We start from the raw sequence: 70,502 nt of genomic DNA on the forward strand, positions 1-70,502 counted from the left end.
GAAACTAACTCCACGAATAAATGGAAAACCCCCGAAATAAGGGATGTAAAAACGATTCTCACCAAAAGGAAGACTTATAATTAAATACAAAAACTTGGTTGAGACAGGGATAAACAAGTACTCTACATAAATGTGTAACTAAAGATAATTACACATTACGTTACTCAAACTCGTTTTAAAGGATCGGATACGGATGGGTACCTAAGTGTCAAAATCGGCTTTTTTTATGAAAAATATTAAAATTTAGTCTAAAATAAAGTGTCGGGGTGTCAGAAAAATGTACAAATGTCAATTATTGGACAAGGTATGCAAGCTTATATGATGTGTGTCGAGGTAACATAAACTAGAAAGTCATTATTCACACCAAATTTGTTCCACTTTTAAGGAATCACTCTCTAAAAAGTCTCTCTCTAAAAACCTTAACCCTAACCTCCAAGTTCATCAATTAGGGGCTACCGTCTACCAATTTTGGTGGAGATAAGCCCCAATTTTTCCGTTTTTCTTACTAAATATCTATTAATTATTAATTATATGCAAATAAATCTTGTCTCTCCTTTATTGGAGATTTGTCATTGCCTTTGTGTGAGTTTGGTCCTCATCTTGTGTGAGATTCATCCCTCTATTTGAGAAGTTCAAGAATTATGTGGAAGATTAATGGTCTTATATGTAGTCATATGGTGCTGCAATGGATATTGGATTATTGCTTACGATTTGTGAGATCGGACAAGATTCATCTCTTTCAAAACTTTATTATCAGATCTATGGATCCCCTCGTAGTTGGCTGTATGAAGAAACAACGGTATTTTAGAGGGTGGTGTGTAGAAGCGCTTTTATCTAATAACGATCTTAGTTTTAGGAAGAGTTTATCTTGCTTGTGTTACAAATTTGTATTCAATTAATTTTAATTTTTGTTACAATTCTTGTATGACATATTATTATTATTATTATTAATTATTAATGAAATTGATCTTTTACTCAAAAAAAAAAACAAAGTAACATAAACTAGACATCAGGGAAAAAATAATTATTTTGGACTAATCATGATATATTGGGACAAGTGAGAAGTATTTAAGCATATCTAATAACAAAAGAAATAGGATGGTAATTAACTTTAGCTTCCAAACGAAAAAAAAATGAGGTATTTGTGAACAATCATATAAAAAAATAAAATAAATAGAAAGTATTTATGAAACGAAATGACTATATTATATTTTGTTGATAGGTCATTATTTTCCTTAAAATAAGCTTAAATTGTAACATGCCACTAATTTTATGAGAATTAGTTTTATGAAAGATTTTTCATGTAAGAATTTCATGAGAACATTTCAAATTAAAATAGTTATCAAAATAAAGTTGAGTAAAATTAAACTAATTATAAAGTACAGACACTAAAATCTCTTTTTCATTCAAAAGTTAATAGTTATATAAATTTTTTTTTTCCAAAAATTACTCCTAATAATAGTTTCACCCATATCCCTATTTATATATAGTTATACAAAAATTTAACACCTAGACCTATCAATATTTATTTTATTTTATTATGTATTAAGGAAACTAGAGTTATATAACCCAAAGTTTCATTGGGATTGATTGACTTAGATTGGGTAAGTGGTAGACCTAGGAGAAGCCTCGTAGAGGGCGATCACCCCGCTAAATAATACGAGTAAATTTTTTGAAAATTTAGTTAAAATTTTTAAACTTTTTTAAAGTTTATCTTATTACAGAGTACTATTACTCATTTATTTTTATTGATTTTTTTTCTCACTAAATTAAAATAGTGGCCCCCAATTAGCTTTGACTTTCATATGATTTGTAATTTGTTGATTGATGTGGCTTGTGATTAAGGTAAAGTATACTATTATTGGCCATAATCCTACCGTTGATGACTTAATTGTAGATTTGTTGTATGTGGAAATGTAGAATAGCTTTAAGTTAACGACTTCTTTTTTAGGTGTGTGTTAAATAAAAGGGTAATGATAAATACAACCCAGTGGGTTGTATTTAAGAAACCAAAAGAGGAAATAAATTCATAATATTTGCATTAATTGTATTGGTTAATGTGTAATTTAGTTCTCAATTTCTAAATTAATACCCAAATTAGAAGGTATTTAATGCTTAAATACAACCCAGTGGGTTGTATTTAGCATTACCCTAAATAAAATGGACCACATATACATCGACATCTTAATCACATGCATATTACGAAGTAATTTCATAACTCTTTGTTGAAATATTAGTGTAATAATAGCTATTAGTATTACAATTCTCTTTGTCTCGATTATTTATTTATCTTTGATTTTGTCACAATGACCAGAGAAAGAGAAGGAAGGCAATAATAGGATTATTAGTGAACCAAACTAAGGTAGATGATCAAATCGTCCATAAAAAATATTCATAAAATAAAAAGGTAAAAGGTTGATTAAGATACCCCAAAATCGAATAGGTAGACAAATAACCAGAACGGATGAAATATTTACTTATTTAGATATGCTAATAATGATAAAACAATGATACCTTACAATAATACCTTAGTACTCGTATGTGTTTATGTTTATTACGGAGTATGTTGTATGTACTCTGTATTAATTAATTTGTTGTGGTTTATTAATGTAGGGTTATGAGATATCTAATGTTAATTTCTCGAAAATAATGTAAGGATCAGAGTATTAGATAGGATAAGAAAAAGGATCATATTATTATGATAATACGTATAATTGATGTTATATTCTTAATTTTTAATTTGCAATTGAACTCAATCTGCTTAATCAAAAACTTGATAAATTTAGTTATTTTAATAATTTGTGCGCTAGTTTAGAGTGTGAATGTGAAAATATTCTCGTTGTTACTCGTATTTCATTCAAATAGTAATAATAATGAATTCATCTTTCAATATCTTATGAGAAAATTCCGCACTTGCATTCTTAATAATGTATGCCTTAGAAAAACCGTAATAACATTAATTAAAATATGTATGTTTTGATTTAGTGATTAAGATATATAATTCGTGGTAGGTTCATAAATATAGCCATGGCCCTTTTTCATGTACGTCTTTATGACTTATTTCACGTAAGGAGAAGATTAGAATAAATCTTTAGAAAACAAAAACTTGGTTGACCCTAATTTTGCCAAAAGTTATACCTTAAGCAAGATAAGAGAAGCGTATAGCTTTGGATTATCCTACGAGTTGAGCAAAAGAAATCAACAAAACTAAGACAAGAAAAGTAATAAATTATGCGAAAGCTAAAGCTTAAGAACATCTACTAATAAACAAAATAAAGAAATAGAAGAGATGATGAAATGATTACGAAATTCTTGTTTAAGGCTAATATATCCATTATTTTAAACAGTAATTGTATTAAATAGATGGGTGTGAATCAAAGTACTCTGTAAAATGATTAGAAAATAACAAACTCGCGCTTCATTTTATTTGTATAAAAAATACTTGTAATTATTTCGTTTAAATTTAAGACTGATATAACTATTTTAGAAAGAACAGCCATAATTAGTTGCATGGTGAACAACACAACATAAGTATGCATTAGTAGCTTTTGTCGGTAATGATAGATAGAGTGACCTTTTATGAGAGAGAGCCCCATTCCAATTTCCACGCCATTTGCCCATTTGCCCATTTGCCAACCAATTGACAGTTCATATTTTAAGTGTTAAAGCTCCACGCGCACCCACCTCGTTGACCGTTGCTTCCCGGCAAAAAGGGAGAATGATATACAGTGATTAGTACGGAGTAATATAGGGAATCCGTTATCGAGTCGACGGTTCAGAATAAATCAAGTAATAAAAAGAAAATAGTAATACTAATTATACTTCCTCCATTTTCAGTATTTTTACACATTTGTTGAATATATGTGAGTTATATTTTAATCAAATGTATAAAATTAATTGAAATGGAGGAAGTATAAGGGAAAAGAATTGGCTAGGGCCTAGGATCATTACTCTTCAATTGTGTTAATGACTTAATGTGAAGGTATATGTTTTCGTCCTCGCTTCTTTATCTTATGGTGCATTTACACCTTATCATCATTATTAATTTATTATCGATCTTTTGGGTCATGTCTAATTGAAATAGGATGGCGATGAGTACTAATTATAAGCGCTTTTTATTATTCATTATTATGCATGCATAATAAAAAAAAAAAATGTTTTCAAGGTGATATTAGAGAGAAACAATTAAAAAAGGAACATAATTCTTAATTTAAACTCATTTTAATGTTATAACGCTTTATTTATGCAAGATTAGCAGAAAAGGAACATAATTCTACTTGAAATATTAAAGAGAAACTTGTAGACAACGAGGACGGTGAATTCTGTATCATTTTCGTATTCAATCTTGTATCTCATCGATCACCTTAATGTCTAACAAATCATTTATCTAATATGATTTACTCAATATACTACAATTGATAACAATTATGTACTTGGCTAGTAAGAGAAGTAATAAAATAGAAAACAAGGTGTGAAAATCGATAAATAGTCCGAAGTCGAGAAGCGGGTAGGAAAGGTCGATGCTAGGAGTATTATTATTCTAGAAATAATGGACATAGAGCATCACATATTCACATTGTATAATTGTAGGAATAATAATGGAGAAGAGACCAACGGCCATATATCTTGGCGTAATTGGCTCTTGATAATCACGTAAACTATGTAATTGTGGTCTCATTTAGGGAGCAATTTCTCCTTGAATTGCTACTCGGTCCAACATTATAATATCACTAATTCTTATTTAAGATCAACAAATCCGTCTTAAACACAAAACAAGTCAAATAGATTTTTAAGTTGCGACAAAAAACAGGAAGTCTAGAGCATGATAAGTCTTGTCCAATCTATCTATTAATTATATGGAGTTAGGGTTTGATCCGTTTTATATTTTAAGGCGAATATCACCGTCTTAAGAGAAATCGAGCGATTATAATATGATTTTTCAATTAAATAGGCCAACTTGTTGCTTATAGGTCACTACAGTACTACACTAAGCCGCGAATTCAAGTAAGGCATTAACTGATAATAACGGTTTAATTCTTAACTCTGATTAGCGAATTCTATGCGTGACTATAAAGTTTGTAATCTTGATAGTATCACTCAGTTTTTAATATCAACAATCTTAACTCTGATTAGCGAATTCTACGCGTGACTATAAAGATTGTGTTCTTGCTCTTATATGAATATCGGACCGGATCAGACCAGACTAGACCGGACCGAACCAGACCGATGTATTATGAGAGTCCATATTTTTCTTTTTTGGTTCACACGTATCATCATGAATTCATGAGTCTGACCCACATTCTCGAGGTGATAGAGCCATAGAGGGTCCACTTTACGATTTTAAAGATGTTCATTCTAAAATTAATTGACGATGAATGAAGTAATTTCGTATTTCCATGACTTATAAGTCATAAAGTACTCGTATTCAACTACATAATTTTTTCATATAACCACATATGAGTTATTGAAGTTACCTACACTTTCTGTCTTAGTGAATAGTTTAGATTTTTTTTTTTTTGAGAATAAAGTAAATATAAACTATTAACTGAGAGTCGAAACGGAGGGAGTACAAAACAATGCCAATATTGGCCAAGTTTTATGCTATATGGACTGGATTGGAATGGACCGGGCTGTCACACAATATGGGTAAATAATGGATATCCACAATGTCCTGAAAAGTCGGCCCATCTTAGTAATACCCCTTATTAAATACTCTAAAATTACCAAAAATCTGATCCAAACCTCATTATTAGTAGTACTCCCTCCGTTCCAGTGATATGTTTACACTTCCTTTATTTTTCCCTCACAAAATAAAGGAAGTGTAAACATCTCACTCGAACGGAGGGAGTAGTACTTAAATCCTTTTAGTAATTTTAGTCATTATACAAACAATTCTCCTATATAGAACCGTTCTATAGCATACGACTAGCTTAAAAGGAGAGAAGCCCAAAAAAAAAACAACTATATTTATTTATAATTTAATTTAATTTTAACTACCCGACATTTTATGATAAAAACTAACATATCTAAATATACAATTTATCAATATAAAATTTTAGGTTATCAAAATAAAATAATTTTGTACATGTTTATTAATTAATTTATTTGGGCTTATAGTTATTGGGCTAGTTTTATGGATAAATTGGTCTTACACAACAATTTGTGTTAAACAAAATTACAAACTATTTGATCATTATAGTTTATCAGCAACTCTCTTATAGGAGCGTCCTATAGCATATGACTGGCCCAAAAGGAGAAAAGCCCAAAGTTAGCATATAATTACATTCATATTTCAGTTTATTTTGATTACTCGATATCTTATAATGAATACCAACATATTTAAATATGCAAGTTATCAAGATAAAGTATTATGTTACCAAAATAAACAGTTTTTTTTACACATTTATTAACTTATTTAGTTTGCCTTGTGTCATTAGGCTAGTGTTTTGCTAAAAATGGTCTTATAGAATAATTTATCGAGTAATAACATCATGGCAGTTTGGTGAGATGGATGCAAGTCGTGTGGGGCCGTATCTTGCCACCATGTCTGGAGAAGAAAAAAGTATGGCTCGGGCAGGGAAAGGGGGGTTTCGTGTTGTGCCAGTGAAATGAAATGGAGGCCCAAGCAAGGCCCACGCCTCGGCCCATGACGTGTCTAACCAATTCTTTCATTCCAGCCTTCTTTTTCTTTTGTATTTTGAGCGTGCTCAAGGCCGTGCCGTGCTGGGCTAGGCGCGGCCCATGGCATAGCATGGTGTGTCATGTTGGACCGTGTCAATCCTGTGTCCTGTACTCCTGATAAAATTGGCCATGAGTTGTGTTGGGGCGTGCCACTCCACAACCCGAGTGCTAACTTCCATCTCTAGTATATACTGAGTACGAAAATTGAAAGCTTTTCTTTTCTTTATTGATATAGGATACACAAATTAAAACAACATAACTATGGCAGACAATTATGAATTTAATTTCTTCTTCAATCAAATAAATAACAAATGACAAAAATCGATTACAACACCAAAAGGGATAGAGCAATGGCAGGAGATCGACATCATTGTTACTCCCCAAACTCGAAAACATAATGAACATGATCATCATTTACACAAATTCAGGACACTATTTCTGGTTGCTTATTTTTCGTGACCTCGACATGAATGAATGGTATTTGAATCGACAAACTGAATGAATGAATGAATGAATGAACGAACGAATGCAATGGACTGACTCGAGTCGACTCCACAGCCATTGCTCATCATCCTCTTCCATGCTGTGATATATATTCCACATTTTCTCTATTCTCTGTTTCTTCTTCTATATATCTTCTATAAACCTATATGCATATACCCGAAAAAAACGACCAAAAAAAAGGAAATATTATGTTAGACTACTATCAGAAAAAAGGACGGCCGATCATGAAAAATGTCGAAAACATTAGCATAAGATGAACCCAAATGGAGTAATAAACCGTACGTGCTGAACTCATTTGCCAGGTTTTAACAGAAGCGGTCACACTGGCAGTTGTCGCATTGTTGAACAAGTATAGCTTTGCGTCTTTGTAGATCGCCTTTGTTGGGTAGACACGATTTGTGATGCTTGTTCTACCACCTTGTGCAAAGGCTTCTATAATCGAATGATCCACCTATTGTCGAAATATATCATTTCACACAAATTATTAGTAATATTCAAGCCGAATGTGTATTGAAGCGTAACACAGTGCGCAAATTAACCTGAAAGACTTGGATTGCATACCAGAATTCTCATAGACAATTTTTCGCCTTTGAGGACAGGAACGGTGCTACCATAGATATCTTTAACAACATCAGGTGCAATAGACGACCGAGATAAGTCAGAGCAGAAGAAAGTTTTGAGGCTGCCAGTCGACGTTTTAACAATGTAGAAATAGACCGGAGTGTGCTCAGAGAGGTCATTAGCAGCGAGAACTAAAAACCCAAATGGTCCTAGAGCACCCCTTTGTGTAGCTCCCCTGCTTGCAGGGCAACTGTACTGCTCACTAGAAACTGGTAGTCCTTCTATATCCTCTTGATCGACGTTGAATTCAGCGACTATGTCCATCTGTTGAATCATCATAGGTTAAAACTAAATATAATCCTGAATTTTTTACAGTAATCAAGTTAAGGAACAAATTCAGACCTCAGTAGCGGAGCCAACATCCAAAGGAATGATAGATCCCGGAGAAACAACAACTTTGTCGAAATGCTTGCTTTTGTGTCTTAAGGTCTCTACTTCCTCCACTGGCCATAGAATTAAGTTGCTTCCTGTCTTTTGGTCATACAAGACTGTTCTCGGAATAGCCTGTATTCATAAAAAAAATCAATTTAATATATCGAACCCATGTCATGAATACCACCAGGGAGAATGCACGCGCTGCCCTTGAAGTTTCGAATTTTGTCCGAAATACCCAATTTTTTGCTCCGGAAAACTTTAAAAGAGGTTATAACTCGTGTCTACGAGTTCAGAAAGTGATAATTTTTTTTTTTCAAATCGATTATCTTTCCGAGAACTACGATTTGAAAAAAAAATTGTCGTTTTTGGATCTCGTGGCTATGAGTTTTTTTTTTCAAGTAGTAGTTCTCGAAAAGATAATCGATTTGAAAAAAAAATCGTCAATTTCTGAACTCGTAAACACGAGTTATAGCCTCTTAATGTTTTCCGGATTAAAAAATTGGGTATTTCGGGCAGAACATCAAAGTTCAAGAGCACTGCGTGCATTTTCCGATACCACCATTTAACAAAGTAGAAATACCTGAAGAGCAGACCATCCTTTCTTAACATCAGCGGCTTCACTGTCGCTTTCAGGGATCCAACCCCATAAGATCCTTCTCTTCTTATTTTGGTCATAAAATGTCTTGGAAGCATAGAATTTACCTCCATAATCGTACCTTAGTCCGATTCCGACGTCAATCGAAGGATTATCAGGAACCCATGTAACATTGGCCTCACTGTAGGTGCCTAAGGCATAATAATCTTGTCTATCATCATCCATGCTAGCCTTAAGCACGTGCTTCACAAGTGGGCCTTTAATGGAAGTGTCAAGCCCATTGGACTCGGATACAGATACCGGATAGAAATCGACACATTCCCACATACCCGTCCCTTGTACAGAATGTAAGATGTTGTCCAAGAGATTGTATGTCTTAAAGTCAGTTGTCTCGTAAACTAAGGCAATGCCGGTTTTATTATTAGTTTTGGAACCGATAGTGATCCTCCATTTGCCTTCGGAAGTCATCCAAGCGGTTGTAGGGTCACGGAAATCCAACTTGTGGATACCGGGTGGAGGGACGAGGATAGGGTTTTCAGGGTACTTGACCCATTCGCGAAGAAGTGGGTCGGATAAGTCAGCAGGGTAAGCGAGATTTTGGACTTGGACCGAGTCATTGGTTGAACCGGTGTAAAGCATCATGATTTGACCATCGGGTAGGATGGTCGCAGACCCGGTCCATACACCGTTGAAGTCATACCATTTGTCTGCAACCATGGCTAAGGGAAGATGTTCCCAATTGATTAAGTCCTTTGACACGGCGTGGCCCCACACGATGTTTCCCCATATTGCCCCTCCTGGGTTGTACTGGTAGAAGAAGTGGTACCATCCATTGTAGTATAACGGACCTGCAATATCAATTATAGTACAACTGGCTGTATAACTCCCGAGCTTTATTATAAAATATAAAATTTTCGACAACTGGGTGTTTTTGAAAATCTAAGCATTATTCATTTGAATATGGTTATCGACTATCAGTCGATAATATATTCAGACGCTAATTAGCGTATTTTCTTCTAATGAAAGTAAATTAGTAAAGGTAAAGAGTAGTAAAAAGAAAATTACCGTTTGGATCTGAAGAAGAATATCCGAGCAAAGACAATTGGACCGACCATGATCAAGACAGCAAAAACAACAAGATAATATTAGTTTTTTAGTGTCTTAAAACATAAATAAAGTATTATATACGGATTATTTAATCATGAACCTTAATTATACAGCATAGTGCATACAATGTGAAACACAAATATAGCCTGTACTTTTGTCTTTTACATGTATCGTAATCTTCTGTAAGACGGTTTTACAATAAAATATTACGGCTTACTCATTCGTTCAGAATTACCTAATTACCTCCTTAAAACTTAAAACTCGAGTTCTACTATAAGACCGTTTCACGATAATATAATAAGAGACCTTGTCATACGAAAATTTGTGGTCGTAAGATTACAATGTACGATTGTAGGTCATGCATGTTTCATTGCCGTATTGACTTTTCACAAAATCGGTATTAATTCAATGTAAAAACAATAATAAAAGGGGTAAAAAAAAAATTACCGTTCATCCAATTCTTGGCAGGTTGAAAATGAAAGGAACTTCTTTGCCAAGATAATTGAACATCATTCCAATCAAAAACAGGCAATCTAAGGCCACGTAACGGTAAATCATTAGCTTTTTCCGATACGCCGTGTGGTTTACCGCGAGTCACCTTAAATACGACATCGTTTGAACCCGGTACAATTTCTACACTAGCCAAATTCTCGGGTTCAGGTCTCAGGTTCAAACCCTCGTCTTTAACGGGTTCTATAATAACATTGGTGTAATAATCCGCCGTGCTCATGATAAACGCCAATATCATGAGCCCGGATAATATGGCTAACCCGGCTCTCAAAGACCGCTTTGGGAGCCGGGTTGAGCCATGCCGGTCATCACCCGGCGATAGCGGGGCGTATGAGTATGGAAGTTCCGATGACGACTCAACCATGTTTTTTCTTTTTCTTTTTTTGTGAACGATTGTTTGATTTGAAATATTAATTTACGTGATTTTATTGATGTTTTTTTTTTTTTGCTAATTTTTAGGAATAATAATGTACATTGACGAAATAATTAGAAAATAAATAATAAATAAATTATGGAAAATATTATTTTGCTAAAGTAAGGTAAGTTGATATGATGAGGAAAAAGTTGTGTGTATTTATAGGGTGTGTGTTTGAGAATCATGGAAAATAGAAAATATATACCGTGGAAAGATTGGTTTCCAAAGTGATACTAGGAAAGAGAGAAATAGAAAAAGACAATTTATTTAAGTAATTAAAGAAATATATAAAATAAAATATAAAATATATAGGAAAGAAATCAAGATTCTTTATTAATACATTATTTTTGTTGGGCGAGATGCATTAGGACAATAATGAAATTGGAACAAAGATGTTTGCTTGTTTTTATTAGATCAATTGGAGTAAATGGTTACACCAAATATATCAATGATATGGAAATTAATTAACGCAGTATGAATTTGTAAAAATTGGATGTTATTTACTTGTTGTCGTTAGAACTTTGATTTGGAATCGTCGGATAGCACATACAATTTTACAATCCATACGTGAACAGATGTTAATACAGTTATAAGTGGTGATGACGTGAGTTTAAATCCCGTCAGATTAAAATAGCCTTTATAGCTCCCTTTACAACAGGAACAAAACATACATGAAGAGGTGACTGACCGATCTAAATAAGATTTGAATGTTACGATTCTATATCGGCTATATGTAAATACGTGTGAAGGTGCTTAGAGTTAAAACACCATCTTACAATCCTAAGATCTAATTACGTTGTAATAATAAATATTTTAACTTTTTAGCCTTGTTATAAAATATTTCAAAGAGTGTTGATGACTCCTAAATAAAGTCCTACTCTATCCCAATTAGGATTTAGGAAGACGAGTTGTATTACATCTAGTAAATAAATATACCTGAAAGATAGGATATTTTTATTTTTAATTTAGGGGCTCGAAAAAAGACTATGTTTTGTTATTGAGTGAGTTTTCATAATATACATATAGAATCAATGCATTCATTCATATAACTATTTAGCACTTTAAAAAGTAATAGATTAAGGGTAAATGATTAATAATATGTTACAATAATTTTTGTGTAAAGCGGTTTTTCACTAAATTAGTGTAAAATCACCTTATAATTTGCTCCAGTCGATTTAGTCTTAATCATCTCATAGATCCAAAGTATGATCTTGACCATAATAACATCAAATTCACTCTTTCTAAAACAAAGATTATTTGATACTCTTTATAAAATTGAGGGATTATTCGATACTCCTTATAAAATACGGGGTACCCCATTATTTACATTACCAGCAATAAAAATTGTGCAATTATACGCATGGTTTGGTTAAAAAGAGCCTTTCAAGATCCATAGTATCATACACTCATACTATCATGTATCCATGTCACACTCTCATGATTTGAATCTAAATTATTGAAAAGTGACAAATCCATTCATATAAATAACAAAGAAAAAAGGAATCCAAAATTGTGGATGTGGTGAATATACAGAGTTACAACTTACAAAGGTCAAATGATTGATAGGAAGATCAAGTTTTTGTATGAATAAAACAATGGGTTTTTGATAACTTATACCTTGAATAACTCACTTTTTCAAATCTTATACCTAAGATAACTTTCCTTAAAATCTTATACCTAAAATAAAATTTTCTTCCAAACTCGATACCAAATATCGAAAAAACCTCTGGATTGATGATCTTCTCCTTACCAATTAAACACCATCATCCTTTTCCCACCTATTAACACACACATCCACAATTACCACCACTAAAAATCATCAAATTAGTAAGGGCAAAATCGTCAATTTAAGGCATTTTTTTAAGATTTGGTATCAAGTTTGGAAGAAAATGTTATTTTAGGTATAAGATTTTATAGAAAGTTATCTTAGGTATAATATTTGAAAAAGCGAGTTATTCAAGATATAAGTTATCAAAAAACCCTAAAACAATAAGCTCTCTTAAGACGGAAATATTCATCTTAAAATTAAAATGACCCAGTTAATATCAAGCTTTTATAGAGATAGGACACATTTTTTTTTGTCATTATTTAGACATTTTACCCGTTTTAAGTTTAGGCGTTGTTTGATAAACGACATATTAGCCAATTTTTAGCATATTCAAGAGTTTTAACATGTTTGACCAATCAATATGCTAATTTTAGTGTTTGGTAAACAACATATTCAAACAACATATTTGGGGTCAATATGCTGTTTTACAATATGCTGCTTACCCCAGCATATTGGTTAACATATTGTAAAATAGGAAATTTTTCTTCATTTTACAAAGAAAATTAACAATCTACTAATCATAATCTGCCAATTACCAAACACTCAAATTAATTCTGCTAATTATAATATGCTAGTTAAATCTCCTCATAAAATCTGCTATTTATAATCGATTTTGCAATCTATTTTATGCTGAAATTAATCGGTTATTTATCAAATAGGACCTAAACGAATATTTTGGTCTTAAATAATTTGTGATAATAAAATGATGAAAAATGATAGAAAGGGGACATAGCATGTTCAAGGTGTGTGCAAATTCCACTTGCATTTGCATCACCTTCCTAACTTTGTAGTTTTCTGTGATTTATCACATGCACGTCACATTATTACATCTAATTAAAACAGCCGAGCTTCCGGAGGAGGGTACGTAGTACAACTAACATGATCTGGAAATCTAGATCCTCTCTTTTTAATTGGTCCTCAACCTCTCTAAAATCAATTGCTGTCAACTGTATGTCATAGTGTCAATGTATCTATGGGAGTATAAAATGGATCTTAAAATTTCAATTACTAAAAATTTTTGGTTGAAATAATTTCTTAACAGCATCTGCTTATAATACAACAGTTAGTCTTGTTGAAGACGGGTCGGAGTAAGTGACGGGTAATGCCACTCACAAAACGGATAGGGGGGACAAGGTGGGGGCACCTCCATGTGCTTCCCTCTCTCCTCTATTTGGGTCATTTGTAAGAGAAAATGGTATCCGTCACTCCAAAGTGACGGATACGTGCCGTCTTCAATGAGATTTTGTGATAATACAAAGCTTTTAATATTTTAAGTCACGTTCTTATAGACTGTTATTTTCTACACTTAATTAAACCAAATTTATATAACTTGAAGTAAACTTATGTGAATTGAATTAATTTATACGGTAATGATAAATACAGCCCTTAGGGTAAGGGTTTTATTTAAGCATTAAGTACCTTCTAAATTTAGTACTTATTTAGGAATTAAAAACTAAACTACACATTAAGAAATGTAATTAATGCATATATTAAGAATTTATTTCCTCTTTTAGTTTCTTATATCATTTCCCTAATTTATATACCAAAATTGAATTGAATAAAATTGAAAATAAGTTAAAAAGCATAGATCCTTTATTTTTACTCAAATTTGAATTCAAAACTAAATTATTCAAAATTACATATAGAAAAACTGATCACTTCTAGACTAATATTGATGGAACACGGTCGTGTTCGGTCGTGGCGGCCCACATTTCCTTCAATGAATACTGGCACGTCAAGGGCACGAGGAGGTAGTATATGGGCCGTGTCGTGCCGCGTCATGCCTCATATATGTTTCCCAACCTTAGCACGATGGGCCGGGTCATCAATTAATATACTATAACACCAGTTATATCGTTTAGAATACGAGCTCTGTACTAAAATTTTTGAGTTTTGTTTTAAAGAATCTGAACTATGCTGGAAAGTTTCTGAACTCATACTTAACCATAAAAAAAAATAAACTTTTAACAAATTCAGAAAAATTACACATAAACTCGGATAAATATATAGTGGTTGTACAATGTTCATTATACAACTGGAAGTATAGTAATATTTAGGGTCAGGTCATGCCGTGCTTGGGCCTTTGTCGTGCCACGGGGCGTGTCAGCCATTTACAACCCCAATTCGGTACTTCACCTGGCCCACAATTGTTTTTGGTTCTTAGTCATGTCAGCCCACCGTGTCAAATAAGGCCCCTCTTTTTCTTTTACGTTTTGGTCTTTTGGCACAATAAATGGATTATACATCCGATGTACTACCACTATTTTTATATTTTCTAAGCATTATAATAAAGTTTTTGAGCTTTATTTTGAAAATTATGAGTCTTACTATATAGTTTCTGAGTTCATTCACTAAAACATTAAACTCAAAAAACTATAATAAACTCAAAAACATTACATATAAACTTACTTAAATTTGAGTTTTCGTGGAAAAAAAAAATTAAAATCTAACTTATAAACTTTCATCACAAATTCTTGTTTGTGACGGCACATATCCGTCACTCTTGAGTGACGGATACCATTTTACCTCACAAAGTACCCACTTTTTCTCTCTCTGCAACACTATTCATGTGGTCCTCTTTCTCCACTAACCCATTTTGTTACCATTTTATCTCACAAAATATCCGCCACAAATGATAACCCGTCACAAGGGAGACCAATTGAACTTTCATAAGCTCAGAAAACACACTTATGCTAAAAAACAATTAAAGTTTGAGGTAATAAGCTCAAAAAAAATACAAAAATGCTCAAAAACAAGTAAAATCTGAGGTAATACATCCGATGTATGTTCTTTTTTCTCCTTTTGGCATGCCAAATTAAGAACCTTTTGGTCGAGATAGTTTTCTTAGGTAGTATCAGAACCACCTGATGACTATAGTCCCAAGTTAACTGTGCACTATCCATTCTTGAAGTTCAAAGAGCAATAGAGTGAGGTGCATATTGGTCGTTTCTTAGTTGATAAAATTTACGACAAAGATCGGTCATCAGATAGGACTTGACAACATCAACACACATTTTGTCCCAAAAAAAAAAAAAAGAAATAAATCGGAAAGAACAAAGGATTAATGTCCCAACATCATACTTGAACAGTCACTCAGACGGTCTAATTCGTAATCACAAGTTTACAGGCAACCTCGATACTCCGCAGAAATGAAAGCAAGTTACATCTCAAGAAGTGAAACTACATCATGGTAAACAGGTCGGGTCTGGTCGGATTGGATCAGCCCTTCAGACATTAGGAGGCGGCCAAATCTTCCCAAATAAATCCTCAACTCTATTTGCTTGATTAGCGTAACCATCAATGCCCGCTGCAAGAAGCTCCACGGCAGCAGGCCCCATCGCTGATGCCAAGCTTTTCTGGTCCCACTTCACAAGCTGATTCAAATAAACAAATTAGCATCCCACCTTAAGACCAAGGCTATATAACTGGTAAAAGCTAAAATTTGTGGATATAAGAAGGGAATGCATAACTAGCAGCACTCGTACAGGACTTCTCGAGTTTCTATATCAAATGTGAACTCACATAAAATGAGGCCGAGTCACACCCGCAATGAGAAAAGAGAGTTACCCTCGTATGTCCAAACAAGGTTCAATCCCAAGACCAAACGGCATTATGAGTAACTCACCTAGGCACATGTGAGATTTAATATTTATATGTTCTGAAATCAGAGCTCTTTTTCTCGTAAATGAGCGGGAATACGTTACCCTTTCTCTTTTTATTAGTGTATTGAGTATAGTATGTATGGCCAACTCTTCTAATGTTATTTATTAATGTATGTTCCATTTTTTCAGTTTCTATGGCTCACAAGTCACACCTCAGCTTAACAAGGAGAATGCAAGATAGAGAGCATACCTCTTCTTTACTAAACTCAAAAGCAGCAGCAGATTCAGGGGAAAGTCTCCTCACAAATCCATACTTCTCATCTGGGGAAGTCGTCGATTCTTTAAGCGACTGAAGAACTTTTAGTGGCGCGATGATATAATCAACACTGAATAATCATAACATGAAGCTTACTGAGTAGTTGAGTACTAGGAATTCAGTTGGACTAACTTGAGACACCGAAAATAAGAAATGAATGTATTACCCAACAAGACTAAACAGGTCCTGCTTATTGCGAACTGCTGCAGCCATTAGCTTTGATTTGTGGCCGTATTTATGAATGTAATTGTATGCTTTTGTCGCCTGAAAATTATGCATGCAACAAAAGATTTAAGGTATATCTCTATACACCTCAAGTCGGTCGTAATATTTACATCTTCAGGTACAATAGAAACATGTTATTATGCACGCAGCTCGAATTGAGGTTCCAGAAAGGTTGTCAATACGCAGTATTATTCTTTACAGGCACAAACTACTAATACAACATGAAGGTGAATTCACGTTCCAGGCTTCGACCAAAATTAAACAAGCAAAATACAGTATGCTGGCTCTCCATTTTAATGAACAACTAAAAGAGAGTAGTCACTTCACTAGAATGGCTAGAACATTATATGCAACAATATATAATAGAACAGTAAAATGACCCACCAATGCCAATCCAGGATCCTCTCCTCTTTTTAGAGCAGCTTCTATTTCAGGGTCGCCAGCGTGATTGCGAGCCCAATCCTAAAAAGGTGCATCAACTTTACTCGAGAAACAAAACAAAAGGTTCCAGTAGGCACTTTTAAAGTTCTAGGTGGTAAAAAATTACCCTTATGCGACCCACAAAGATTTGAATGACAGATGCTCCTGCTTGTGCTGCTGCAGCAGCTTGAGCAAAGCTGCAGTATCACAGATAAACCATTGAAGTGAAGATAGAAGTATATCAGGGCAAAAGTGGAAATAAAACTGGTGACGAATTATACTTGAAGGATCATTATTGCAACGCACTTTCCCCTTTATGTATTTTTTTAGGTGCAATCATTGTTCATTTTAGTTGACACAAATTAATCTCCTACACATTTGGAATGTTGTTTTACAAGGGTGACAAATCATTGGACCTGCTCCATCTGGCCCGCTAATCTATCCTAAACCGCTAGCCTGCTTGTCAGTGGGTCAAATAAATTCATGTTAGGCCTAACTCAGATCCGGCTCAAGCTTGCATTTCATCACCTCTATTTTGAAATATTTGTCATTATATTAATTTTATATGACTAGTAAAAAAACAAGAGTGTTAGACTATATTTAACTTGCCATACTGCCATCATGTCGTAGCGTGCTTCACAATTTGCGACCGGTATTGTAATCAGGAGAGTAATAAAGATTCAATGCACAATACCTATAAACAAATGTTAGGTGAGTTTGTATGCCTTCAGATTCCAGCACCCTTGCAGCCTCTATACCCTGAAAACAAACGACACTGTAATATAATCAACTGAAGTATAAAAAGCGAGGAAATGTGACAGGAGTACTCATCACCACTGCAAATAAGAATTAAAAAATTTCATGCACCTGCCATGTTGAAGGAATTTTGAACAGCAGACGCTCTGCTGGGATGTCAAAATCATTGTATAGCTTCAACAGATCATGCACCTAAGATTTCAGGAACAGTATAGCTGTGATACTGATTTAGGATGATCATATCACGAAAAACAATATAGGATGGAGTCGGGAAGTCAAAGCTTGTATGTTTCATGAACAAATAATACAGGCATACATCAGAGAATAGTCCACAGCGTTAGTTGATCGACACGCATCTTCCATTTACTATAGAATTCAAGGAAAAAAACTAGCCTTCGCAAACTGAACTGCTTTGCATTAAACCTTTCATGATAACATAATAATTGTAACACAAATGTCAACTAAATGACTTTCGTACAGACAGTTCCCTTGTAAGAGAACAGTTCTTCCTTGTACTGTGAGAAATCAACTCTAATTTTATGATGTGTATCCATATGATTCTGGCAGCTTAATTCCTAAACAAATTAAACCTATGCTTTTCCTATTATCCCACATCATACCGCAAAAAGAGAGACAGTCTAGTGTAATGACTAATTTACTCAGAATTCAATATAACCCCTAGTATGTCAATATGACCCGGTTAACTTGTAATAACTAGAATAATGTTAATAACCATTTCTCGTTACCAATGACCCTTTTTCATTTAGCGAGTATATTTTTAGAGACCATTTTATGACTTCCAGTGACTGTTTTACTTCCAGTTTTGAAACTTTTGATAAGGTCTGGTGCTAAATATAAGAATGTTGTATAGGAGACTAAGTGGTACTTTCAGAAGGCTTAGTAGATTTGGATCCAAAAACATGAACAAAAGGATCCTCGGGGAACAACTTAACGTTTTCATGACCTAGAATCATATCCTTTCTTTAATCTTCTATCCTCATTCCTTAGGGTCTTTTAAAGTTTTAAGGTTATCACTTTTTAGTATGGGATTTTCCCAGCTTGCCTACCGGCCAAATCCACACATGGCACACTCTGATAAAATAATGTGGTGGGCTAGTGGCTGTCTAGAAACTGTATAGTGTATTCCTAATAGTTTTCATCTTTACTGAGGCCAATCTACAAACTAGAAGAGATATTACACTTTGTCAACTACATTCTCTCCAGCTTTCTAAGGTACGCTACATTGTGTCTACAACCCCCTGCCAATCAACATGGACAATTCACCACCAAAATGCAGTTGATAACTTAAAACTTTTGATATTTTTGTATTACTCGGAATTCTAAAATTATCAGCCATTGTACAGAATTACTCTTATGTTGGCCGCAACATCAAGCAATTCAAGCCTTCAATCTTAGTTAAGCTAATAAATCATCTTTTGTAATTCCCTTTACCAACTGTTATTAGGCTGGTTGGGGTATGTTGGTCAATCTTCCATTTGATAAGAGCTTATTATTTCGTGATAAAAATATGAAACTACTTGAAATCATCAAAATAACTGAGATTCCCGTCAAATCAAACATTCCTCGACAAATTTGAATTTGACTATGCACCATCATAAAAGCAAAACCAGATCAACTTTTCTGATCCATTGACATTGATCAATATGATCTAGAGACTGATAGATGAACCAACTCAACTCAACCAAAACCTTAAGGTGATGGTTGAGGCCCAACTATTATAAATAATCCTATTACACTCCCTCACTCAAATGCCCGTCGGGCTTGAAGAGTGGTTAGTTGTGCACTGGCTCCCCCGTACCGTGTGCTGGGTTTCCACTTCGAGTTTTTGAGGAGTTTTGAGGTAGCCAGGATTTGAACCTGGCTCTGATACCATGATAGATGAACCAACTCAACCAAAACCTTAAGGTGATGGTTGAGGCCCAACTATTATAAATATTCCTATTAGAGACAACATGTAACGGACGAACAGTCACTTTGAAAAGTGCACATACATTTCCATATCTATGCATCCTGCTAACCAGGAATACTACTTACCAATTACCATACGGTTATCTTTGGACAATACATCATTACCGTCACTAGCATGACAGGACGCTCATTTACTAAACATCATATACCAAACTTTGTACAAATTCAACTACTAAGTTCACCAAAAGATTCACCATTACCTTGCGAACAATCCCATGAGTATCATAAGCTAGGCGAGAATCCACCTCAGTCGACACCCTACCAGGTACTAGCTTAGCCAAATCAGTCCCAACATTTACTAGCGCCTATTAAATCATCAACGCATTGAAAATGTCACTTCTCTAATAATCGACATTCAATCTTCTGTTAAAAAAACTTTGCTCTATGTATCGGGTAACTGATTAAAAAAATACAAAAAGAAGAGGATAAAAACCGAACCTTATTGAAAAAACATGACATTCTAATATCAGGCCTTTCAATTCTAGCACAGGCATTATCAGCCAGCGCAGTGTCGACCGCACTCTGCATGTCAAAACTATATAATTAACGCATGTAAACTAGTTTTAAAGGTCAATGCGACTGCAATATCAGCCGAATGAATGGCGCAACAACTGCAATATAATCAGACAATTAAGATCACCTTGAAAATAGTGTCAGGGAGGCTCAAAATGCCTAGCAAAAGCGACGAGCTAACCGTAGCTGCAGTTGGAGGAAACCTATATAATACATTGCATTATGTACTTCAATTATGAAGTGTAAATTAACAGTCCAAAATTGCAGACAAATTAATTTCAAAATTCATTGTTTGATTAAAGCAAATACCTCTCAAAATCGTCGAAAATGACAGTATCAGGAACTATCTCACTGAAATTTGATACCGCATCTAGCTCACTACTTAAACCTTACCAAAACACCATTAAAAACACAAAATAAGTATACAAGTAAATGTATAAACAATCAGAGATCAGGTAAATGCGGAATTCTTGTATCCACCGAGTAATCGGGTACCGCATTATTGTACAATTCAGTCAATAAGAAAATCGGAATTAGCAACGATTACCATTGATTATTACCGCCTTGTTCTTTAGAACGGAAACACGACCTGATCTAAACTGAACTGAACTTAGACCGGGTCTGTCTTTCGACTCATGAAACTTTCTAATTCAAACTAATAAAATCCAAACCGGGCCCAAATAGAGTAAAGAAACGTATTTTATTGGTTAAGGGGTGCGATGGCATGTTAAGAATTTTGAAGATTAGGAATGAAAAATACCGGAGTCGACAGAAGAGAGGTTGTTAGGCAAAGCGCGGAGAATAGGAAACGAGGGGCGGTGTCGGGAAGTGATTGTGAGATTAGATGGTGAAGAAGATCGGACGGTCAGTTGAGGTCCAGTCACCTGAAATAGATTTGATCGGACGGTCAGCTGAGATTAATGTGAAGAGTGAGCAAGTAAAGGTATAGTAGTCATCAAAATAAATATAGAGACAGAAAGATTAGTAGTATAGTGAGAAAGATACCTGAAGAGAGGGAGAGAAGGTGGTTGGTGTAGTTGTAGCTGACATTGTTGGAGGTAAGTAGCAATGGTGTGTTGACTACTTGACTTGTTTTCACTAGCTTTGTAGTCTAAAAATGGTAGTGATGTTAAAAGAGATCTTGTGAATTTAGTGTTGGAGACTGGAGTAGTTGGACGGAGTATCAAATGTGATCAATTTTTAGTTTGTAATTGTAACACTATCTATTAAGGATGGTGATAAAGTTACTTGAAAATTAATTGTGCTACTCAATATATGTAAGGCGAGTATAAGATAATTATAGAATTATGCTATGTTGACCTTATATTAGAAAAACATATAATAAAGAGATGTTTATTTAAAAGGTTACTAACTTTTAGAAAAAACCTGAAATTATATTTTACAACCTTTATATTAACATTTGCCATCTTACTTGTTTATTATGGTCGGCTTGTTGAATGGTGGTGGGACTCGAGAGGTAAGGTGGGATTGATAGTTGGTTCAATAGATCGTGTGTTAAGGGGTCTTGGTGGTGATGGAGAGCCTCGAGGAGTGAAGGGTAGGGTTTGGGGGAGGCAATGAAGCGAGTTGACCAAGTATATAATTAACCATGATGTTGGGTTTGTGCCTTGATTCTGTTAACCGCCGCTTCAAATAACTATGTGGGGGTAGTCTTGGGCCTTTATTAGGTCATTCTGTATTAGGTTTAGAGAGTATTATATAAACTCTCTAATCCTCTACCTGCAGATTATCTTTTATCATACCGTCTCAATCAGAATCAAAACTCCTCACATATCAATAAAACTCTCTCCCTTCTGCCCTGTGGACGTAGCTAACACACCGTTAGTGAACCACGTAAATCTGTGCGTTTGTCTTTTATTGTTCTTTATTTGTTCTTTCTTGCTTCTGTTATAACACATGAATAATGCTAAACCTGACTTTAATTTTGTAATTAAATTTTTGGTAATTGTAAGAAAACTTTTAAACTAACTTTTCCAAAAATGTTGAAGTGAGAGAGGCGAAGACGGGTTTTGCTGTTAAGGAGGGCGAAAAAACTCAGAAAAGCAGGGCGAATAATATCACAAGATTAAGTTGAAAAAATTTCAGAAATTTAACTAATAACTTCTGATTTTTTATTTTCAGTGTAAACGATCGGGTTGAGTTATTATCGTTTATTACCATTTTGACCCAACTCCAATTCAAGTCAATTTAAAACAAATCCAATATTAATCCATTTTCAAAATATAATCTCAATTCTTCTGAATAATCCGATCAAATTTCACCTATCGAGTCACCCCCTCACCCCTCTCCGCCCAACAACGAACCCCAAATAAGCCTCTCATCTCCAACAACAAAATCAAACCATCATCAATAGTGTATCAAATCCAACACAAAATTTCACAATTCTAATCATATCTCATTCACATCAACCCAAAAATTAACCATAATCCCACTCCTTAATCCACCTCCCTCATTAATTAATCTCCATTTTTAACACTTTTACAGTAAAATGCCTCCACTCATCTAAAAACCACCCCCAAAACAATCTTCAACAATGGCACCCCAAAAAACCCACCATTTTTTCACCATTAAAATCCTCACAATCACCATTCTCTCTCTTCTACATCAGATCTCAGCCGTTGATCAAACCCAAACCCAAGATACAGACTGTACAAACCGTTGGATCCATATCCGAAAACTACCCACAAAATTCAACACAGACCTTTTATCAAACTGCTCCTCATATTATCCATTATTCGACGATTTTTGTCCGTATTTATCGAACCATGGGTTGGGTCACAAGACACATAACCGTTCGCATTCATGGTATCGAACGGATTCACATATGTTGGAATTAATTTTCCACCGTCGTATGCTTGAATACCCTTGTTTAACATCTGATCCCAATGCAGCAGATGCGGTATACGTCCCGTATTATACCTCGCTGGACGCGATGAGGTATTTATACGGGGACGAGTATAATTCCTCCCATTTACACGGGATGAAATTATACTCGTATCTTACGTCCCACGACCCCGGAACCTGGGACAGGTTCCGCGGACATGACCATTTTTTAGTCATGGCCCGTACCGCGTGGGACTTTTCGCAACCCCTCCCGCCCGATCGGGCGGGAGGGGATGCGAAAGCGGTAGGGTCGTGGGACGGGGATGGGGATGGGGAAGGGAGGTTATGGGGGACATCGTTTCTGATGTCCCCCGAGTTTTTTAATGTTACGGCATTGACCTTAGAGAGTCGGGCGTGGCCTTGGCAGGAACAAGCTATACCTCATCCGACGTCGTTTCATCCACCTAGTTTAGCTTTATTGGAGTCGTGGGTGTTGAGGGTTAGACGGTCGAGACGGAGTTCGCTTATGTTGTTTGCTGGTGGTGGTGGGACCGCGTCTTCTGGAAACCCGAATATTAGGAGGAGTATTAGAGAGGAATGTGGGGTGAATTCGAGTAAGGTTGATATTTCTGGACGGTTTCAGAAGGTTTGTGATATTGTTGATTGTTCTAACGGTATTTGTGAACATGATCCTATCAGGTAGATTTTTGTTCTACCTACTCGGAAGTTCCAATTCGTGTGAATTGGGGTAATCTAATAAGTTATCGCGTTTATAATCCTCGTGAATTGTTGTTTGTGTGTTTTGTCATTCGATTTTGATGTTACTGATTGTAATTAGATTTTTGTTCCACTTCCTGGGATGTTCCAATTTGTGTGAATTGTGTCAATCTAATAAGTTATCGCGTTTATAATCCTCATGAATTGTAGTTCGTGTGTTTCAATTTCGCGTGAATGTGCTAAATTTGCTTAGTTTGAATTTGCCCAAATTGGATTTCCACGCGAATATTACCTAATTAGAAGAATTGGAATTTATCGGTAATTGCAGTTCATGTGAATTGTGTGGGAATAACCAAACAATCAGAAAAATTTAAAAGCGATTTGACACTAATTTTGTGCTTAATTGTTTTTGTATTAGACGTGTTTCAAGGTGAAATTTAGTGTATGAGACCGTCTATCAGGTGACTAGGCTGATTTTAGACTGTGTGATTGTTGTGCTGTAATTAGGTACATGAAACCAATGCTGGAGGCGAGTTTCTGCTTACAACCACCAGGGGAAACACCAGCAAGGCGGTCAACATTTGACGGGATGGTTGCAGGTTGCATACCCGTTTTCTTTGAGGACCAGTCAGCAAAAACTCAGTTCAAATGGCATCTTCCGCCAGCAGAATTTGGGGAGTTTTCAGTGACAATACCAAAGGAGGATGTGGTGTTTAAAGGGATAAAGATAGTGGACGTATTGATGGGGATACCGAAAGCCAAGGTGAGGAGAATGAGGGAGAAGGTGATGGAGATGATACCGAAAGTAATGTATCGGAAACATGGTAGTTCACTCGGGTTGAGGACTAAGAAGGATGCCTTTGATATCGCTATTGAAGGTACATTGCAAAGGATTAAAGAACGGTTGACCCAGGTTTTTGATGCTAACTCGAATGATATCAAGTAAATTGCTGACATTTTGTGTACCAAATTTCATTTTTCTTCGTTTTTTTTTACATAGGTAAATATGTTGTAATGTAGTACCACTAAATCTACCGCAATTCTGTATATCAGATTATTTATGTCATTCATTTTTTCCTGATAAATGGCAATCCATATCGCCTTCATAGTGATGGTCAGTTCAATGTTGTGTTGCGGTATTCTGCTGTATTGTCGAATCAGAAGGTGCGAAAAAACATGTTTTCCATGGTGATACTGTCATGCCCCACAGTTGCGGATATTGCAGCACTGGTAGTCCATATATTGGGTTATCATCAATTTGGCTAAATGTTAATTGACCATAGTTGGCGCAGCTAGGGGTCAAGCGAGGGGTGACGACTGTCAACCACCTGAAGTTGGTTTTTTTGGCCATTAAATTCTGTTTTCAGTTGCCAGTTTGACATGAGCTTCACGGTTGCCAGTTTAACAGAAGCTTCTCTGAAGAGAATTCTCGGCAAGTACAGGTCACAACTCACAAGTCACAACTGTACAGATGATACCCTGGTTTGTCTGCAGTCCCAGTTTAGGCCACTATATCGGCTACAATGAGATATCACAGAGTCCAGTCAGTCCACAACCATTGCGAAGCGGAGAAGATTGATCTCTTCCAGCAATGAGCCAATGAGTGTATGCATTTCTGGCAATGCTGTAAATGGAAATTGCTTAGGCTGAGACCTGTACAAGCAACATGCATTGAAACATCATGACAGTAAAGTAGTAAACAACTCAAAAGAGCAGCAAGCTATGACCCAGGCCTTTTGTATCCAAAAACCGCCTTTTCATTTCCCGGTCCTGAACTTAAAGAATCACAAGGCTGAACTATTAGAGGCAGCATGTTTCATGTAAGACATTTGATACAATACACTAATGCATAGGACTTCAAGTAGAGATAAGTCGGAAAATGTGAAGATCTACCAGAGGAGCATCCAAATATTGAGGTACCGGGGAGTCGAGAGTAGATGCACACTACACACATCGAGATCAGTGTTCGAGTGTTAGATCTGTATGTAAAGAGCCACAAAACCAGAATGTTATATTAACCAGAATGTTATATTAGTCTTTTGACTGTAAGATGTGTTATGCATGGTGAATAATTGGGTATAAAACCGTTTTACATAAGAATTGGTGCGCATTATAATGTTATACTCCGTATATACTATCTACCTAGGAAAACGTGATTACTAATTGGGCTGACTGCTGAGCAAGTTGAAGACTGGATAGGATAAATGAATAGGACCACTCCTACTGGACCAAACCTGAAAATGAATGAACTTAGGCCTGGTCCTCACTCTTCAGTCAAAATTTTCGAAAGCCGGTTTTCGATCATGTCCGGTCCAAGATTGATCAACTAGTCTAACTCAACAGTCAACACATTCAAAAACTTTTGTTCAAGATTAATCCTTGCAGCATTATTTTTTTTTTTTTTGAAAAAACATTATAAACTTGATATTAATGGTTATTTTAAATTAAACTATAGTTTAATTAGTTTTTTTGAAAGTTAGTTTAGTTAATTATTTAATTTAATTTAATGAAAGTTAAAGTTAATTATTGTATAGTACTATACTAAATTGGTTAAAATTTTAGTTTTCAATACATTAGAAGACTGGGCGAAAAATTTGGGTTCAGTTCAATCAAGACCGACTTTTTAGGTCTAATCTTCGGTCCACTTGCTTTGTTTTTCGATCTTTGTCTAGTCTTTTCAGTCTTGCATCATTACTAACCTCTAAATATTCAGAGGTGGCAATGGGTCACTTGTCATAGTTCGGACAAAGCGGGTTTAGTGATATAGGGTTTGGTTAAGTTCAACGTTAAGCTAGGTTATCATTAAGTGACAAGTTGAGTCAGGTTCGGTTCAAATCATTATTGAGTAAGGGGTTACAAATTTTCAAATTCGAACCTATAATTTCATGATGTTAAAATGATTCTTAGATGTATTTACATTAGTATTAAATTACAACAATTCAGAAAAATTGTCAATTTGATCTTATTTAGTCATATTATTAAACTAATGCATTATCAAATCATCTATCTACTATCATAAATTGAGTCACTTGTTATCTTCGGTTAGCTTTGATTCATCTCAAATTTTGTTATCAATAACAGTCATATCAGCTTAACCTTGAGCTGAATTCAACTCCACTAAACTTTTCGAATTTTACCCAACCAAATTCCAAACAGTCCCCATTAAATTCCTTAAATCACTTAATTTGAAATAAACTCAAATAAAAGCAAAATAATACACCTACAAAATTGCTCTATGTCATCACCCAACCATACACCCCCACACAATCATCAAAACCCAAAGAAGAACCAATTGGGAAAATACTCTAATTAATGAAATAAATAGTACATAGAATTAAAATCATGTCCTTATCCATAAATACCAACCAAAATCATTTTACTATTGTGTGCACACACACATACAAATTCTCATAAAACGACAACTTTTTCGTACTATACTCTTGTGCCACTACTACTCTGTACCACCTCTGCCACCTTCAAATTACCTCACAACATTTCCATTCAACTCTTTTTGTTGTACCACATTCCTCTGCAATTTCACTCTAAAGATGGTATCCTTTCCGTCTCAATTATTTATTTACGTCTTTTTATTCTTTCTAAGGCGGAATGTGTATAATTTACTCATTTCATTTTATGGTCTTACATTTTTATATGAAATTAATTATGAAATTTGCAGGTGGGTTATCGTTCAATTCCACAATGGTTGGATTCACTGTTAAAAGAAGAATTCTTTGAGCCTTGTTCAATTCATGCTGAAAAAAAGGAGAAAAATTTCTACTGTTTTGATTGTTGTTCTAGTGTTTGTCAATCTTGTCTTTTTCGACATCGAAAACACATAATTCTTCAGGTATAATTTAATCGAATTTATTTACATTAGTTTAATTATTTCACTTAATTTTCATTAATTAAAAGGTGTTGAAAATTTGATATGTTTTTTTTATTTAATTAATGATTAGGTGAGAAGATATGTGTACCATGATGTTCTAAAGCTGTCTGATGCTCGGAATTTTATGGATTGCTCTGGAATTCAAGTAATTTTCTTATACATAATCTCACTTATAACCGTCGTAAACTTAAAGCGGTCTTTTTCATAAAACCGTCTTAAGTTTAAGACGTTTTCGTTCATGTTGTCAAATTACATCAATTCTATAATTCTCATTAGTTCAACAAACAAATAAAGTTTCTGTCTTTTAATGATTTAATTAATTGGTTTTATGTTGAAATTTAGAGAGAATTCTGATTAAATTATGTTTTTAGATGAATTGCTTTGGCATTCAAGTAATTGTTCTTACCCATAATCTAATTTAGAATTGTCATGAGCTTAAAACGGTCTTTTTCATGAAACCGTCTTAAACTTAAGATGGGTTTCCTTCATGTTGTCAAATTACATCGATTCTAAGTTTTTGAAGCAATACCCATAATTCTCTTTAGTTCAACCAACATATAAAGTTTCTGTTTTTTTGGTGATTTGAATTTAATTGATTTTATGTTGAAATTTGAAGAGAATTGTAATTAAATTATGTTTTTTGATGGATTACTCTGGCATTCAAGTAATTTTTCTTACCCATAATCTAATTTAGAATCGTCATAAGTTTAAAACGGTCTTTTTCATAAAACCGTCTTAAACTTAAGACGCTCTTCATTCATGTTGCGATGTTGCCATAATTCTTTTTAGTTGTTGAACCAACAAATAAAGATTCTGTTTTTTTTGTTGATTCAATTAGTTGATTTTATGTTGAATTTAAAGAAAATTGTGGTTAAATTATGTTTTTTGATGGATTGCTCTACTATTCAAGTAATTTTCTTTACACATAATCGAATTTAAAATCGTCAGAAGCTTAAATTGGTCTTTCTCATGAAACCGTCTGAAACTTAAGACGATTTTCTTTCATGCAGTCAAATTAAACCATTATGTATCATTTTAAAACCGTCATATGCTTAAAATGATCCTTTTCATGAAACCGTCTTAGTTTTAATCGATTTTTTTTGTGTTGATTATGAAGGCATATATTTCAAACAATGCAAAAGTGGTATTTTTGAAGGAGAGACCATTAAACAGACATTACAAAGGCTCAGAAAGTTCATGCTTCACATGTAATAGAAATCTTCAAGACCCTTTCATCTTTTGCTGTCTTTCTTGCAAGGTTAGAAAATTCACTTCTTTTTTTCTCTTCATTTTAGTTCAATTAATATTTAATTAATTAGTTAGTGATAATAATAATAATCAACAATTGAAATTTGAGATAATTGCACAAATTTGTTTTTATAAAGTTGCATAACATTTTATTCTAGACAACTTTTAATTCCCAGTGATCAAAGACCCAGCTTGGCAGCATGTGTAAGACGGTTTTATAAAAAAAAAATTATCTGGTGTAAGTAATTGAAGGTTTAACGATAGTTTGTGTAAGATGGTTTTATAAAAAATTATCTCTAGAGACTCCAAGTATTGGTGAATTTATAAAGTTGTGAATTCGGAGACCCAATTAATCCTAAAGCATACAAGATTATGATTACGTTAATTTGCCAGGTTAAGCACATTGTTGCAACTCAAGGGAGTTTGCAATTAAACCTGTCAAACAAAACAATGATGGGATTTTCTGACGTGGACGAGTGCCAAATTACCCCTGACTCGGTCCTTAACTCGCCATCCGGTTCAACAGCCAACAGTGATCTTCAGACCGCTTTGTTGTGTACTGCGACAAATGAGGTTGTTAGGAAGAAACGGAGTAATCTTGCGGCTCAATGCGGTCTGAACCGGGTTTCTACATGCTCCGAACCGGGTGATACTCATTTGAACCGGAGGAAAAGGGTACCGAACCGAGCCCCTTTATGCTGAAGTGGATTCTTATTTTCTTTACCAAAAGTGGAAACTATTTGTCCTTTTGGAATATATGGGGAGTTTTTTTTGGTCCCTTTTTCTCCCATTTTTTTGGATATGTTCCTTAATCTCTAATCAATTGGTTATTCCACCTATTTCGGTAAACTCGTTCCGATTTTCATATATTGTTATCTTAGACAAATTTTTACGATTTCTCTTTTTAACATCTCCTGCTTTATAGCACTACATTACTTTAAAATCTCTTCTTAACAAATATTATATTGAGAATTGCTTTTACCTTAGTACGGAGTAGTTAGTTATTCGAATTTAGTTTTATTGCACCATTCTAAAAGGCTTATTAAACATTTGAGAACTCCCATTAATTATATAAACGGAAAATTCACGTGCTATCCTCGAACTTTGCCATTTTGCACATGGTATCCAACTTTTTAAGTTTGTGTACATTATACCCTCCATGTTTGATTTTCATGTACACCATATTTTTTTTGTCGCTCTAAAAAAACTCAATTGCGCATAATTCCTAGATCGGAATTCAGAATCGGCCAATTTTTTTCGTTAAATGATTATCTCGTCATAATCTACGATTTGAGAAAAAAATTGTCGGCTGACAATAAATTTTATATGGTTTTTTTAACGAAAATCTCAAATCAAATATATCTTCGATCATAAATTTCCGAATGACCAATTTCGTTTTATCAATTTATAGATCTCGAAGAGTTAATCAATTTGGAAAAAAACATTAGTCAATTCCGATTTCTGGTCTATAGCTTATGCTCAATTGAAATTTTTAAAAACGATAAAAAAGACATGTTCTGCTTAAAAATCAATTTCAAGGATGTCAATGTGCACAAACTTAAACAGTTGGATACCACGTAAAAAATTGCAAAATTTACGGGTATTACCTGAATTTTCCATTATATAAATTACTACGTATTGGATATTGACGCAAGCACCAGTGGGTACAGACCCGAGTTCGATTCCCAGCTGGGGCATTTTTTTTTTAAATGTTTTTTTTGTTGTGAAATAAGAGATGAGATAATTGTAGAGAGAAGACAGAGAGAGGAAAAGAGAGACAAAAACTATGTATTATTGCATTATGAGGGGTTTATATATACACATACAATAGAGTAGAGTTTCCATAATATAATATCTCTAGAATATCCTAACATATAGACATCCATATAATATTACATAATAATATTTCATAACACTCCCCCTTGGATGTCCATTACTGAAGAAGATGCCTCGTTAAAAACCTCACTAGAAAAACCCTTTGGGAAAAATACTGGCGAAGGAAAAGAGTACACTAATCTTCAAACACGCATAATAATAGTTGCCTCGTTAAAACCTTTTCATGGAAAACCCAGTGGGACAAAACCATGGATAAGGAAAAAGAGTACAACGCGTGTTACTCCCCCTGATGATTACATAACTTGATGTATCTTGAAATGAACCATACTTTAACGTAACTTCTCGTCTCGATAGTTGAATAAAATCCACTGTAGTTGATAAACTTATATCTTCAAATCCTTGATAATCTCTATCTTCATATTTCATTAGAACTCACAATCTGGGTGTAGTCATTTGTGATGACTCTTGGATCTTTTTCAAATAATACTTCCACAATAGTGATAGAGAATTTCTCGATAGATACATAATATTATATGTCAAGAATAACTCGTCTTAATAATCATAGCGTATCAATGCGCTTATTGTGCTACCTCATTAAAAACCTTGCTAGGAAAAACCCATTGGGACAAAAAAAACCTAGACGAAGGGAAAAAGAGTGTAGCCATCATTCCTTAATTCCTTATCATAAGGAGAATCAATCCGATAATTATTGAATAAATCATCCAATACTTTTGAGCGCTTATCTTTGTTAAACCACATATGTATGAATTAACATTCTCATTGTAGACTTTGACTATTATTTTCCAATCCTTATGGTACTTCTGGACCATAAATTAATTTCACATGTTTAGCATGAAACTCATTTAAATCATTATTCTCATATGCTCAAACTTCAGGTTGAGACAATAATAATTTCCTTCAAGTAAACTCTACATGAATTTAAATATTCCATTTTGGAAATAATCACGATAACTTTTCATTCGTGTCGTAGAGGTTCATATTTAATCATGAGTTCCCAAAACTCAAGAGGCTCCTATAGGGAGTTATCCTCGTTGGAGTTTCTCGTAAGATAACATTTCTCCTTTTAAAATATTTATCAAAATATAACAATATAATTAATCATGTGCATGCATATGATATGTAACTAATTCTAAACAACATTCTAAAACAATGCAATAACTTATATAAAATAAAACTAATTAATATGCAAATGAATTTAATCTCTAAATACACATGATGATGACTCGATAATGCAAACTGTACAGTTTCATTTTCCAATATTCATAATTTCAATTGACTTCAGGTCAATAGTTGGACATTTAGTCCATGAGCTCATTTATAATCATAACTTATATGTCGACAATCAAAACTGGACTTACTTATAAGATCCCCATTATCTAGTCCATTATATTCCGCGCGCAAATGCATATCGGTTCCTTAAACATATCGATATAATTTCAATATCTCGTGATATTGTCAGTACTGATCAATGATATCTGAATATATTTGGTACCATTCCTTTTCTATATAGGTCATCTATTATTATTATTCAGATATCTATGTCGCTTTCGGGACATCCAAATTTCTTAACTCCATAGGAGTACCAACTGCTAATTCTTGCCGTTTTCTTATTACTTGAAATATGTGAACCGATATGACTCTCACACTACATTCCACGTGTGGCTATTGTTCAATTTGGCAAGAATCTAATTTTCATTACATATATTTTCTATGACTAATGTATAGCTCGCTATACCACATATAGGGCTAAACTGTCTATAATTAAATCATATATTTTAATGTAACATATTACATTTTGATAAGGTGATGAAACTGGTAGTATAATACATCTTCATAACGAAATGAATACCATCATTTCTAATTCACCTAACCTCTACTCGATGTATTTCATATTGAAAACAAACTGCTGAACTTCAGGTCCAGTTGGGGATAATATACTTATTTGTTTTTACCAGCTTTTCCTTATCATTCTCCCCCTAAGGTGGTAAAAATTATCTATACCAGATAGATTTAATGGGCAATAAATCATTATATCCACCTTAATTGTCTTATGCAGTTGGTTTTTCAATGTGCTGAATCACAATGCCCAATTTGGAGACTAACGATTCCATATAATAATCAAACTGTGATCTCCAATATTAAATATACTCAGTCTTTGTGTAATGTCTTGCCTTTAATAAATTTACACGAGAGAGTTTCAGCACTTATATTTTCCTTAGGATAAACTTCAGGTTTATCAAAACGGGTATAATAAGAACCCGGATGGCCTTACTATGTCACATCTGGATCATTTCATGTCAAGTTTCTTCGTTGCCAACAACCCATGGCAATCTTTTATAATCTATCCGGCCAGATAAATGATGTGACATATGACACAACAAGTGTCTCGTATATGTAGGCAAGAATAATCAACGTTCCTTCAGGGAACATGACTATATATTACTTTTTGAGTATTTTCATATATAATTATTATATCACACGCTCAACAAATATTAACATAATTTAACTTTCAAATAAATTATTGCCTTCAAACTTATCATATATTAACCTAATAAACCAAACATTATAACTAACAGAGGAGGTAAGTTTAAAACAATTTCGGGGTATAAACAATGATTATAACTATCACAATTAAATAATACCATTATCCTTACATAATTATACAGTTAGTTGTAATTGATGTATAGCTTTTTACATGTTATTATAAGTCTGACTTCATATGTGATCATTATGTAAATTGATTCAAGCACTAACGAATCTTTATGTTTGATACTAATGTTTTCAAGTTAGATACACCATAATATAAGCATTGAAATCCAATTAAGATTTTTGATAAACGTAAATGTTTCTAATATGACTCATTGCAATTTACAATAACAAATCATGTAAAGTGTACCTCAAACAATTGATTAGTATTGGAGCGGATAGATACTAATTTATAATATAATAAAGTCAAACTATATTGTATATTACATATATGATCATATTATTAACAAAAGGAGTGATCTAATATGGCAAACAACTAATTAATTTACGTTAACTCAAAGGTTTTAAGTGGAGCTTGTTAACCAAACTGAAACATGCATATAGACCAAACTGAAACATGCATACGGGATATGAAAGACGCATAGAACAACAACATACTAATATTTAATCACTAAAACAAGAGACTAAGTGATTAGTTTTATAAAAATCCTACATACGGAGTATGTCATAAATAAAGACACATCATGTCACAAGTGAAGATATATCTCAAACAACTTGAAGCAAATGTCTATAGCAAACAATCAAGTCACAGCCTTAATTTCATTAACCACCAATAGGTAGTTGCAATTTTGTAAACATAGTATGCGATTTTCTTTGATCGTAAATAATATTGATCGATTAAAGTTGATTCTGGTCATAATTTGTAAAATATATAAGATATCACATTCACTTCAAGGAATGGACTAAATTTCATATCTCATTATACTGTTCAACTTCAGGTGAACAAGAATCAATTCGCAAATAAATTTGCCTTTCATAAAGACCGCTTTAAATTGAACAGCGGTTCATATACTCATAGACGTGGACTTCTGTCCACTTACACTTATACAATATGAATATATTGTACTGATGAGACGGTGTTAAAATATTACACACCTTTAAAACTTTGAACTTCAGGCCAAAGTCATAATATGGACATATCTCTCATCTTTGTAAAATAAATCTTTTTGGAACTTCAGGTCCAAAATTATATAATATGTCCCTTCTCAAGAATTGTTGACTGCAAATATAAAACTTCAGATCCAAATATATAAATTTTACGGGCTAATAAATTTCTTATTGCTTTGCATAGATATGGGAATTACTATGTCAACATTAACCGAGTATTCTTCAGTTTATTAATTGTCGTATACTATAATTACTTGTTTTGTGTACCGGAGTATATATAATATAAAAGTGAACAACCGTAAGCAATGTATAGAAAACATACCTGAATGAGATAAATTAATATTTTAACATGTTTGGTGGACAACTCTTATAAACATCACTTGGTCACCAAGTCCACGCATGTCAAAACCAAGTGCTTCCTTGCTGTTATACTCTTTTAATTTGCTACGTAGATGAGATTAGAAAATCAGGTGTAATTTATACGACATTCAAAGAGATATGAGAAGTGGTGGGAGTCTATCGTGCTGATAACGTGTTGTGAAATAAGAGATGAGATAATTGTAGAGAGAAGACAGAGAGAGGAAAAGAGAGACAAAAACTATGTATTATTGCATTATGAGGGGTTTATATATACACATACAATAGAGTAGAGTTTCCATAATATAATATCTCTAGAATATCCTAACATATAGACATCCATATAATATTACATAATAATATTTCATAACATTTTTTTCATTTTTCCAACTATGAGTCATGCTGTATTGTTTGCTTGCTAGGTAGTTTCTGAATGCAATCTGCAAATTAACAGAAAATTTTACTTTATGTTGCTTACATGATTGAAAAAAAAAGTACTTCGTAACTTACAAGTAGCCAAGTCGAGTTGAATCGAAACCTTGAAACAAGAACGAGTTATGATCTTTGATTTTTTGATAATGTCAAATAAATGAGCTTCTTCATTCAACCATCTCTTATAATACACATGAATTCATACAATCAGATAAATCAATAATACAATACAATTTATTTATTTTCTCTTATATTCTTTACAATAACAAGAACAAGTTGAGGAGTATTATCTTTGAAGTGCCATTGTCGAAACCTTATATTTGAAGTTGCGGAGTATTATCTTTAAAGTCATCCCGAAATGTATTTGGTCGGGCAATGAAGTCAATGTAAGCCATATAATACACTTCTTTTCTCCATTTCTCTATAGGAAGGCTACCACATTGCTCAGCCAGCCAATTTTCAATCTCAAACTGTCAAAACATTCCGTTCAATTTATAAGATGAGTCGGTCTCAAACATAAGACGAGACATAAAAGTTTTTGCGCTTATAATTTGATTATACCTCAAAATCCATAAGTTGGTGAGTATGTCGCTTTGGCACATTTGTAGCTTCTAATTTCGAGTAGAAGGCTTCTATGTCTTGCATCATCTCTTCTTCCGATGGAAGCGATATTCTCCCCGACAAGACTCCTGCTATCCATTTACTTTGAAGTTCGAAATGTGTAAAAGACAAAATCTAGTATAAACAGGAAAATTAGAAATACAATATTGCTAAAATAAGTGCATTTGACCTAATTAGTCAAATGTCATCTGTATAAAAACTCTTTATTTACAGCTAAAAAAAAAAAAAACTTACATAATTCGGTACACCGATAAAGGAGATCCCCGGGGCTAATCCAGGGGGGAAAACATGTTTATACAATGGTCCTACTCGATTATCTTCTACATTTACTGCACCACCTGTGTGAAGGAAGGGGTAATGATACTTGTACCTGAAAGAAGTTGAATGCTTGAATGAATATTTTTAACACCGATTTCATTTCAAATGCGAAAAAAAAGCCGTAAGTGAATACCCTGTACAATGTAGAATGACATCTGCAATCACATAAGTATCGTCTTCAAACACGACTCTTCCATCGTCCTGGACTCTGTCTATCTGCATTTTTTACTCAAATGGTTAAAATGTGTGAATAATTACTTATTTTTTAAACTAAGACTGGTTGTGTGTTTACCATTGGATGCACAAACACGTCGAAACCATGTTTGTGTATAAAATTTCTGCCACGTTCTGATCGACATGCTACATGGACTTCTTTCGCAACTGTTGCTATGTCCTTGCATATATCAGCTGCACTTAAGGAACCCCCTATCACAACTACAACCTGATAACAGGAGAAAATTTCATTTAGACGAGAAATTCCTGCACAAATACGAAACAACATGGGGGACCAACATACTTGATTTCGGTAAGGTTCAGGAGTACGATAATTGTGGCTGTGACTTTGCCACCCTGGCCAAACCTCAATACCTGCATAATTAGAGACGGATTATTATGTAAACTGTTCTATACAACGATTACAGATAACCACAGCATTAGTTATCGCCTTACCGGATATGTCAGCAATGCTTGGTTCAGTGTAATGTCCACTACAGATAACCACAGCATCATAGGTTTCATCTAATTCATCATTGCTATTTCTTCTGGATTTGATCTTCCACTTTCCCTCTATTTCCGCTCCAACAAACAGTACCTCGGTTTGAAAGCGAATGAGATCATTGAGTCTAAATTCAGAAGCGAAATCCTCCAAGTATTTCAATACCTCCTCATGTTTTGGATATCTTCGCGAATCTCTGTCAGGCAAGCCTGCAAGATATGCTTATTAAACTCTGTTCTTAAGTACTCCCCTCGTTCATTTCATTTTCATGCGTTTTTCAAAATATGTGAGAAGAGTCTCGGACAAAAAAAAAAAAAAAAAAGTATAAAGGCGACTAAACAACGCAATGTAAAGAATTACCGGAACCAAAAAATGGAAAATCGCGAAAGCCAAAAAGTTCTCTAGGGACATTAGTCCGAAGAGACTTGTAAACACTGGAATGAACAATGGTCCTAGTCGGGTCAAGTCCAAGCGAGTCAGGTTCAGTTTCGGGTGTGTAAACCCATGTCCCACCTAATTGGGTCCCACGTTCAAACACGACCACCTTGTGCCCCTCTCTACGTAGCTCACGAGAAGCGACAAGCCCGGCCGCACCACAGCCAACTACTGCGACTTTTTTGTACGTCATTTAATTTGAGTGTTTTTTGTATTGGTTGAGTAACTAAGCAACAATGGACTTACTATTTATAGAAGGCAAGTTAGATTCTTAAGCCATCACTACCAACATTTTGTTATATGGTTTTATCAAGTAATGCAATTTCAATGTATAATTTATTTACGTCCATGATTAGATTCTTTGCTTGGATTATATTGTCTTAGGTGATGTGGTTGGTATTAGGAAGATGACGCCCACTTTCCGGATTTTGTTATATGGTTTTATCATATCGAGGACTCCAGGTGTTAACTAGTGTTAAACTCGTGCAATCCAACATTATTTCGGAAATATCTAATTATGTTCTCTGGTTTTGAACTTGACACACAATTGAGAATATCTTTCCTCATCTTTATCTGTCAGGGACATAATCTTGTTAGCATAACAAATAAAACCATTACCTGTAAAAAAAAAAAACAAATAAAACCATTATGATTTAAATTAGAATGATCATGATTTTGACCCGTATCCGCCAACCAACCAAACATTATGTAGGTTGTGTTTTTGATTTTGCCTGAATTGTGTGTCACTATAATGATGGTTTCATCTAACTTTTTTTTGACAAAACGAATATATACCTATCTTAAACAAAAATCCGTGTTAATTAAAGATATTTTCAATCAATAATTTGAATACAGAGCAAATTATCCAATGTTCACATAAGCACCACTGGTCTAGTGGGAGAATAGTACCCTGCCACGGTACAGACCCGGGTTCGATTCCCGGCTGGTGCACTTTTTTTATTCATTTTTCCCACTTTGACATCTGCTGTAAATTAAACAGTTAATTTTAATTTCCTAACTTATATGGGTAAGAAAAAGTTGAAACTTAGATACGAGTTATCTTTGATTTTCTGATAATGTCAAATACACGAATCTGTTGGGACTTGGGACGGTTTATTATCTAATCACAAATACAAGTTTTATTATCTTTGATGTACCATTGTCATCAAAAAATCGTTCTGAAACTAAGTATCGATTAAATTATTGGTGCGCTTGTTGGGATCGTTCTTCACTTAAACCCTGGTCATCCCGATATGTATTTGGTCGGGTGATCAAGTTCATGTGACCCGCATAAAACACATCCTTTCTCCATTTCTCGATAGGAGCGCAACCACATTGCTCAGCCAGCCAATTTTCTACCTCAAACTGTCAAAATATGGAGACGCAACATAAATGAGCAAGCTATGTGACCGAAGCCAAATCCTTGTGTATACTTTGTTGAATTTATAAGATTAATGGGTTGGTCTCACATGTAAGACGTTTTCAAAATAATTGGCTACAGCAGAAGTTACCTCGAAATTATTATTAAGCTTGTGAGTATATCGCTTTGGCACATTTGTAGCTTCCAATTTTGAGTACAAAGCTTCTATGTCTTGCATCATCTGTTCTTCTGACGGAAGTGATATTCGCCCCGACAACACCTTTGCTATCCATTTACTTTGAAGTTCGAAAAGTATAAAAGGCATAACCTAGTACCGAAAAAACATAAATACACCAGTACTTAGTTATGCTAGAGCTATAAAACTACTGCTGTAGACAGCCGTGCAGCATATAGTACTGATAGATGAACCATCTCAACAAAAACCTTAAACACTGGAGTAGAAAACAAAACTTACAAAACTCGGTATGCCAATAAAGGAGATCCCTGGGGCTAATGTAGGGGGGAAAACATGCTTATACAATGGTCCTACTCGATTATCGTCTACATTCACGGCAGCACCCGTTTGAAGGAAGGGGTAATGATATTTGTACCTGAAAGAATTATCCGCCTTCATTAACATGAAAAAAAAAAGCCCGGTTAATTATGTGTACTGTAGTAAATTAAGCCTAGAAAATACCCTGTACAATATAGAATGACATTCGCTGTCACGTTAGTATCATCCTGAAACGCGACTCTACCATCTTCATGGACTCGGTCTATCTGCATTATTTATTTCGTACAGTTAGAATGTGTCGCATTCTGAGGCGTTTCGGCTAGTGCATCAGTAAAATTATGATCAAATTTTTACCATGGGATGGAGAAACAAGTTGTCAAAACCGAGTTTCTTTATAAAATTTCTTCCACGTTCTGATCGACATGCTACATGAACTTCTTTGGCAACGCCGGTTATGTCCTTGCAGATATCAACTGCACTTATGGAACCCCCTACCAAAACTACAACCTGATAGCAAGAGAAAATATAATTAATAATTATACAAGAAATTCCGACACAAATAGCAGCATCATTCGCAACATACTTGATCTCGATAAGGATCAGGAGTACGATAATTGTGGCTGTGACATTGCCACCCTGGCCAAACCTCAATACCTACATGATTAAAGACGGGTTATTATAGTAAACCATTCCATAAGACGATTAAATGTAATTACAGCATTAGTTAATAGTTACCAGGTATGTCAGCAATTCTTGGTTGAGTGTAATGTCCATTACAGATAACCACAGCATCAAAAGTTTCATCTAAATCATCCATCCTATTTCTTCTGGATTTAACCTTCCACCTTCCTTCAATTTCCGGTCCAACAAATAATACCTCGGTTTGATAGCGAATGAGATCATTGAGTCTAAATTCACAAGCGAAATCCTTTAAGTATTGTAATACCTCCTCATGTTTTGGATATCTCCGCGGATCTCTGTCAGGCAAGTCTGCAAAAAATGACAGCAGTAAACAAGACTGTATGTATAAATGCGGCTAAGCTACGCAATTAGAGAATTACCGGAAGCAACAAATGGAAAATCACGAAATCCCAAAAGCTCTCTAGGGATATTAGTCCTCAGAGACTTGTAAAGACTAGAATGAACAATGTTCCTAGTCGAGTCTAGTCCAAGCTGATCCATTTCAGTTTCGGGTGTGTAAACCCACGTCCCACCTAATTGCATCCCACGCTCAAACACGACCACCTCGTGCCCCTCTCTACGTAGCTCACGAGCAGCGACTAGCCCGGCCGCGCCACAGCCAACTACTGCAACTTTTTTAGATGTCATTTTACTGTTTTGTTATAAGATTATATCAAGTATTAATGAAATTAAATGAATCAATTCATATTTATGTCCATTTTCCTTAAACTATTTGTTTGATTATATTGTCTCAGGAAGATGACACCCTCTTCCCAGATCTGAATTATTAATTGTCACACTGTCCAAGACAACATTATTTTACTATTTTACCATGATCAATTGATGATAATGTGCAGTGTATTTGAATATGTTTATGGTACTAAACTAACAACACAAATTCTTGTTTAAGACGGGGTAATAATAACAAGGATCGGCCGATTGCTTTAGACTTCAAACAGTTGGAACTTTTTAGTAGATGTTATTCATTAGGTATTCTGATTTGTCTCGTCTATCTTATTTGACATACGGATATATCAGTCATAAAACAATAATTTGATTTAATTATAGACCCGGGTTAGATTCCGAGCTGGTGCAGCTTTTTCAGCAGTAAACGTGTCCCAACAATTTATTTATTACTCACACAAGCACCAGTGGTCTAGTGGGAGAATAGTACCCTGCCACGGTACAGACCCGGGTTCGATTCCCGGCTGGTGCAAGTTACTTTTTTTTCTTTGATTTCCTGATAATGTCAAATACATGAATCTGTAGCATTCTGTACACATCCATCTAATCACAAGAACAAATTAATGTCAAAAAATCGTTCTGAAACCAAGTATCGATTAAATTATTGGTGCGCTGTTTGGGTCGACTCTTCACTAAAACCTTGGTCATCCCGATATGTAGTTGGTCTGGTGATCAAGTCAATGAAACCCGCATAGAACGCATCCTTTCTCCATTTCTCGATAGGAGGGCAACCACATTGCTCAGCTAGCCAATCCTCTATCTCAAACTGACAAAACATTGACACACAACATAAATGAGCCAGATGAGTCGGTCTCAAATATAAGACCTCAGAAAAGTTTTTGCGCCTATAATCTTATACCTCAAAATCACTAAGCTTGTGAGTATGTCGCTTTGGCACATTTTTAGCTTCCAATTTCGAGTAGAAGGCTTGTATGTCTTGCATCATCTCATCTTCCGATGGCAGTGATATTCTCCCCGACAAGACTCCTGCTATCCATTTACTTTGAAGTTCGTAATGCAGAAAAGGCACAATCTAGTATGAACAGGAAAATCAGAAATACAGTATTATTGCAGCATTGACAGCATATAGTATTACAGTATTAAAGGGACTGTTGTAAAACAATACTTACAAAATTCGGTATACCGATGAAGGAGATCCCCGGGGCTAATGCAGGGGGGAAAACATGTTTATACAATGGTCCGACTCGATTATCTTCTACATTTACTGCACCACCTGTGTGAAGGAAAGGGTAATGATACTTGTACCTGAAAAATATTGTATGATTACATTTTCCTGTAATGAATTTTCTAACACCGGTTTTATTTGAAATGCGAAAGAAAAAAGGCAGTCTGAAGTACCCGGTACAATGTAAAATGATATCTGCAATCACATCAGTATCGTCCTCAAACACGACTCTTCCATCCTCATGGACTCTGTCTATCTGCATTTTTTATTCAACTGGTTAGTATGCACAAACACGAATCTTCAAACTAAGACTATGGTTGAGGATTTACCATTGGATGCACAAACACATTGTCGAAACCATGTTTCTGTATAAAATTTCTGCTACTTTCTGATCGACATGCTACATGGACTTCTTTTGCCACTCCAGTTATGTCCTGGCAGATATCAGCTGCACTTACGGAACCACCTATCAAAACCGCAACCTGATAGTAGGAGAAAACCTCATTTAGACAAGAAATTCCTGCAAAAATACAAAACAAAAGCACGGTTGGGGGACCAAAGGCATACTTGATCTCGATATGGATCAGGAGTACGATAATTGTGGCTGTGACATTGCCACCGTGGCCAAACCTCAATACCTGTACGAATAGAGACAGTGTATTATGGTAAACGGTTCAATACAACGATTACAATTTACAAGTATGTAACCACTGCATTAGTTACCGGGTATGTCAGCAATTCTTGGTTGAGTGTAATGCCCATTACAGATAACCACAGCATCATATATCTCATCCAATTCATCCATGCTATTTCTTCTGGATTTAACCTTCCACTTTCCCTCAATTTCCGGTCCAACAAACAATACCTCCGTTTGATAGCGAATGAGATCATTGAGTTTATATTCACAAGCGAAATCTTCCAAGTATTTCAATACCTCCTCATGTTTTGGAAATCTCCGCGGATCTCTATCAGGCAAGCCTGCAAGAAAAGACAGCAGCCAACTCCATAACTCCTATATGCACTTTAAAACTCTTTTCTTAAGTACTCCCGCCATTCATTTCCTTTTCATACGTTTTTCAAAATTTGTCGAAACAGAAATGGAATCAAAGAAAAAGTCAACTTTTCGCTAAATGTTTTATAAACGACACCCGTACACTAAAATACAGGAGCTAATTAATCTAACAGTACATTAATCCGGGACCTAATCAATCCAACAGTACATCAATCTCAAACCTTTATGTTAAAAAAAAAAAAAAAAAAAAAAAAAAAAAAAAAAAACTAAATACCCCTATGGACCATACGTATAAATGTGACTAAACGACGCAGTTTCAAGAATTACCCGAGTCAACAAATGGAAAATCGCGAAAACCCAAAAGTTCTCTAGGGATGTTAGTCCTCAGAGACTTGTAAAGACTGGAATGAACAATGGTCCTAGTCGGGTCAAGTCCAAGCGAGTCAGTTTCAGTTTCGGGTGTGTAAACCCATGTCCCACCTAATTGCGTCCCACGTTCAAACACAACCACCTCGTGTCCCTCTCTACTTAGCTCACGAGCAGCGACAAGCCCGGCCGCGCCACAGCCAACTACTGCAACTTTTTTGGATGTCATTTCAGTGTTTTGTTATATGGTTTTGTCAAGTATTAATGAAATTTCATGAATTAATACAATTTTATGTCCATGATTAACTACTTCTTTGTTTGATTATATTGTCTTAGGTGGTTGTTGGGATTGGGATTTTTTAATTTTCACGTTCTTCAAGTTAACATTAGTTGACCATGATAATAAATTGATAGAGTAACTAGGTTTTAACCCGTGAAATTCACGGATCTGCTTTTATGATTTTAGATGTATACACTTAATAATAATAAAGATATAGATAGCTGATTTACAAAGCTATTATTTTCGAATTATTAACTATACATATATTGTGTTTATTAGTATAATCAAGACTTAGAAATTTCAAGATAACGATTTATAGATGATGATGAGCGAGTGACGGTTTAGAAGTGGTTTGGAAGGGTGAATGTCCGGTGAGGGACTCACGGTGGTTTGGAGCTTAGAGGAGCTTTGATCAGTCATGTTCTCAATCTGATTTCCTGCTTAATTCTGATGACGATTTGACGGAGTCTATCCAATTTTCGCGTCATTGCCTTGCTTAATTAGTGTAGTCAGTGGTGGAGCTAGGGGGGGTAGCAGAGCCAGTCGCCCCCCTAACGGTTGAGTTTTTCGAAGTTTTTAGTTAAAATTTTCAAAAAAAAATCGAGTGTTCCTTATAATATTACCCATACACCTCACCCCCCCCCCCCCCCAAGCTTGAATCCTGGCTCCGCCACTGAGTGTAGTTGGAATCATCTTCCTCCTTAGACTTCAAGTTCAACTCAGATTTCTCCCGATCATTTGCTTGTTCGATTGTTCAATTAATCGGCCTCAATTTTTTGTGAATTGTGAAGGATTGAGATGAGGCGGTTGGATGTCTATTTTATAGTGATTCTCTTAGAGTGTTTAGAGAACTGATTAGCTATATTTTTGAGAGGATATCATACATATCCCATTTACACTTTATTGTGAAATGATTCCTACTCCCGTTGATTTAGGAATCAGTCCATTTTTTTATTCCATTAACACTCTCCTCTAGGGCTGAGCAAAAAAGGTTATCCGCTCCGGTTTTGCAAACCGTCGGGTAACTTGTTTTAAAAACTGGTTTTTTCCTAAACCGAATCTGATCCGGATTAATCCGGTTAATCGGTTTTTTCTGAATTTTAAAACAGGATCCGTAAACTGGTTTATCCGCTCCGGTTTTTATAACCGGTTTCAAGAAAGATGCACACTCAAATGCATAGAAACACATAGAAAAAAATTAGGTTACCGGTTTAAAAACGGTCTCCGGTTTTGAATTTACGTTATTTTTTATTTCTAAATAAAACGGTTTAAAAACCGTTCTCCGGTTTTTAATTTCCTACAACCGAATCCGCTCCGTTTTTATAGTACAAAAATCCGATTTGGTTACTGCATAAAAAAAAACCGAATATTCGGACTCCATAATTCGGTTTTTGGTTCGGTTTCAGTTTAAAAATACGGTTCGGACTTTTTTGTTCAGCCATACTCTCCTCCCTTAAATAACGGCAATCAGTTCTCAAACTTTAGAATTTTAGGATTAAATTACTGTTATAACTGATTTTAGCATATAATCTTCATGATTTTAGCATTTGGCATATTAATTTTTGAAAAATCTCCATAATTAACATATTTAAATCAAAATAATTTTAAAAGAGCAATATACAATTCCAAACAGTGAATATTCCATTTTGAATATGGAATATCCTAATCCAATTCAATATGAGAGATTTTTTTTTCTAATGGTTTACTGTGTTTTTTTATCAATTATTCTAATACTTTAATATAACGACACGTCATCCTAAAATGAAAATTTGTGATGACATGTCAGCTTTTTGGCAGCTGCATTAAAGAAGTATATGATATATGATATATATGCAGTGTATTTGACTATTTCTATGGTACTCAACTAACTCATGTCGGTGGTTCTTTTGAACTAAAACGATTGAACTATCGTAAACTGAATTAATAGGATTTAATTGAATTGAAGATTGAGAAGAAAACGACATCAATTTTTATACTTATCCCAGATATCCCTCCCAGTCAGTTGTTTACCTTTGATTAGAAGTACCCTCATAAAGAATAAAAAAATTAAATAAATGATTGGTATTGAGGCCACTTAAAAATAAAATGAATAATAATTGACATGTTCTCCCAACAAATAAGGTTGAAGGCACTTGTATAGTTGTATCGAGTAATTTTATTAGGCCTTCAAGACTAAAATTCTAGAGATATTTATTTATTCTTGTTATTGTATCAAATAAGCACCAGTGGTCTAGTGGTAGAATAGTACCCTGCCACGGTACAGACCCGGGTTCGATTCCCGGCTGGTGCAAATTTTTTTCCAACTTCAACATCTTTTACATTGTTTGCAACTGAATGCCGTAGAAATTGCAAGTACAAGTTTGGTCATCGCTTAAATTATTCATAAAAAAGTTTTATTATTGGTGCGCTTGCTGTTGCGGCTCTTCGTTAAAACCATAGTCATCCCGAAATGTACTTGGTCGGGTCACGTAGTCATTGTAAGCCACATTGCACGCATCCTTTCTCCATTTCTCTATAGGACAACCACATTGGTTAGCCAGCCAATCCGCCATTCCAAACTGCCAAAACATTTGAACATTGAACTTTTATATGGTTAGTAGTCGGCCTCAAATGACGCCTTTTCCAAAAAATGTGTTTTTGTTATGTAAAGGGGAGCCGCAAGGGCAGTATTGATACTGGCGGGATTTCAACCCAAGTCATGAGCACCACTACTCATGACTTGACCAGCTAAGCTAGTTGACATCAGCAAAAAAAATGTGAGTGTAACTTACCTCAAAATTAAGCTTGTGAGTATCTCGCTTTGGAACATTTGTGGCTTCCAATTTTGAGTAGAAAGCGTCTACGTCTTGCATCATTTGTTCTTCCGATGGAAGTGACAGTCGCCCTGACAAGACCCCGGCTATCCATTTACTTTGAAGTTCAAGATGTAGAAAAGGTATAACCTATAGTACAAAAGAATAAGAAATATTTAGTTATGTAAGTTATGAAACTGTTGCAGCATATAGTACTGGAAACAAAACTTACATTTCTAAGTATACCGATGAAGGAGATCCCCGGGGCTAATGCAGGGGGAAAAACATGTTTATACAACGGTCCAACTCGATTATCTTCTACATTCACGACACCACCCGTATGAAGGAAGGGGTAATGATACTTGTACCTGTAAGAAGTTATATATGATGTAACGCCGACTTCATTTGAAATGCAAATAAAGCCTCATTATGTACTTTGTACTGGATTAAGCCTAAAAATACCCGGTACAATGTAGAATGACATCTGCAATCACATCAGTATCGTCTTCAAACACGACTCTTCTATCCTCATGGACTCTGTCTATCTGCATTTTTTAAACTAAGATTACGGTTGAGGCACTTTGGATAGTGCATGTTTAAGCTTTGTGCCAAAGAACGGTTTTTTAAACTGAGATTATGGTTGAGGCTTAACCATTGGATGGACAAACACTTTGTCGAAACCATGTTTGTGTATAAAATTTCTGCCACGTTCTGATCGGCATGCTACATGGACTTCTTTGGCAACTTCCGATATTTCCTGGCAGAAATCAGCTGCACTTGTGGAACCCCCTATCAAAACTACAACCTGGTAGCAGGAAAAACCGAAGAAAAGTAAAACATCATTTAGACAGGAAATTCCTGCACATATAAAAAACAATTGTACAGGGAACTAAAATGCGCAAAAGAATCGTGTCAACCAAAAGTCTAGGCTCAAAACAAAAGCGCAAAACATACTTGATCTCGATAAGGATCAGGAATACGATAATTGTGGCTATGACATTGCCACCCTGGCCAAACCTCAATACCTGTATGATTAGAAACAGATTATTATGGTAAAAACCGTTCCATACAACGATTACAAATAAGTGTATAACCACAGCATTAGTTACCGGGTATATCAGCAATTCTTGGTTGAGTGTAATGTCCATTACAGATAACCACAGCATCATATATCTCAACCAATTCATCCATGCTATTTCTTCTGGATTTAACCTTCCACTTTCCCTCAATTTCCGGTCCAACAAACAATACCTCGGTTTGATAGCGAATGAGATCATTGAGTCTGAATTCACAAGCGAAATCCTTCAAGTATTGCAATACCTCCTCATGTTTTGGATATCTCCGCGAATCTCTGTCAGGCAAGTCTGCAAAGTAACCAGCAGCAAACACCATGGACTGAGCATGCAACATATAAAATCAGTTCATACGTACTCCCTTCGTTCATTCATTTTCATACGTTTTTCAAAATACGTGAGAACAGGAAAAAAAATTGTATTGAAATAAATTTAGCTAAAGGCATAGAGAGTAGCATATCAGTTATAAATGTCACATAAACGGCCCTCCTGCATTCATAAACTAAAATCCGGGAGCTAATCAATCTAACAGTACATCAGTACGAATACTAATCAGTAATCAATCCAACAGACCAGCAGTACTACGAGTACAAGATAAATGTACTCAAATCCGGGAGCTAATCAATCCAACAGTACATCAGTCCGGGGACTAATCAATCCAGCAGACCAGCAATACTACGAGTATGAGATTTAAATCGGGGACCTAATCAGTCAAAACAGTATAAAGGCGATTAAACTATGCAATATCAAGAATTACCCGAAGCAACAAATGGAAAATCGCGAAATCCCAAGAGTTCTGTAGGGATGTTAGTCCTCAGAGACTTATAAAGACTGGAATGAACAATGGTCCTAGTCGGGTCAAGTCCAAGCGAGTCAGATTCAGTTTCGGGGGTGTAAACCCATGTCCCACCTAATTGGGTCCCACGCTCAAACACAACCACCTCGTGTCCCTCTCTACTTAGCTCACGAGCAGCCACAAGCCCGGCCGCGCCACAGCCAACTACTGCAACCTTTTTGGACGTCATTTTAGTGTTTGTTTGTTATATGGTTTTGTCAAGTATTAATGCAATTTCATGAATTAATTCATTTTTATGTCCATGATTATATTGTATTAGGTGGTTGAACTAGGAAGATGATACCCTCTTTCCTGATTTGGATAATTAATTGTCACACTCCATTAAGACATTATTATACCATGATGATAATGTTCATTGTGTAGTGTATTTGACTATCTTTATGATACTAAACTAAATCGGTAAGCTGATTTTTTTGGACTGAAACGGTTGAACTAAAGCGAACGGAATTTTTAAGATCCAATTTGAACAAAAGAGTAGAATTTGAGCTGAATTGAATACAATTTAAAGAGGTTGGATTGAACTTGTAAGGATTGAAATAAAGTCTAAAATAATAGGCCTAACCTAACAAATGTATATTCTGTATTAAACAATGCTAATAAACACTACTCCCTCCTATTCACTAAGTTCTTCCACATTACTTTTTGGGTAGAATTTAGTAGTATGGTGATATGTGCATATAAATGAAAGTAAGAGAGAAAATGTGGGGTCACAAGTTATTATAACTACAAATAATAGACAAATAAGGAAAGTGGAAGATCTTTGTGAATTTGTCGTTTTAGGAATTACGGAAGATCTTAGAGAATAGGAGGGAGTACAAGTTAAGACGATGGTTTTGTGAATGATAGGTCGCAAATCAAGAAGTAATGATCTTCTCGTTTTGGGATCTTTGTGCCATGCTGGGCAATTTGTATATTCCCTCCGCCCTGGTTATTTATTTGTCTATTTTATTTTGAGTGTCTCGACATTTAATTTAGACCGCTTTTCATTTAATAATTGGTCTTCTCACTCTTTCATAGGTCTTTGTGTCAAAATCAAAAGCAAACTAGAGACCGAGACGAAGAGAGTATAAAGTTGTCGGTCAATTTTGGTTAAATATTGGAGTACAACCTTTTTGCTAGCAATAAGTCTTGGTATAGACGGGTGGGGCGAATAGACGGGTAAAGACCTCTAATAAAATGGGTAGATGGGACAAGGTGGGGCACCCCATGTGCTTCTCACTTTATGGCAAATGGGTATTTTGTGAGAGAAAATAGTATCCGTCTATACGTATAGATGAATAGTGTCCGTCTATAATGAGAATTTGTGTTTTGCTAGACCTTTGGTATTATGATTTGTCTCATCTAATCTTATTTGACCGACGAAAATATCGGCCTTAAATTCTGATCTAATTTGACCAACAAAAATATCTATCTTAGTTCTTAAACAATGTTGTGTTAATAAAGATATTTTCAATCAATTATTTGAATGCACGATTATTTTGGAAATTTTGGGGTAGCAGTCCAAAGTACTATACCTATTTAAGAGAGAACAAAAGTCCTTTAGCTACTTTATATGGTAAGCTTTTTCAGTAATGAAACTGTCGCAACAAATTCTGACGAGAGCCCTTTTCCAAGTGCCTATCCAACACAACAATTGGTCTCCCTTGTGACGGGTTATCATTTGTGGCGGATATTTTGTGAGTTAAAATGATAACAAAATGGATTAGTGGAGAAAGGGGACCACATGAATAATGTTGCAGAGAGAGAAAAAGTGGGTATTTTGTGAGGTAAAATGGTATCCGTCAAACAAGAATTTGTGCCAACACAAATATACGTAGTACTGTAGTAGTACTATTACGAGTATATATATAATCCCTTGGTTTCGATCAATAATTTACCATTTTCTATTTAAGGTGTACTCCGTATTAGAAATCATTTACATTTTTTTTCTACTTCGTTGTAGATAAACCAACCTATGTGGATGGGACCGGGTACTATTACATTTTCTCCTCAAGTTGTTTTTTATTTCTTTAATAATACTAATATGTACGGTATAAAACAATTGTAAACTATTGATCAGAACAAAGAGAGTATAATAATAATAAACACAAATTTTAGAATAAGACGCTTTCACACGTGAGACAGTCTTTTTCCAGAAAAATTATTAATTTATTGCTATTAATAAAAGAGTGGCTTTTTATATTAACGGACTTATACTTTAAAACCGTCTCACCCAATAATAAAAGTACCGTAAACTTTGTACTCCGCATAAGGTAGCGAGAGGAAAGAGGTAGAAAATGTGAGAGAAGAAGGGAATCCCAACGACTGATGAACGGAAATAAAGCATCAAGGAAAAGTACTACGTAGTGAAAGAGACAGAAACTCAATTTTATTATTGTCCTAAAACTCACGTATTAATGTCTATTTACATCATATTCATCTCCACCTAATTTCTCGTTTCTCGTGCTTTCTCTGTTCCGATTAATTCTTTATGTTTTCTAATTTATGTCTAGATCGTTTCTTTACATTTTTGTTTTAAGTAGACACTATGTAAGTGTTAATTTGTCATGTTTTGCATTTCTTAAACCAGATCTCATTTATGTTTGATCTTTGGCTAAAAGTAAACGTAAAGAACTATTTTGGAATGGAATGAGAACTTAGCGGAATAAAAGTAACAAAAAAAGTGTATCGGTCAAGGTTGGGACTCATTGGCAGAATTAAAAGATATTCCCTTCATCACGGTCATTTATTTTTCTTTAGTTTTGGCACAAATACCATGGAAAAAAGGAGGGGCTCAATTATTCGATGATCAAATTACTCATCAAATACATTCCTAAAATAGAAAGGTAACAATTGATTAAGACAACTCAAAATGAAATAGGTAAACAAATAACTGTGACAGATGAAATAAAATTAAAAATTAAATAAGGTAAGAATACAATACAACTTAATATACAACTGATAATAAAGGTTTTATAGGAGAAATATCCGTAATTTATTTATTATACCCCTACATTGTTTATTTAGACAATTTCATATTCCGTATATCATTGTTTATTATTCAGACAATATGAATACGCAACATTTGAGAATTTGAAAATGTAGGGGTTAGCTTAAGATTAATGTATCGGTATATTTGTTAGTAAAAAACAATAATGACAATAACACTCTGAAATATATAGTCTTACTAATCACTATATTAACTACCCATTTATAATAGGTGGATAGCATTACAATATAATTGATGTTGAAATCATGACTATATTAACTAATTTTGTGAAAACACCTAATTAAATAACTGTATATTCTCACCTATTTAAAAAGAAGTGACATAGTACTTCTTTTTTTTTTTAAATAAATGACACTGTTCATTTTATAGTAACGTTATCGACTCACTTAAATAAAACATTAATTTATTTATCATAGAATTATTACTATTATTTTTTAATATTAATGTGACAGTTAACACTGTAGTAATTGTATAATGTGACGTTTTTGGAAGCATACATCAACAACAACATTGTTTAATTGTATGAGTTGTGACCACCACACTTTCTCTCTCTATTCCCTACGTTCGTATTTCTCTAAATCCCTGGTACACTTTCTCTCTCTACAATTTTTTACTCCATACATTATATTTCTTGATTTCATTTCTGGGTTTTCTTCTTATTCCAATGTTATAATCTGGGTACTTTTTATTTTTTTAATTTAGTTCTTGTTATAGTTATAATTTGTTAATCAATTATATTGCTAAAATGCTAATTAATGTTTTTTGATGGAATTATTTACGTTAGTCCATTGTATTGTGAATTTGTGATGATTATGATGTGTGTTGGATACATATAATGATTAATGTTGAGTGATATTTAGCTAAGATCGTTTCATAATGTGAGACGGTTCTTTTATTGGTTAAACACTCGTTTAACTATCAAGAAACAAAAAATGAGCTTTTTATATACAAAAGGATCGTCTCACACTTAAGACGTAATTGAAGAATATCATAGTGTTAGGGTCAATGTGATCTGTTGCAATTTTGATTCTTGATGATTAATGGTGTATCCTTGAGACTAAATGTACAAATCCCGAAATTTTCGTATGATTTGTGAGCTATACTAATGATTAATTAACTAAACTCATTGATATTGTTTTTTTGGTGTGTATTAATCATAGTTTGATAATGTTGTATCTAGGCATAATACAGTATCATGTGTCGAGGGTAAATGTACAAATTGCGAAAATTTCATATGACTGTGAGCTATATAATGACTAACAAAACTCATTGCTATTGCTTTTTGGTGGGTATTGATCATAATTTGATAATGTGGTATCTAAGCATTCGGGTTATAGCAGCTTAAATAGCTACATTCTATGCGGTCTTACATAATTGAGAGTGGTATAGAGTTGAGCTAATTTAGTTGTTTGGGCATTGAGTGGTGGTACTCATGATCTCGATAGAAACCCACGAGCATTAGAGCAACTGTCTTTGTGACTCACTTGACACCAGAAAAGAACATAACTGAGATGGTTTAGGTACAAGTCATTTGTTTTATCACTTGAAGCGGGAGTTCAATAGGTAAAACTTACTACTTGAGGAGTTGAGGCGAAGTTCAATTGGAAAAGACTGTTGTATCCGTGGATGCATAAGTCGAAATGTCTGCTACATGGTAGAGAGTGGTACAAGTTGTTTTAATGAGTGATATATAGTATGAGAGAATGATCTCGGTACTAAATTGTCTCTCTTATTGCTTGAGACAGGACTCGATTGTGGAAAACAGTAGCCATAACTATGTCTCTTATTGTACTGTTAAGTAAAAATGATCCTTGTGACTTGAGCTACTTCACTTCATGTTCGTCTACTTTCATCTGATTGCATACTATCTGCTGTCACTTACTGAGCACTGAATCAAGTGGGACTGATTAATTAAGCGCAACTCAATTAGTTGCAAAAAGTTCCTCTAGTACTTCCAAATTACGGTTGTTTTGGAAGTAGTTTTTCACCGATCTTTTTAGATCCTGATATTGCGTAAATATAGTTGCAAAATATGGCCTTTTAATCAAGTTGTAATCCATCCAATGGATAGTTAGACTTTACATTTAATGCGTGCGTTACTACATTGATTTGCGAATTGGCGTTTCTTTTCTTTTCCTTGTTTAGATGATCGATTTGTCTCCCAGTTAGTTTAGCTTGCTTATCAGCTCACCTTTTCTGAAATCTCTTTCACAATGCAGGAATGGAAGAGAGCGAACTCAAGACTGAGAGTCGCTTCTCTCTCTATTCTCAACAAGGATAAAATGCTGAATGGAGGTCATCTTGATATAAATTCTATTCAGTTCTGTTCAGATTCTTTGAAGGAAAGATTAAAGCAGACAATGCTTAATCAAGAACTTGTGTTTATGGGGCAGGTATTTATCAGTCAATTACGTGTCTTATTTTTTTTACTTTCTTTGCGTTCGCCTGCAATAAATTCGGCTTTTTTACGATTGCCAATATCTTTCCGAATCTGCCCCCCTGGATTCATTTCTTATTAATGCTATCGAAAATCTCGTGAGTTCTTTGAGAACTAATTCAGCATTATCTGTCTCAAGATCTGTATAAATACAATCCCAAACAACCGAGAAAATAAACATAAACTCATTACCTACTTGATTATTTGCAGGTCTTAGAACTTCATCGGCTGTACAGGGCACAAACAGCGATGGCTGAGGACAGTAAGCGGAGGGGTTTAGATCATTGCAACTCCCACATAAGGGGTGTGAATTCAAGTCCTTTAAACTTGAACAATCAAGTAAAATCTTTCATGGTGAGTCAGGCTTATCTTCGATATCTCCTTCATGCTGCTATATTTTGTCATTTTATCTTAATTTCTCGATCTATGTCTCTTGTTCAATTTCACTTTTTTTTCCGTGTTATTTTTCTCTTGATTGTATCAGGCATTCTAACAAAATTTGGAGATTTCTTGGCCTTGCTTCAGTCTGTATAATTTTTGTACTTCCTCTATGATTTTGCCGTCATTTGCGCATTAATTTATGATTTCTTGGCCTTGTTTCAGTCTGTATAATTTTTGTACTTCCTCTATGAATTTGCCGTCATTTGCGCATTAATTTATGGTTTATTTCTTTGATTAATTGTCCGTTACATTGATCTCATTCTACCTGGTAATCTTCATTTCAGAGTGGCATTCAATGTACTACTCCTGGCTTTAAACAGAAGCCCCTTGATCTGCAGCTTTCGGCTGATGAGTTCATTTGCCAATCGGAGAAGAGAAATGCAGTTCCTATTGATTTAAACCTTTCTTTGAGTTTCGGAGAAGAAACCAGTAAAAAGGGTGAACATAGATCTTGGATGGGAAAAGGGGCATGTGCGCCTCCGCCTGAGATTATTGATCTTGAAGACCCAAATTTGATTGTTTCAAACTGTGATGTAAATCCTGGGGTTTCTTCTGGTTTTTCTGCCTCAATTTCATCTGTCAAAGAAAAGAATGTCTTCCAAAGGTCTGCAATTGGTGACAAGCACAATTCACAAAGCTTCTCAAATAGCGGGGTCAGGCATGTATCTAATGGGGCTACATCGAGCAGACCCTTTATAAATGTGGATCTAACCGTTCAGAGACAGACGTTATATAAATCAGGTACTATGTCTGACAATAAATGTGTCTCAAATTTCGTTTCAAGCTGAGTCCAACGCTTTAATACGTATCATTGATATACATTACTCATTAAGGCTTTACTAATGAAGATCTGGTATCCTTAAACAAAAACAAAAAAAAAAGAAAAACATAGATCAGGAATTCTGTGTTACCTGGACTCTCTGACACTGGTGTCGTATCTGACACGTGTCGAGTGTTGAATACGGCTATTTTGTGTGAATTTTTCAATTTCTTGGTCTAAAATGAAGTGTCGAAGTGTCGTGTCTGTGTCGGACAGGTAGGTGTCGGACACGTGACACGGCAGCTAAGTGAAATGTCGGAGTAATATTGATCAGGATATCAGGTATCATAAGTGTATACTCTGAGCGAAGAATGCTCAGATTTTCTGTCTGTTCATACTTGCAGGATTGAATGGAGACGTTTTGGCGTCTGATACATCAATTCCTCATAATAAACCCATGATGTTGGACCTTAATACAATTCAGCTCGATGATTTATCAGATTTGTCAAATGCTAATTCTGGAGTGTTCAATTCATTGGCGAGGACTGTTTTTTCAAGTTCTGGGAGAGAACTAAATGTTAATAACTGTGCGCAAACTCCTGATATTCTTGTACAGAATAATCCGAAACCTGGTAATAAGATCAGTATAGAGAAAAATAAGCCTGAAGATAATCGAGGCAAAATCATAATTATAGACCTTGATTCTGATTCTGATTCTGGTGAGGAACTTTGCAGTAGTGGGTCTGACCCGAAAATTGAAAGTGTGGGATCATCGTCAAAGCTCGCAAACGAGCTTTTATGTGGGTTTGAGATAGGTGAAGCTGCTAAGCCAGAATTAGGCTTAGAGAAGGATCCAAAATCACCCTGTCAAAATATATTGGTCACTGAAAGCCTTGATCTGAACACTATTTGTTCCGAGAGTAATATTGAGAATGTGGGATCATCGTCAAAGCTCTCGAACGGGCTTTTATGTGGGTTTGAAATCGGTGGAGCAGTTGGGCCAGAATTAGGCGTGGAGAAAGATCCAAAACCCTTCTGTCATAATGTATTGGTCACTGAAAGCCAGAGTGAAGCCGTTGAGCGAGAATTAGGCTTAGAGAAAGATACAAAACCATTCTGTCAAAATGTATTGGTCACTGAAAGTCTTGATTCGAACACTCTTTGTTGTAAGAGTAAAATTGAGAGCGGGGGATCACTGTCAAAGCTCTCGAGCGGGCGTTTGTATGGATTTGAGATGGGTGGAGCAGTTGGCTCAGAATTAGACGTGGAGAAAGATACAAAATCATTCTGTCAAAATGGATTGGTCACTGAAAGCCTTGATTCTAACACTCTTTCTTCTAAGAGTAAAATTGAGAGCCGGGGATCATCGTCAAAGCCCTTGAACGGGCTTTTATTTGGGCTTGAGATGGGTGGAGCAGCTGGGCCAGAATTAGGCGTGGAGAAAGATCCAAAACCATTCGGTCAAAATCTAATGGTCACTGAAAGCCTTGATTCCAACACTCTTTGTTCTAAAAGTAAAATTGAGAGTGGAGGATCATCGTCAAAGCACTCGAACATGCTTGTATGTGGGTTTGAGATGGGTGAAGCCGGTGTGCCAAAATTAGGCTTAGATGAGGATCCAAAACCGTTCTGTCAAAATGTAATGGTCACTGAAAGCATTGATTCGAACACTCTTTATTCTAAGAGTAAAGAACTAGTAGTGGATGAAACGGATCAGAAAGCTGCTGAGTTACTAGTGCAATTATCTCGTGAGCGACCAGTTTGCGATGTAGGTGATGTGACAAAATTAGACTCAAAGGTTTCTAGGGTGCAAAAAAAGGAACATGATCGGCCTCAGCGTTCATTGGATTCGTACGAGGAAATGGTATTGAATGCGAAAGAGTGTGGTCCTGAAGATTACTGTGTTTCCTCGAATGCATTTGTCGTGGATGTGTCTGAGACGGATAGCAGGTATAAGCTGAAAAGAGGAACCCGGATGAAGGATTTCCAGAAAGACATACTGTCCAGTTTATCCACATTATCAAGGCATGAAATCCGAGAAGACATAAACATCTTTGATGGTGTTATAAGATCGCGAGAGTACAAAAGAATGAGGGCTAATTACGCTGATGAAAGCGACTGGTGTACGCCAAGAAAGAGCAGAAGATCTAGAATTAGTAGACGATAGTTTCTTCCTACTTGCGAACTGCAGGCTTGACAGGTTGATTCGGACTGGTTGCAAGTTTATTACTTTCATGCATTGAATTTCGAGCTAGCTGGCATCTGCAAAAATCGGTAATTCGGTATGTTGGACATAGCAAAGTCCTATTTACAGATAGATCTCTTATCTAGTTATCTCTTATGTTTAGTAAATTTCGAGCTATTTAATCCATTTAACTCATATAATTTGCATTTCAGATAGCGTAATTAGCGAAACCCTCAGTAGTCTGTAGAAGTTATCATCATGCAGGAATTAAATGAAATATTGTGCATAAAATGTCACCATTTCATACTAATTTGCCATGAAAGAAATTATTATTATTATTATTATTATTATTATTATTATTATTATTATTATTATTATTATTATTATTATTATTATTATTTTATATTAATTTGCATTTTATAATATGATCAGATTCAGAGCAGATTGTCAGGAGTCAGGACCTTTGTATTTGCAGTTTTGTTTATTGAAAACATGATCTTGCATGTTACATAAAATAACAGTTGACTTATGTAATACAGTATGTCTGATGTTGCATGATCCTTCCATCAATCAAATCACAAATTTTTAAGAGAAACGGTCTCTCATTAATGTTGGATCAATGACCACCATGTTCTGACCTTTCTGAAGTAGACACAGTGATGCAAAAATGTTTTTTCTCAAGATATATATAGCCAATGACGGAATTAGGATTTATAGTTAAGGGGTAAAAAATTTCAGCGAGGTTGAACCAGTGATGCCATGACCTATATTTGAAAAAAAATCGAAAATTTAATTTTCGAATTTTTCCTTGGCATAACTAAAAATTTTCTCCGATGGCTCACTTAAGAGAGGAAAAAAAAAAGTTTGGTGTGGAAAACCAATAGCATACATTTGTACTCAACTTCTTTCAATGATTAGTCTTAGACTCTTAGGCCTGGTTTGTTAAACCGAACCTTTTTTTTTTAACTGAACTGAACTTATAAGACACAAAATGAATTAAATTGAAGAGAAAAGTAAAACTAAACTCGTGAGATTTGAAGCGAACTGAAATTAAGTGTATACGGATTATATATTCACTCATAATTCTACATGTGAATATATTATTGTTGTTGTAGTAATCGTTCATATATACCTCTAGCTCTCATTTTCAATCATCATAAGTCTTCCTTTTCAACTGAAGAAAATCTTTTGCGTGACAAACATTCTTCCTATATTATCCATCCTAGAGTACAATAATAGCTAAAAAATAAAGAACTAGGTGAGCATAATGTCAACAAAAAAGAATATGTTACCCAACTTTCACCAATTGGGAAGGTCTCTAAAGTAGAGTTTTTTTACGGATCCTCTTATCTATTGAATACGACTCTTTCAATATATAAAATTTCTCTATTTCAAAATAATCTTCCTAATTTGACTTGTACATTAGATTTTTTTTTTATGAAGAATGTTAGAGTAACATTTTATTATCATGTAACAGTTTTGGTTTTTTTAAACTTATTAATGATCAAAGTTTTTTTTTTTTAATCTTTGACCATAAAAGTTAAACTAGGAAGATTATTTAAAATGAAAAAAATATAAAAGTTTATAATATTAACCCGTCCTGAACCAGCTAACCTGCTTGTCCCTAGACCACAAACTTAGAATTAACCCGACCATTATCCAATCCACGAGATATCGAGAACGCATTTGATCACATCTACTCTAAGTCAAAAGGATCTTGTAGAGGTGACAAGTCTACGACTTTAAATCTTAGGTAGTCATGATCTGGATGATGGCATGACGTTGTAGATAATGGCATTAACATGGGTAAGTACTAAGTAGTCTCGTCAATCATCACTCCTTGAAATTTATTCCGAATCTAGAAGGATACATGCATGTTACATTTTCAGCCACTTCTTTACTTCTTTGGTACTCCTAGAGTCCTAGTTAATAGATGTGGTGAACCGTGAACGGGTTAGTCGGATCGAGTCTAGGTTAGATGTATGTGTTTAAGCCGGATAAGTTTGGGTGTACGTTTATATACTTTGGGGTCGGTTACTCGGTTAGGTTGAGTTATTTTGAGTAGGTTCGTTTAAGGTGTGTCGTCTAACCTTGCTACAATTCGTCTCATTGTAGAGGGACATTATACAACTAAAGCTGTAGACGGATAGTGACTCTCTCACAAAATGCAAGTAGGAGGATAAATGGGGTATCCATTTTCTACCCACGTGCACTATCCACTCTCATTTTGTGAGAGACACTATCCGTTTACAGTTTTAAATGAATAATATCTGTCTAAAGTGAGAATTTGTGATCTTAAAATATGTCTATTAGAAACATGATCCTAGTAGTCTAGTACCTTAGGATGTGGCCAAATTGGCTTAGCCAAAATTTAAAAACCTTAACTCATGACACTTACAAAATCTTTGTGCACAAATTATAAAATAAGACAATTTGAGGATTATTTTGTATAAAAACCATCTTATTTATCACTATTACTATTAAATGAGTTGTTTTTATAAATTGCCTCACAATATAATATCGTCTTATACAATAACAATTTTAGTAAATCTTCCTTGTGACAGACAGGTATATCTTGTGAGGGATAGTCACAAATAACTTGTCTTTATCTATTTATGTAAATGTAAATTTTATTTAACCCGTCAGAAATCAAATTTGTAGCAGATATTAACCGTAACAGATGAAAATTGTGACAACAATTAATCTTCATGAAACTTCAAAACTTGAAACTTGCAGACATAATCAATTATTTCAAAGTAGATTTGTTTCAATCTTCAAAAAATTTAGTAGTAGTTCAATGCATTGACTGTATTAGTACGCTGTACAAGATTTTCATTGAATAACAAAATCATTTTACTCTGCCAATTTGTGATTGGTCATTGTACATTCGTACTTCTCGGCGTCTCGCTACCCTCACGGGAAGCAAAAACATAAGCAAAAAATAATTAAAATATGTTACTCATCTTTGAAAAATCCTAAATTATGCGGGTGACTATTAGATCTTGTATAATGCGATCATATAAAAAGTGACTATTTTGTACGGAGTATTAAAATGGTCATTATTAATCATAAATGACTACTTTTCAATTCTTATTTGTCAGATCATATAACAGTCGTACACAATAACTATTGAGAAAAGATATTTTCAAGCATTAATCGTTCGTTTGTCGTGTTCCTTTAGTTTTTTTTATGACAAGAAACCCGCAAGGCCGCAAGACTTCTTCTTTCATTGGGTTATAAAGTTAATCTGGATAAAATCGTTATATTATACTCCCTCCATACCACACCAATGGTAACATTGACTTTTTCACACTTATCAAGACACGTTTTGCAATGTAAATATCTTTTGTTACGCATTATTAAAAATTATAAAAATTTGATATTCTTATAGCATTCATGACGATAAATCAAACAAGATCTCACATGACTATATTTTGTCTTATAGATTAAGAATAATATCAAAGATTCCCTACGACCATGAATAGTGACAAAACGGTCAATGTTACTATTGGTCTGGTATGGAAGGAGTATTGAACTTAAATATATGACATAATATGAAATAAATTAATGTATTTTGTACTACCCTCTTGTTTGAATTTTTTTGAGTTATGGGTAAGATAAGGACCCGAACTTTGCCCTTTTTTCCAATTAAGGACTCGAACTATTAAACTTTATAGTTAAAGGACTCAACCACTAACTCCGTTAACTTTTGATAAATCCCACAAATTTCTCTCTCTTTAATCTTTTGTCTACGGTTGAATCATCTTCTAATTTAAAATTCATCACTAATGGTGGTAGAATACGTTTTTGGTGCATTGAACAAAAGTAGAGTGAATCCTTCCACAGTTCCACCATGAAAAAAAAAATCTTCATCTTTCATTTTCTTAAAATTGAAAGCGGTTGTGGACTAAAGCTTCATATATTACACTTAGATAAGTTAGATTTTGCATCGAATTGCTTCAACATACAATCTTGAATATGAGTCCATTCTCCAAACTCCAAAGCCTCCCCAACTATCGGTATCAATTTTTGGTCTCCGTCATTTTGATTAAATGTCGTACTGCATTTCTCAAATCCCAAATGCGGAGTATGTGTTTTTCTCAAACTCGAGTCGGACAAGGCTTGTATGAATAATCATAGTTAAACAGAGCGAAGGACGTCCAATTGAGTGCACTAACGATGACAAACTTTTGCTGAAACTGGCATTAAACAGGGCATGGCATACTAATCATATTTTAGGCCTTAAAATAAGTGGGGGAGATAGAAAATTCGACTATTATGACATCCTTAACTTCTTTTATAGCACTGCCAATACGGTCCAGGCAACGACGCCTCAAACTCGACTAATAATGTTTCCCTTGCACAAAGGAAGAAGATTACCTTGTTGCTAGTTTACCGGAAACAAGTTCACTTAGTTAGTTAGGTAAATCAACATTTTGATAAATATATTCTCATTCTCAAACTTGATCATCGAATATGATGAAATTACGGTAATAATTAAAAAATTAATATCAAACGTTAACAAATTTCAAAACAGTGGAAAGATCAAAACTTTAGGCGTAATTCAAAAATTAAATACTTACTGTATATAATAATACATTGCAATGACTGCAAATTGATGATGATGATGATGATGATGTGAAGCCTAAAGCCTCTAATGCCTCTACTTAGATGGAGAAAGACGAAAATTTGATTGAGAATGGTTTGGCTTCAAATTATAGGCTGTCATCTTTTATTAAAAAAAGGAGTTAACATAAGTATTTTAGGTGGGCCCAACAAACATTACAACTTTACAAGTATACAACACATGTAGTTAACGGCGTTAGTTCTCGAGTCCTTAACCGTAAAGTTTGAACGTTGAGTCCCTTAACTGGAAAAAAGAGCAAAGTTCGGGTCCTTCTCTTACCCTTAACTCGAATTTTTTTTATCGGTAATATACTTTCCTTACTAACAATAGTGGAATGAGGAATTGAAGTTAGCGAGGCAAAAAACTTCAACGAGAGAAAACTAACAACATCATAAGGTAAAAGAAAGAAAATAAGTAATGGAAAATTTGATTAAAGTCCAATAATTTCGTTTTTTCAATGAAAACAAGTTTCTTGTTTCCATGCTAACCCCTTTAATTCCGCTATCGGTTATGGAAAGGAGTCTAATCAATTAGTCTTGCTGAAGACGAGTCGGAGCAAATGACGGATAATGTCACTCACAAAACGGATAGGGGACAAGGGAAAGACCTTTTGTCTTCCTCTCTCTATTTGAGTCGTTTGTGAGGAAAATGGTATCCGTCACTCTAAAGTGAATGGATGTCGTCTTGTCATGAAATGAGATTTTGTGGTCTAATATTTGGTACCAATTGAACAAAAGTAGGTGACAAGTAATAAACTCCAAAGCAAGAGGCTACAAGTCTACAATTACAAATTGCAAAGGGTTTGGAGCTTTTTTAGGGAAGCAAAATAAATGCTTTTAATTGCCAAAATTTGATGTATCCTTTAAAATTATCGCTTAGTCACTTTCTCAAACGCAACAACATTCGTCATTCACATTCTATAGATCTCCCAACTTGCTTGTTGCTATCACCGTATCTTTCTTTGATGGATGAGCTTATTTCCTATCACACGAACCGTTGAGATAAGAGACGGTATTTCATTAAGTTATGACTTTATATTTATCTATATTAATCTGCGTTTTTTCACTTTTTTGTAAACTTTTTATTGTTAACTACGCTCTAAAGTGACCGTTTTTTAACAAAGAGCTATTTCCACATTTTTTTTATAGTTGCAAATATACAACGATATTTCACTTTTCTTATTTGTCGATAATTTGTGGGTCTTACGCACTAACGAGTAAGGAGTTAGGACCACACATCCTCTTCTCGCTTTCATTTTCCTTCAAATGCACTCCTTATTTTTGTGCAACTTTGATGAATGTGGAATATCATAGCGAGTATGAGGGAGTATTACTTTTTGTATCATTTTTATTTTAAATTTTAAAATGATCACATAATAAGCTTATACCATTACAAAATAGAACTGCATTAACATTCATTTATTACTATCAAATTATACACAAATTGTTACCTAGGACTCTCTTACTAATATGACCGGCCTAATAAGAAACGCAAATATCTATATTTATAATTATTCAATTTAATTTCATTTTTACCACTTAATGTTTTATAATGATGACCTACATGTCTAAATAGGTCCCTCAGTATAAAGTATCATCATACAAGGATTGTCTTTTATTGGCCCTCTCTTATCAAATTCGTCTTACTATAAAATGATTTTATAAAAATGATGAAGCATTAAAAAATACATTTAACATACCAAAAATTATATTTATTGTTAGATCTTTGAGAGCTATGATTAATGTTAATCTTATGTTTAACTTATCATATAACATAAAATGGACTGTAATAACAGTTCTTATGTTTAATTTTACCTAATTTTAGTTCATTCAGTTCTATTTATTTCAGTTATGTTTATTTCTTCACAAATTAACTACTCCGTATTACTTTAATTTTATTCGGTTCAGTTCAGCTTAGCTCTATTCAGTTCAATTCAACTTCATTCAATTTGGTTAAATTCAGTCCAGTTCCTATCAACCGAAAAGAACATAACCAGACTTCAAATAACTTCAACTTCATTCAATTTGGTTAATCTGATATACGTGGTATACAAGTTATTACGTATACTCTGGAATTTACTGCTACCTGCGGCCTCCGGGTTGCCTCGTTATCCAAGTATTTAAGAAAACACAAAATCTCATTGAAGACGGCACGTATTCGTCACTTTGGAGTGACGGATACCATTTCCTCTCACAAATGACCCAAATAGAGGAGAGAGGGAAGCACATGGGGGTGCCCCCACCTTATTCCCCCTATCCGTTTTGTGAGTGACATTACCCGTCACTTGCTCCGACCCGTCTTCAGCCAGACTAAGTGTTAAGAAAAAGAAAGTGAGAAGTGCACACTTCGTCACATGAATACATGATAGAATGCAAGTTGGATGGAGACATGAGACTATGAGAGTATCTATGAGGGGAGTACTTGACTAGAGTTGGATCTTTTTAGGTATTGATGAGATTTCATACTTATATTTGGTCTTGGAATTTTTAGGTAAACTACTTCTTCAAGCAAGGATTGTAGTCGGTACCAATATTCTCAATTTTTTTTCTTACAAAAACTTTGATGATTCTCATGTTTTAGACGGGTAAGGAAAGTTAAATACTCCCTCCTATTCACTAATTTCCTCTTTTTTTCCGTTTTCATGGTATCGGATTTTCTTACTTTTTTCCTTTGTTGGAAGGTTTTATGTGTGTGGTCCAAAATCATTTTCTTATTTCTTGTGCAAAATGGAAGGGGAAGAAATGAGTGAATAGAAGAGAATATATGAATTATCATAGTAATACTAAACGAGAATACAAATATTCGGTATTTATCATAAAGTCTGCTATTTTATTTGTCTTATTCAATTAATGAAAATAATTGACTTAATGAAAAAAAAAAGAGTTTAATTTCAATGTTTACTACTTTGTAATATACCACAAAATAAATTTTCTATCGATTCATTTGATGAAATTAGTAGCTAGTGGGAAAGAATTTAAAGATCTACGGAGTAGCAAATAAGAGTTTGGATAATAATATCCTAATTATCTTTTCACATTCTTGCACCAGATTAAAAAACTTTAGCAATGTGGTCTCTAATACGAATAACAAAGCACATTTTATATAAGTTTAGAATCATATAAATTGATCTTAAATGAACCTTTTAATCGGATTTTCTGACTAATCATCACTATTCGATCTTATTGTATTTCGAATTGGGGGAAGGTAGTTTCATGAATGGTTGTTGGATTTTCGCAATAACCTTAATTGTCGTGAAAGAGAAATAAAGATTATTATTTTTCTGTTTTAATGTAATTTTATCTTAACTTTTTGACTTTTTTCCTTCACTATGCAAATAAAATGCCCTACTCTTTTCCAAGTTCAAAGTTTTTTTTTTTTGATTTTTTTTATTGCAAATATGTACTTCCTATACGACATTTTAATAAAAAGTACTTCATATAAAAACTATAAAGTTCGAGTTTAGTGTTCCATAAATTATCCAATATGTCCGTCTTAAAATGGATATGTCCATCTTATTGTTTATCTTTTTTTTTTTTTTTTACAATTTTGTATTATCATTATATAAATACTAAAAAGTTAATTTACAGAAAACCGGCCACTAATATACCAGGTAAGATTATGGTTAAGATAGGAAATAATGTTACTCCATTGTACAAAGCTAAATCTAAGAGTATGTTACTATTTACCGTCTCACATTCATACGCGGTATTAATAATTTTAGACTGACGTTATACCTTTCCTTAAGATAAAACTTAATACGACTAATACTATTAGATACGATTAACATCTTTTTTTCAACGTTTTAAAATTAGGACCCCTGACAGTCAAATCAACAGGTAGCTGAAGTATAACGTGCGTACTAGTAGTAGTACGTATGAAATTATGAGTGTTTTTACACAAATTCTTATTTCAGACCGTAAGATCCGTCTGAAATAATAAGACGGAGCATTTCCTCTCACAAAATACCCATTTAGGAAGTGAGTGGGAAAGCACATGGGGTGTCCCACCACCCATGTGATTTCCACTTGTGAGAGGTCTTATTGTTTCAGACGTATCTTGCGGTCTGAAGCAAGACGGACCGGTGTTTTTATAGCAAATGCCAGATTGCATAGATGTTTTTAATATGCAGTTATGCACCCACTCTTTCTTCTCTAAAGTCTCCTCAAACCAATTTAAAAAGTCAAAATCTTATTAATTCAATGTACATTTGTTCGATCATATGCTCCAAATTCTGTTGCACTAATAAATTCAACTTTGATTTTGTTAACGAAAACAAGGGAATTCAAAAACACAAATCGGTATTAACTAGGTTCTATAAATTGATCGTATTTTGAAATGACTATTTCATTTTGTATACGGAGTATGTTTCATAGTGAGCATGGTAAATTGGTGGAGTACTATTTTTATCATGGAGTTAGGGGTGTTCGCCGTCTAAAATCAAACCAGGTTTGACCCGCAGATTGGACGACCCTAAACCGGAGATCGGACTGGTTAGGAGGATACCTGGACTGGACTAGACCGATTAGGAGGGGATCTGGACCGGAGATCGGACCGGTTATGAGGGGATCTGGAACACCGCTACTAGCCCTCCTAATTCCACCACTGAATATAGTCCTTTATCTAGTTTGTTGGAAGAAGTATGCCCATAATAACGTTTCTTTTTAATAATTAATTGTGACCATTTTTATTAGTATAGATCAGTTCATAAACTATACATCTGAGGTAATATCTCTTATTGTTTATTTTAGAGTTTTCTTTTAAAGTTTTTGAGTTTTGCTTTAGTATAAAGTTTTTGAGCACATTTACTAAAACATTACACTAAAAAAATATAATATTGCTCAAAAACTATATTTATAAATGATAATATCTTTCGGAAAAAATGTGTATATCTTTCAAAAACTACAAGTCTCAGTCTTCTACCTCGGATCGTAATCTTTTTTTCAGTATAGATCGTTTATACTATTCTTAACCACCATTTTATTACTCCGTACTATTCATTTTATTACTCCGTAGTCTTCATTTTTGTCTTAATCATTAATAATTTTCCAATAAATTTACCAAAACACCGTCTCTCAACAAACTTATTAAAAAATCCGCTAATGCACTATAGATCGAAAAAAATGTTGTGGACTATCCCAATATTTTTCGGTGTCAAACAAGAGTAATTCTACCGTCCTCCCGGAGGAGAGTACCGTTCTCCGGGAGTACGGTAGAATTTTTGGTCAAATAAAAACAAGATCAATGATCCAGATACGACTCAAGTCCATGACTTATTTTTCACGATACTTGTGTCTTAACTCGATACAATTAAGACCTCTTTCAATTGGTACACCTTACCAATGTTACACCATGCTACCGATACCATACTCTAATCCATCTACCCTTCTTTACCAATAAGTCCACCACTCCCTCTCTATAAATATAGCAACAACTACAAACACTCTCTTTTTATTTTAATTTCTCCAATTAATAATACTAACAATTAACCACTAATAAACAAAACAATTTAAAACACAGTTTTCATTTTTATTTTTACTAATTGCATTCTTATTACAATGTCAACTTGTAATGGTGGTGGTGATCCTCGTCTTTCTTACATTAACAAGAAAATCCGAGTTGTTCCTAATTTTCCTAAACCAGGTAATTTTTATTTTACTTATATTACTTCAATTTTATTAAAGTTTCATATTTTTTTGTGCTTATTTACTAAGAATTTCTTCAAAAAATTGTCTTTTGTTTTGCTTAATTTTCTGGGCATTGTAGTTTCTTTTCTGGGTGTTTGTTTAATTTACCAAAGTTTATGTCTTTTTTTCGCTATGTTTGTTTAATATATGTGAAGCGTATTTTAATTAAACATAAAGAATTAACTTGAACTGAGGGAGTATTTGCTAAGCTTTTCTTCAAAAAATTCTTTTTTTTTTTTTTTTGCTTAAAATTTCTGGGCATTGCAGTTTCTTTTCTGGGTGTTTGTTAATATATCAAAGTTTCTGTCTTTTTGTTCATACTCCCTCCGTTCAAACTGATTCCATACGTTTGTTCAATATATGTGAGACGTACTTTAATTAAACTGTAGAATTAGCTTGAAAGGAGGGAACATTTGCTATATTCTGCTTATACTCCCTCTGAGCCAATTTCATACGTTTGTTCAATATATGTGAGGCATATTTTAATTAGACGTATATAATTAGCTTGAACGAAGAAAATATCTGCTAAGCATTTCTTCAAAATCTGTGCATTGCAGTATATTTTCTGGGTATTTTTTAATTTTATCAAAGTTTCTATCGTTTTTGTTTGTTCATATTTACTGAGAATTTCTTCAAAACATTGTCTTTTTTTTTTTGCTCAAATTTTCTGTGCAATTGCAGTATATATTCTGGGTATCTTGTTTATTTTATTGAAGTTTTTATCGTTTTAGTTCATAATATTTGCTGAGCATTTCTTCAAAATATTGTCCTCTTCTGGGTTATTTATTATTTTCATTAAAGTTTCTGTGTTTTATGTTCAATTTCTAAGAAAATATAGGTTGCAATTTTGGTGTTTTTATGCAATTTAATGTTGTTGGTTGGTGTTACATTAATTGTGAATTTTATGAAGGTATAATGTTCCAAGACATTACAACTTTATTGCTTGATCCAAAGGCCTTCAAAGATACTGTGGATTTGTTTGTTGAGCGTTACAAAAACAAGAACATATCTGTTGTTGCAGGTAAATGTCCCACCTCGCTCCCTTGGTTCTATTTGGTTGTATACGTTTTTCAAATTATTGTATATGACGGGGTTTTGAAAAACGTATACAATTAAATGGAACAGAGAAAATAATGTGTATTGCACCTCAAATTGCTTACGCAATTTTTACATATTTGATTCAAATAATATATTCTACTTATTCGTACAAAAGGGTAAGACTGCGTACATCCGACCCCCTCTTACCCTACAATTTGAGATACTGGGGTAATACTGTTGTTGTATTCGTAATTCGTAAATGTAAAACAAGGATTATTATGCAAATTGCAAAGTAGGAAAGACACTTTTTTTTGGTGATGGAAAGAAATTAGTAGAAGTAGTGAGTGATATATGGATAAAATGGTAGGTTGGGACTTTTTTTTGTTTAATAAAGTTGCAAAAAGAGCACTAGTTAACTAGTTTACTCCTTAGTGGCAAAAAGATGGTGTTTTTTTTCCCTCCCTTTTTCTTATAATTATTATATAACTTGATGAAATGGTAGACCTTATCATGGGAGAAACAAAGATGACATTTCAATGATCAAAAAGTTAGCACTCTTCATTGAGCGTATAATGTATTGTACTCGACAACATCAGAGCCTTAGTCTCAAAATGATTCTTGTAACTCTTATCCTTTGATAGTCACGATCGGAGTCCTAGAGGATTTTGACATTCCTAAGAAACTTTTATCGAGTAGGCACTAGGTTCGACTTCTGGCTGGCATTAAGAGTGTATACATCATATACATGGGTCATTTAAATTAATAAAAATCGAAACAATGAAATTTAGAAGTGACTGTTAGTGAGTGGAGTGATGTTTTTGTTGGACCGTGGGGCTGTGTTTAGTGGGGTGTGTTATCGATTACAATCTGTGAATATAATGAGCGGCTTCCATTGTTTTCTTATGGCCTGTCGTTGGATCCAATATTTGGGTGGACCCTTTTGATTTGGTTCTTGATTCGTTTGGTCTTTTGTATGTAAAATTGAGTGAGTGTTCAAGTCTATTTTCTACTGTTTTCAGTGTTTTTTTTTTATTTTCCGCTGCAAATTCGTTCTCACTTTCTCATTATGTTTAACTTTGACTATCTCTTCAACTGCAGCTGTGAAAAAGATCTATTCTTTCTTGTTGTTGCTCTATTAGCCTCTAATAATGTTTCTACATCAACACTAACTAATTCCCAATAATGTAGTGTGCCATAATGCCATTGCTTTTTAGTGTTAGGTTACTATTTTCGACACGTCCCACTTTGAAGTTTTTTACCTTGATTGCACATTGATTTCAAGCTGTACAATTATATAACTAATGAACCTTTCTTATTAGAGTAAATTGATAAACAGTACTAATATAAAGACCCTTTTTTTATAAAGAATACCAACATAATCAATAATTCGTAAACATTACCAAAATAATAACTTTTATCTACAAATAGTACCAAGTCGCCTTTTTACTCTATTTTTTTCCTACTTTACACGTGCTTTCATCTAACAGAGGGAGTTTGGAAGTGGATGAGTCAAGATTTGTACTTAAATGATGGTTTCTTGGACTTTATATAGTAGGTTAAGATGAGATTTTTATGCGACTTGGTACTATTCATAGATAAAAGTTAATATTTTGGTACTAATTACGAATTATTGATTATGTTGGTACTGTTTATAAAAATGGTTCCTTATATTGGTATTGTTTATCAATTTACTCTTCTTATTATTGCTTTATACTCCTAATTGAGGCTTTTTGCGAAAGCATTTTTGTATTGGTTTTGAATGTATTTGATAATGCCGGATAGTTGTTTGGTGATCTTTCTACAAGACCCGTATGCTTGATTTTCGATATATTATCCAGAAATACGAAGATTATGTTCCGAGAAATTTGGTTTGGATTATTCATTTAAGTGATGTTGGTCAGATTGCCTATCATGTGCTGTCCATGATTTGTCAAAA

At 34.3% G+C, this 70,502-nt stretch overlaps 9 protein-coding genes, 2 non-coding genes and 1 pseudogene across 14 annotated transcripts in view; 6 read left to right on the top strand and 6 right to left on the bottom strand.

Moving 5' to 3' along the window:
• Positions 1–6,941: 6,941 nt before the first annotated feature.
• LOC141591917 (acid beta-fructofuranosidase 2, vacuolar-like) lies at positions 6,942–11,032 on the bottom strand. 2 transcript variants are annotated; one of them, XM_074412418.1, is made up of 6 exons: positions 10,331–11,032; positions 8,762–9,624; positions 8,149–8,310; positions 7,747–8,070; positions 7,468–7,636; positions 6,942–7,327 (listed from the first exon to the last, which is right to left on the bottom strand). In XM_074412418.1, the coding sequence occupies exons 1-6, from the start codon at positions 10,755–10,757 to the stop codon at positions 7,320–7,322; spliced, it is 1,953 nt and encodes a 650-aa protein (XP_074268519.1). In that variant the 5' UTR covers positions 10,758–11,032; the 3' UTR covers positions 6,942–7,319. The 2 variants fall into 2 exon arrangements, with proteins under 2 accessions (XP_074268519.1, XP_074268526.1); XM_074412425.1 differs by having other exon boundaries at positions 9,842–10,978.
• Positions 11,033–15,697: 4,665 nt separating this feature from the next.
• Positions 15,698–21,681, bottom strand: LOC141591930 (uncharacterized). Its single transcript, XM_074412438.1, has 13 exons — positions 21,463–21,681; positions 21,218–21,341; positions 20,767–20,845; positions 20,585–20,660; positions 20,383–20,466; positions 20,145–20,249; positions 18,067–18,147; positions 17,894–17,958; positions 17,327–17,396; positions 17,164–17,241; positions 16,721–16,818; positions 16,489–16,624; positions 15,698–16,010 (listed from the first exon to the last, which is right to left on the bottom strand). The coding sequence occupies exons 1-13, from the start codon at positions 21,505–21,507 to the stop codon at positions 15,864–15,866; spliced, it is 1,188 nt and encodes a 395-aa protein (XP_074268539.1). The 5' UTR covers positions 21,508–21,681; the 3' UTR covers positions 15,698–15,863.
• A 1,100-nt stretch (positions 21,682–22,781) lies between these two features.
• Positions 22,782–25,142, top strand: LOC141591938 (putative xyloglucan galactosyltransferase GT19). Its single transcript, XM_074412451.1, has 2 exons — positions 22,782–24,000; positions 24,526–25,142. The coding sequence occupies exons 1-2, from the start codon at positions 23,012–23,014 to the stop codon at positions 24,962–24,964; spliced, it is 1,428 nt and encodes a 475-aa protein (XP_074268552.1). The 5' UTR covers positions 22,782–23,011; the 3' UTR covers positions 24,965–25,142.
• A 2,304-nt stretch (positions 25,143–27,446) lies between these two features.
• LOC141642078 (protein RGF1 INDUCIBLE TRANSCRIPTION FACTOR 1-like) lies at positions 27,447–30,243 on the top strand. Its single transcript, XM_074450789.1, has 5 exons — positions 27,447–27,569; positions 27,695–27,865; positions 27,975–28,049; positions 29,022–29,162; positions 29,546–30,243. Exons 1-5 carry the CDS (start codon positions 27,567–27,569, stop codon positions 29,852–29,854), a joined length of 699 nt encoding a protein of 232 aa, XP_074306890.1. The 5' UTR covers positions 27,447–27,566; the 3' UTR covers positions 29,855–30,243.
• Positions 30,244–35,738: 5,495 nt separating this feature from the next.
• LOC141642159 (flavin-containing monooxygenase FMO GS-OX-like 2) lies at positions 35,739–37,734 on the bottom strand. Its single transcript, XM_074450900.1, has 8 exons — positions 37,467–37,734; positions 37,061–37,315; positions 36,909–36,979; positions 36,684–36,833; positions 36,525–36,607; positions 36,308–36,443; positions 36,014–36,187; positions 35,739–35,922 (listed from the first exon to the last, which is right to left on the bottom strand). Exons 1-8 carry the CDS (start codon positions 37,732–37,734, stop codon positions 35,767–35,769), a joined length of 1,293 nt encoding a protein of 430 aa, XP_074307001.1. The 3' UTR covers positions 35,739–35,766.
• Positions 37,735–38,666: 932 nt separating this feature from the next.
• Positions 38,667–40,900, bottom strand: LOC141642239 (flavin-containing monooxygenase FMO GS-OX-like 3). The gene is made up of 8 exons (XM_074451001.1): positions 40,477–40,900; positions 40,151–40,405; positions 39,999–40,069; positions 39,770–39,922; positions 39,599–39,681; positions 39,377–39,512; positions 39,053–39,229; positions 38,667–38,906 (listed from the first exon to the last, which is right to left on the bottom strand). Exons 1-8 carry the CDS (start codon positions 40,742–40,744, stop codon positions 38,742–38,744), a joined length of 1,308 nt encoding a protein of 435 aa, XP_074307102.1. The 5' UTR covers positions 40,745–40,900; the 3' UTR covers positions 38,667–38,741.
• Positions 40,901–41,241: 341 nt separating this feature from the next.
• On the top strand, positions 41,242–41,312 carry TRNAG-GCC (transfer RNA glycine (anticodon GCC)). Its single transcript has one exon. It is a non-coding gene; the product is annotated as a tRNA-Gly (tRNA).
• Positions 41,313–41,411: 99 nt separating this feature from the next.
• On the bottom strand, positions 41,412–43,662 carry LOC141642302 (flavin-containing monooxygenase FMO GS-OX-like 3). Its single transcript, XM_074451106.1, has 8 exons — positions 43,366–43,662; positions 42,750–43,004; positions 42,594–42,664; positions 42,356–42,508; positions 42,200–42,282; positions 41,971–42,106; positions 41,700–41,873; positions 41,412–41,606 (listed from the first exon to the last, which is right to left on the bottom strand). Exons 1-8 carry the CDS (start codon positions 43,631–43,633, stop codon positions 41,442–41,444), a joined length of 1,305 nt encoding a protein of 434 aa, XP_074307207.1. The 5' UTR covers positions 43,634–43,662; the 3' UTR covers positions 41,412–41,441.
• A 2,241-nt stretch (positions 43,663–45,903) lies between these two features.
• Positions 45,904–45,974, top strand: TRNAG-GCC (transfer RNA glycine (anticodon GCC)). The gene has a single exon. It is a non-coding gene; the product is annotated as a tRNA-Gly (tRNA).
• Positions 45,938–48,731, bottom strand: LOC141591976 (flavin-containing monooxygenase FMO GS-OX-like 3; annotated as a pseudogene).
• A 3,259-nt stretch (positions 48,732–51,990) lies between these two features.
• On the top strand, positions 51,991–57,560 carry LOC141591966 (uncharacterized). Its single transcript, XM_074412497.1, has 5 exons — positions 51,991–52,072; positions 53,614–53,787; positions 54,042–54,185; positions 54,557–55,013; positions 55,437–57,560. Exons 2-5 carry the CDS (start codon positions 53,677–53,679, stop codon positions 57,197–57,199), a joined length of 2,475 nt encoding a protein of 824 aa, XP_074268598.1. The 5' UTR covers positions 51,991–52,072; positions 53,614–53,676; the 3' UTR covers positions 57,200–57,560.
• Positions 57,561–62,771: 5,211 nt separating this feature from the next.
• LOC141592009 (adenine phosphoribosyltransferase 3-like) overlaps positions 62,772–70,502 on the top strand; it is a 10,032-nt gene continuing 2,301 nt past the window's right edge. The window contains exons 1-2 of one of the 3 annotated variants that reach the window (XM_074412557.1): positions 62,772–62,855; positions 68,439–68,549. In XM_074412557.1, coding sequence (XP_074268658.1) covers positions 62,813–62,855; positions 68,439–68,549 — 154 coding nt within the window. In that variant the 5' untranslated portion in view covers positions 62,772–62,812. Of the gene's footprint in view, positions 62,856–67,111; positions 67,485–68,032; positions 68,098–68,438; positions 68,550–70,502 lie in introns of those variants that run through there. The other 2 variants (XM_074412549.1, XM_074412565.1) reach the window with 2 other exon arrangements.

Source organism: Silene latifolia, chromosome 1, assembly GCF_048544455.1.
Source record: "Silene latifolia isolate original U9 population chromosome 1, ASM4854445v1, whole genome shotgun sequence".
NCBI classification, from domain to species: domain Eukaryota; kingdom Viridiplantae; phylum Streptophyta; class Magnoliopsida; order Caryophyllales; family Caryophyllaceae; genus Silene; species Silene latifolia.

Coding starts and splice junctions, on each gene's coding strand:
- LOC141591917 (XM_074412418.1), bottom strand. CDS start 10,757: ATGGTTGAGTCGTCATCGGAACTTCCATACTCATACGCCCCGCTATCG. Junction 9,625..10,330: donor TGCCAAGAATTGGATGAACG/GTAATTTTTTTT, acceptor TTGATATTGCAG/GTCCGTTATACTACAATGGA. Junction 7,637..7,746: donor AATTGTCTATGAGAATTCTG/GTATGCAATCCA, acceptor TTTCGACAATAG/GTGGATCATTCGATTATAGA.
- LOC141591930 (XM_074412438.1), bottom strand. CDS start 21,507: ATGTCAGCTACAACTACACCAACCACCTTCTCTCCCTCTCTTCAG. Junction 16,819..17,163: donor AGGATCCTGGATTGGCATTG/GTGGGTCATTTT, acceptor CATAATTTTCAG/GCGACAAAAGCATACAATTA. Junction 16,011..16,488: donor TTGAGTTTAGTAAAGAAGAG/GTATGCTCTCTA, acceptor TATTTGAATCAG/CTTGTGAAGTGGGACCAGAA.
- LOC141591938 (XM_074412451.1), top strand. CDS start 23,012: ATGGCACCCCAAAAAACCCACCATTTTTTCACCATTAAAATCCTCACA. Junction 24,001..24,525: donor TGTGAACATGATCCTATCAG/GTAGATTTTTGT, acceptor TGCTGTAATTAG/GTACATGAAACCAATGCTGG.
- LOC141642078 (XM_074450789.1), top strand. Junction 27,866..27,974: donor GAAAACACATAATTCTTCAG/GTATAATTTAAT, acceptor ATTAATGATTAG/GTGAGAAGATATGTGTACCA. Junction 29,163..29,545: donor TTTGCTGTCTTTCTTGCAAG/GTTAGAAAATTC, acceptor TTAATTTGCCAG/GTTAAGCACATTGTTGCAAC.
- LOC141642159 (XM_074450900.1), bottom strand. CDS start 37,734: ATGACGTACAAAAAAGTCGCAGTAGTTGGCTGTGGTGCGGCCGGGCTT. Junction 36,188..36,307: donor TTATCGGTGTACCGAATTAT/GTAAGTTTTTTT, acceptor TGTTTATACTAG/ATTTTGTCTTTTACACATTT. Junction 35,923..36,013: donor ACCAACTTATGGATTTTGAG/GTATAATCAAAT, acceptor ATGTTTTGACAG/TTTGAGATTGAAAATTGGCT.
- LOC141642239 (XM_074451001.1), bottom strand. CDS start 40,744: ATGACATCTAAAAAAGTTGCAGTAGTTGGCTGTGGCGCGGCCGGGCTA. Junction 39,682..39,769: donor ACTTGTTTCTCCATCCCATG/GTAAAAATTTGA, acceptor TAAATAATGCAG/ATAGACCGAGTCCATGAAGA. Junction 39,230..39,376: donor TTATTGGCATACCGAGTTTT/GTAAGTTTTGTT, acceptor TTTCGGTACTAG/GTTATGCCTTTTATACTTTT.
- LOC141642302 (XM_074451106.1), bottom strand. CDS start 43,633: ATGACATCCAAAAAAGTTGCAGTAGTTGGCTGTGGCGCGGCCGGGCTT. Junction 42,665..42,749: donor AAGAATTGCTGACATACCCG/GTAACTAATGCA, acceptor CTATTCGTACAG/GTATTGAGGTTTGGCCACGG. Junction 42,107..42,199: donor ATCATTTTACATTGTACCGG/GTACTTCAGACT, acceptor AATATTTTTCAG/GTACAAGTATCATTACCCTT.
- LOC141591966 (XM_074412497.1), top strand. CDS start 53,677: ATGCTGAATGGAGGTCATCTTGATATAAATTCTATTCAGTTCTGTTCA. Junction 53,788..54,041: donor AACTTGTGTTTATGGGGCAG/GTATTTATCAGT, acceptor GATTATTTGCAG/GTCTTAGAACTTCATCGGCT. Junction 54,186..54,556: donor ATCAAGTAAAATCTTTCATG/GTGAGTCAGGCT, acceptor TCTTCATTTCAG/AGTGGCATTCAATGTACTAC.